The sequence below is a fragment of the Trachemys scripta genome, chromosome 9 (genome assembly GCF_013100865.1).
Source record: "Trachemys scripta elegans isolate TJP31775 chromosome 9, CAS_Tse_1.0, whole genome shotgun sequence".
Taxonomy (NCBI): Eukaryota; Metazoa; Chordata; order Testudines; family Emydidae; genus Trachemys; species Trachemys scripta.
Genome location: NC_048306.1, coordinates 45339849 through 45404488, shown reverse-complemented (window position 1 = coordinate 45404488; position 64640 = coordinate 45339849). Strand labels below are relative to the sequence as shown.

At 47.7% G+C, this 64640-nt stretch overlaps 2 protein-coding genes across 3 annotated transcripts in view; both read left to right on the top strand.

The window, feature by feature from the left end:
• Positions 1–8198, top strand: part of LOC117883414 (transmembrane protein 47-like) — a 31138-nt gene extending 22940 nt beyond the window's left edge. The window contains exons 2-3 of the mRNA XM_034782694.1: positions 5469–5609; positions 7413–8198. Coding sequence (XP_034638585.1) covers positions 5469–5609; positions 7413–7594 — 323 coding nt within the window. The 3' untranslated portion in view covers positions 7595–8198. The remainder of the gene's footprint in view (positions 1–5468; positions 5610–7412) is intronic.
• Positions 8199–38159: 29961 nt separating this feature from the next.
• FAAH2 (fatty acid amide hydrolase 2) lies at positions 38160–63870 on the top strand. 2 transcript variants are annotated; one of them, XM_034781563.1, is made up of 11 exons: positions 38160–38405; positions 39883–39965; positions 41898–42034; positions 43996–44205; positions 49856–49975; positions 50856–50991; positions 52260–52377; positions 55305–55424; positions 57402–57513; positions 58914–59108; positions 60693–63870. In XM_034781563.1, the coding sequence occupies exons 1-11, from the start codon at positions 38175–38177 to the stop codon at positions 60866–60868; spliced, it is 1638 nt and encodes a 545-aa protein (XP_034637454.1). In that variant the 5' UTR covers positions 38160–38174; the 3' UTR covers positions 60869–63870. The 2 variants fall into 2 exon arrangements, with proteins under 2 accessions (XP_034637454.1, XP_034637455.1); XM_034781564.1 differs by lacking the exon at positions 43996–44205.
• The last annotated feature ends 770 nt before the right edge of the window (positions 63871–64640 follow it).

The following is a 64640-nucleotide window of genomic DNA, read 5'->3' as shown; positions in this document are numbered from 1 at the left end:
GCAGCTGGAGCCCGGGAGCGGAAGCGCCCAGCTGGGGGCGCAGAGTCTGGGGGCTGCCCGGCAAACCGTGAAGCCGGTAGCGCTCGAGCAGCCCTTTCCGCGTGGCTGGGAGTGGGAGGGAGGAGGGGGCGGAGTTAGGGCGGGGCTGGGGCGGGGCTGGGGGTGGGGAAAGGGGCGGGGCCAGGGCCCATGGAGGGTCCTCTTTTTTTATTTGTTAGATATGGTAACCCTAGCGGCGGGGGCCCCCTGCCGCCAAAGACCCCAGACCCCCTGAATCCTCTGGGCAGCCCTGGACCAAGTCCCAGGGTTCTGTGTGCTGCATTAAGCTGAGCTGCTCTGATTCCTAGAGTGAATTGTAGGAGAGCTTGTCTATCCTTCTGGGCACATGGAGGAGAACCAGGAGGTCTATCAACACAAGAGTGGCTCAGCCTGCATCCTCCCTGTAGAGAGGGTGGGTCACCAGCCTGAATGAAAGCCTCATTTGGGCATTAGCCCCAAATGAGCCAGCTAGCCTGGGTTGAAAGCACCACCAAACTTATGCCCAAGGTTTATGTGTGTGGAGTCAGACTGGAGAGGGGTTCAGGGCAATGCTCAAGTAAGAGCCCAGGTTAACTGCAGTGAAGACAGACCCTGAATGGCTGCCCAGCTTCTAATTGTCAAAGGAGTATGTGTTCAGTAGGTACAGCAAGGAAGGTGTTTGTTTGTAGGTCTGCTCTGTGTGGTGACTGTAGTTCACCTGCCCCCACAGCTTGCTTTACAAAGGATGTTAGAATCACTACCAAGAGTTCATTTAGTCAGTTGCCAAGGGCACAGCACTAACCATGTGTCCCATAGGACATCCAGTTCACGGGACTGCAGTGTGTGCTGCCTTCCTGCAGCCAGTTTATTGAAAGGCACTTTAAAAGGATCCTCATGAAAAGCAGGTTCTTGGGGCCTGTGGCAGGACAGTAGGGTTGGCTGGGCATTAGCCTATCTGGATATCTTTGGTGGCCAGAAGTCAAAAGTGATTTGGTCATCACCATCTCCTACCATATCACAGAATCACAGTGTTTAGCATTTCCCAGCCATGCTAATGGGTGTCCCAGGTCAGCCTCAAACAGCAAGGGGTGCTGTGCTTTGGGACTGAGGTGCAGTAGCAGAGCTGGGGAAAGGGAAGGAGGGGTAAAACCAGGACAGCAATGAGTCAGAAGAGGATTGTAGAGTTGTGGGAAACAAAATGAGCTATATCTGCAAATGGAATCATGCTGGAATAACTGCATCTACATTAGGGCTTTTGCCAATATAGAAACACTATTAAAAAATTAAAAATTAAAAAAAAAAATCACACCTGACACTACTGTACTAGGAAAAGTTCTAATGTAGACCTGGCCTAAATGTTCAAGGGCTGAACTTTGAAGTGAGCTTTAGGGGCTCAATATTTTGAGCTGGAGGAGAGCCCCCATCTGCTCCCCTTCCCCTTGGAAAGTGCCAGGAGAAGAGCCACAGGCAGGAAGGGCGGGGCCATGGACTGTACCAGGGCAGGTCAATAGTAGGCATTCCCTGGGGGCAGGAGGTGGGTAAAGGGCCAGACAAGCTTTTATGGAGCTATGGCGGAGTCCTGCTTATGTCAACAATCCGCTATTGGGCTCTTTCCCTCCCCCTGCTTTTGCAGTACAGTTTCCCAAAACCAGGCTGTTTCTTCCCCAAGTAATGCGAGGAGCCCTTTCCCTCCCCCAGGCTCCTCTGTCTTTGCAGCTCCATCTGGCTTATGCTGACATGGGACTGAGGGAGTTTGGGACATGGCCCTGCTAGTAATTGCTGATTAATAGGAGCTCAGGAAAGTCCTTTGTTGTGGCAATAAAAGCCCAACATTTCCAGATGCTTCATTTGTTTGTGTTTCACACAGGCTGCAGCCTGGCTTAGAATGAACTCCCAGCACAGGATTTACTTTCCCCACACCTCTCCTTGGGCAGCTTTTGCCATCAGCCTGCATCCTTTTCCTTTCAGGATTATTGTCCCTGTCTCGCTGTTGTCCTGCACCCTGTGTGAGGTACATCAGTGCACAGTGAAAAGTGAAACCACATTCTGATTAGGCAGCATTGTACAGTCAATGTTAGTTTCACATCCACTCTGCACTGGTGTACCTAACGCGGGGGTTCTCAAACTGGGGGTCGGGACCCCTCGGGGTCACGAGATTATTACATGGGGGGTCGCAAGCTATCAACTTCAACCCCAAACCCCGCTTTGCCTCCATCATTTACAATGGTGTTAAATATATTTAAAAGTATTTTTAATTTATAAGGGGGGTCACACTCAGAGGCTTGCTATGTGAAAGGGGTCACCAGTTCAAAAGTTTGAGAGCCACTGACCTAATGCAAGGTGCAGAGCAGAAGTGGATTAGCCCCCCAGGGTCTCGAGATAGACATAGCTGTGTTGAAATACCTGTTGTGACTCAAAAGTGCCTAGCATTTCTGGGTTTGTTTCTTGGCCCTGGAGAAGCAAGCTCTCTTCTATCCTTGCACACGCAACAAATTCAGGGTGAAGAGCTTAATATGGCCGGTTTGGAATCATAGGGTTAGACAAGGGTCCACAAGGGTCATCTAGTCCAACCCCTTGCCAAAATGCAGGATTTGTTGTGTCTGAACCATCCAAGACAGATGGGTATCTATTCTTAGTTAGGAATATAGCAGGCATGGTTTGCACGTCCACACTGCATGACTTGCAAACCCTGCTTGAGTCCTACGAGGGTGGAAGGCCTCTAGCAAAGTCTGACTAATGGAGTCTTCCTTTTGGCTGCCTCATACCTTGAGTTAGGCCTGTTCTGAGAAGGGTAGAATGTACCTGCCAACGTATTTCTGAAATTATTTATTTTTTGTTAATTGCTGCTCTACAAGCTTCAACCTGTCTTGTTGCAGGATCCCATTTCCTTCTGAGTAAGGTCCCTGGGTTCAGCTGTGGGGACCTGCATGAAAGACCCCCTAAGCTTATATTCTACCAGCTTAGGTTAAAAACTTCCCCAAGGCACAAATTCCTTTCCTTGTCCTTGGACAGTATTGCTGCCACCACCAAGTGATTTGCACAAAAATTCAGGAAAGGGTCACTTAGAGTCCCTATCCCCCCAAAATATCCCCCAAGCCTCTTCACCCCTTTCCTGGGGAGGCTTGAGAATAATATACCAACCAACTGGTTAGCAATGTGAGCACAGACCAAACCCTTTGTCTTTAGAACACTGAAAATCGATCAGGTTCTTAAAAAAAGAACTTTATTTATAAAGAAAAAGTAAAAGAATCAAACTGGCAAAATCAGGATGGAAGGTAACTTTACAGGGTAAATAAAAAGATTTAAAATACAGAGGATTTCCCTCTGGCTCAGCTTCACAGTTACAAAACAGGAATGAAACTACCTCTTTAGCATAGGGAAAATTCACAAGCTAAAACAAAAGATAACCTAACGCATTTCCTTGCCTTACTTACAATTTCTGTAATTCTTAAATGGATTATTCCAGGTATATATTCAGGAGATGTTGTCCCTGCTTGGTTTCTCTCGCTGTCCAGAGAGGGAGCAACAAAGAGAGTCACAAACAAAATCTCCCCCTCCCCCCCAGATTTGAAAGTATCTTCTTTCCTCAGTGACCCTTCTGGTCAGGTGCCAACTAGGTTATTTGAGCTTCTTAACCCCTTACAGGTAAAGCGATTCAGTACAGCTGTCCAGGAGGGATTTTATGCTACCCTTATCTCTATGTTTATGACAACTGACAAGAGCTGCCAGATTCCATACAGATATACAGTGACTGCATGTCACCAGGATGTCTCAAGATCACCCCCTCTGAGATAAGAATGTAGTCCAAAGTCCTTTTCTCATCAGGGAAACAGAAGAAAAACACATTAGTCCCCAGTACTCTGCTGTCATCTGGCCATTTGGCTTGAACACCATCTCTGAGAAGGGAGCGAGGTCTAGTGGTTAGAGCAGGGGGGGATGGGAGTCAGGAGTCCTGGGTTCTATCCTTTGCTCTGAGAAGGGAGCGGGAGGAGATGGGACATGGCTAGGGAAAGATGGGCAGCATCCTCTGATGCCAGACTTTGAGGGGGCATGGATGAATTTTACATTCTCTGTGTATATACATATTTTTTGTCTGAGCAATAGACTTTGCTATTAAACTGCTAAAAAAAACCACCACCTGAAACAACAAAGAACCCAACGTAACAAAGCAAAGAAAGTCATTCTCCAGAGAGAGTTAGAGGCCCTTTTGCAGCCCCCTCCTCTGCAGCAGAGCCAGCACTGCGGTGAACAGAAGGGCCAGGGTGGGAGTCTAAATTCATGTTTCACCTAAAAGTACCAGATGTGCTCTGGTGTGTTTGAGACCTGATCTAGTAGCATTTTTAAAAAGAAGGTAAACTCCCTAGTTTCCTTGAATATCAGGCAAGACATGGTGGAACCAGAGAGATACTAATGGCTGACCTTGAGATATCAGTGTCTCTAAAATTATATTTTCTTTCTACAGTACAATTGGGAAGCTCTAACCCCAGTGGTTTGTAACTAGTTTGAAAAAGGCAAGATTTTTTTTTTTTAATTATCCTCATACAGCTCCTTTATGGGGAGAAATCACATGGACTAGATTGAAGGGTTTTTAACTCTCCATCTCTTGATTACTAAAGCTACATAAAATGTGACTCAGACCAGGTGCTCAGGATGAAATCGCTAGATCCAGAGGTCAGATCTAGAGACAGGCTGGGGTCAGAGGGCCATTCATTTGAAGTAGCTGGAATTGCTGTACCTGCTTGTGTGAGCCATGAATTTGGTCCATGGTCTCTTTGAGAGGCACTACAATTCTTGTGTGACTCTTTCAGGAATCATAAGAAGAATTGCATTTAACTCTGATTACCTGAATTGCATTTAACGCTGATCATTTTGGTGCTATCATAAAATGGTGAACCCACAATGGGCTATAAAACTTAGTTTCTGCTCCTTTTGGAAATCCAGGATATGAAGCATCAAGGAGCTTCTTAAATCCTTCTTTTTCCTAGTTGTGTCCCTATTTTCTAACTTTCTCATAATTTCTTAGTCCTTCCTCGTCTGTAGCTACCTTCTACTTTTCCTCAAAGGCTTCTTCTGTTGCTTTGCTGCAGAGCATTCAATGACCTCCTTCAGTTTCACTTAGTGCCAGATTTCCAGGCTCAGAAATGGTCTTGAGCTAAGGATAACTTCTGTGACTTTTCTTCCGTCACCATCACCATCACCAAACCTCCTCCACCATGAATTTCATTTCTGAAATGTTAATGCTGTCTAATCTATAATGTGTGTGCTGTCTTGGTAGATCATAAGTACTGCGAAACCAGTGGCTGGGCATTAGGATTTTTGAAGATTATGGGAAAATCCAGACCTCAAGGTGGGATTAGAGTGGGGATGTTTTATTGTCACAGCCTGAGAGTATGAGGCTGTTTCTTCATTAACGAGGGGTTCTTCCCCAATTGTGTCCTTTCCTCTTCTAGACTGGCAAGTGGCTACTCTGGTGTTAATCCTGATGGCAGCCACTATCATCTTGCTGTCGTTCCTTGCCTCCCTGGTTTCCTTCTGCCTAGGCACTCCCAGGCAGTACTACAGAGTTGTTGCTGTTCTCCTCTTGGTTGCAGGTACCTATAAGTCACTGCTCTAGAAAGAGAATACAAATTTGGCTACTTTAAAGGATAAAGTGTCTCCTGACTTGTGTCTCCTGCAACTCTATTGAAATCCTAGGGCAGGGCAGGGCAGGATTTGGCCATCAGACTGCTCCAAAAACTGGAGCCTACAGACTAAATAAAATCTGCAGAATTATGAAATGTGACTCGAACCGGCTCCATCTTTAATATAGAAGTGCAGCCCTCTGGCTCAAGATGGGAACCCTGGATCTCTTGGGGCCTGCAGCCTTTCTGGGCTGCAACTCGGCATTAAAGATCAGTGGCATTATTCTGCCCCATTTATGCACCTTAGGTGCAACCCTTAGCCTCCTTCTCACCAATAGGGGCCTCACCAGGGTGTGTTCACACTTTATCCAGCTGCCAACAGCTAGTCATAGCATATCCCCATAGGATGCAAAGAACAGCTGTGGTTTAAATTCCTTACAATGCACTCCTGTTATCTAGCAGGCTCTCCAGAAACTGCAGTGTGGCTGTGATAAGCTGTAGTGTGTTAGTGTGTTGGGTTTCACTGAAGAATACCATGGTACCATTTTGTTAGGGATACGGCCACAAGATTCATGAATCTTTTCTACATTAGGCAAAATAAATCTGACATGGACTGAAAAGCACAATGTTACTGTTTGAGCAGTGGCAGGGGGAAGTGGCAGTTTAGTTTAGGCCCCAGTTTTCATTGTCCATGAATAAAAATGATCTCTTTTTCTAAAATGTTCCATAGAAACTGAGATTTAAATCCTTGTAGTATTGTGAACCCGAACACAGCAGCAGGGTTGTGCTTATGCTGTAAACTGATTAGGAAAGGACTATCATGCAAAGCTGGCCTGTTCAGGTTCACCCCTGCAAGTCACTGATGTGCAAAAAGAAAACATCAGGGAGCAAATTAGAATTTTAAAATCCTTTGTATTTTAATTCACTTAAGGTAGAGGTCCATTATGAACTCCTTACTTCTTCTTAAGGCTCCTTTTTAAAGGGCTTTGAATACTACAGACACTGCCTTGACCTGCTTTAATGGCACAATATTACTATGTTTAGCCCACCTGTTCTCCTCCAAAATCTGACTGGGAATGTGCATAAAATAGGATTTAGAATCAACTTCTCCTCGTTCTGGTGTTGCATGGCCGAAAACCCAACCAAGACTTTCCAATACCAAAAAATGCCCTGAGTTACACTCTCATCTAAATAGAGATGGTCTTAAGTCTGCATGGTACACTTCTGCTCTAGACCTTGCAAGTGCCTTAATATGGTACTAGTGTTAAATTTTATCCCAAATGGAAAGTGAGGTGGGGGAAGACTGCTTGAAAAAGAATCCAGCATTGTTTGTGGCTTTACTGAGTGAGAAATGGAAAAGTGCTGGTGGTGGGTTCCAGCATCAAGGCTCTGAGATAAAGAGCTTGAGGCAGAAGTGCTGTGATGCTGGGCTGTCAGGAGCAGGGCACTCTTGTGAGGGAGATGACAAGTGAGCTAGAGCAAGCAGTGATAGCTGCTGAGCTTGGAGGACGCTTACGCTGCTGGCATCCTACTAGGCTGATGGCACTGCGGTGAAGAAGTTCACAGCATTGGTACTGTTGACATTGGGCCAGGCACACCAGAGGGAAAGAGGGTGATTGTACTTTGCCCAAGAGACAAGCTGGATGGGAAGGAGGTTGGGAGATCTGTGTGACCAAGACCACCAATAAAGCCACTAACAGCTGCTGCATGAACTTGCTGCATTACTTCTTTCCTCTTCTAGACTTTAACCAGATGTCTTTTCCCCATTTCCAGTGGTTCTGCAAGTGTGTGCCTTGATTCTCTATCCAATCAAATTCATTGATAGCAGCATGCTGAAGAGCTACCACGAGTTCAACTGGGGGTACGGCCTTGGCTGGGGATCCGCTATCTTCATGCTGGGTGCAGCCATCCTATACTGCCTGCGCACGGACGTTTACGAGGACGCCTACTACTAGGGTTGGGCAGAGGAGCTGGCCAGCCCCAGCAGATCACTGGACTATCATTAGATTGACTGGACCAGAGCATGAGGGGCAGGGAAGGGAGGAGGGTTGTTGGGTCCACTGGGGTTTTTAGAGCACCTGTTCAAAGACACCAAAACACAAGTTTTGCAAGAAATCAGCAAGCCTTAATGAAAGATTTGGGTGTGAAGATCTGGAACTGAACACTCATTAAGGTGGTAGGGGGAATGTGGAGAGAGAAATGGGTTGTAGCTCATCAAAATAACCAGCTGTTCTGTCAGTCTCTCATGGTTTTTTCCTTTCCTTTTTTATACTGGACAGTTTTCTCTGAATTGTAGAGAGTGACTTGTATTAGTTAAGAGGTGAAACCTGCTTTTATTTTGATACAATTTTGACACATGGTGCTGTAAGAAATAATTCAAAGTTTGGGTTTTTTAAAGACTTGTCTATTCCATGTGACTTTGGAGTGGCCGCTAGCTCCTGGAGAAGCCAGGCTCTCTTTTAGATAAGTGTGCAGAGTTTGACTTTTGCATCTTGCCTTTAGGTGGCTGAACAGTGCAGAATGTCTTCTGATGCAGAGAAGAATAAATTAGAGAAAGAACCTGCATATATATTTCTTTCAGTCTTTAATGGCTCAGGTGACCTAGCCACTGGAGCATTTGAAGAGAGGTCAGAGCTGTAAAGGTCTGGAATATAAATAGCCAGGCACTGCAGTTTAAGCCCTGTGGAGCTAACATGCACAGCAGATGCAGCAGAGGGAGTGCTGCAAAGCAAACACATTCCTGAAATAGTATGAGGCTTTCTATGCTGAATTCTTTCCAGCCTATGTCAATAATAAAAATGCTTTCCCCTCCTCCTCCTCTCCCCGCCCCTTCGCCCCCCCAAAAAAGGCAAGAGGGAGGAAAAACTTAGGATCTGGCTTAATGGCAACATGTACTGCCAAAAAATACTGTAAGCAATAATTGTCTTACTATTGGGTGAATGGGTTTTTATTAGGATATATGTTGTCATAGATTCACAAACGTAGGTTGAGTTGTCAAGGTGCCCACACCAACTACAACTGAGATAGGTATCCAGCTTAGCTTTTGCAGCATTACAACTTGCACAGTAGATCATGTTTATAAATGACTATATTCCATGGATTTGTATTGACAACTTAGTTGGAATGTTTCTTCTGAAATGTGTTTGGTTCACATGCAGGCCATATCTCAGAAAATCTTCCTATGGCTTAGTACAGGGGTCGGCAACCTACGACACACGTGCCAAACACGGCACATAAGTCAATTTTGAGTGGCACTCTGCTGCCTGCCGTGGTCCCGGCCCCCAGCCCCACTCAGCCCCCCTGCCCACCGCTCTCCCCTGTGGGGGCAGGAGGCAGAAGCTTGGTCCTGTGGCAGCCAAGCTTCCCCCCTCCCCTGCTTCTTCCCCCAGCGTGGTGCTTTCCTGCCCCTCCTCCTCTCCTTTCCTGCGTTGATCAGCTGATGGCCCTTGTGAGGGAGAGGGGGACGAGTGGCAGCGTGCTCGCTGCTCCATAGTGGAGGCAGAGAAGAGGTAGGGACGGGGCCTTGGGGAAGGGGATGGAACAGGGCATATCCCTTCCAGCCCCCTGCCATGAGCCACTGGGCAGGGGCTGGGAGCACCCCCACGAGCCAAGCACCCCAGCCCTTTGCCCTGACCCCTGAACACCCCCACACACCCAGCCTTCTGCCCTGCATCTCCACAGCCCCCCCTGCCCTCTGCCCTGACCCCTGAACCCCCCCACACGCCCAGCCTTCTGCCCTGCACCCCCACAGTCCCCATCCCTCTGCCCTCACCCCTGAACTCCCCCACACACCCAGCCTTCTGCCCTGCACCCCTACACACACCCCCAGCCCTCTGCCCTGACCCCGAACACCCCCCCCGAGGTCTGGGGTCCCGGTTGCCGGTCCCTTGCCTGCCGGCATCCCGGCTGCAGGCCCCGCTCAGCCTGCTGCCGGCCTAGGTGAACAGAACCCCAGGCTGGCAGCAGGCTGAGCAGGCTGGCGGCGTAAGATCAGCATTTTAATTTAATTTTAAGTGAAGCTTTTTAAACATTTTGAAAACCTTGTTTACTTTACATACAACAATAGTTTAATTATATAATATAGACTTATAGAGAGAGATCTTCTAAAAATGTTAAAATGTATTACCGGCACGCGAAACCTTAAATTAAAGTGAATAAATGAAGACTCAGCACACAACTTCTGAAAGGTTGCCTGGCTTAGTACAACCACTTTTTCATTTGGCCTCTGAAATAGGTTCATGCAATGTACTGGTGTACTAATAGCCAACTAGATACCCAATTACCTGGTGTACTCCTGGGGGGATTCTGCTGGACTGTGCACCTGCAGAAAATGCCTTCCCCACACCCCAAATTCCTGCAGAAAACAGCAGGAAAACTGCGCAAGGGGCGGAGGACATCCATGGGTGCATTTTGGTGGGGGATTGCCCCCCCCAACAGAGGTGAGGCATAGGGGGCACACATGCCACTGCCCCTCTCATTCAGCAAGCGCAAAGCTACCCAGCTAAAGGAGGCTACCTCTGGGCTTCCCTGACTGTGCAGCTGAACGCTGCCTCCTGAGTCCTAGTGCTAGTTATGCTCCTCTTCTGTGTTCTGGGAGCCTTCCTGTTTTCTGTGCAACGAGTGCCCGCAGTGGGATTGGGTAAGGGGAAGGTGGGAGAAATGAGGGAAGGGGGTGGGAGGGGATGGGGGGAGAGACAGTATGGAAGGAAGGGGGGGTGGAACATGGCGGGGGAGGGGAATGTGGGAGTGAAGGGAAGGAGATGGAGAAGAAAGGGGGATAGGGGAATCACGGGGGGAAAGTGGGAGCTCAGCATGCAGCGTCCCCTCGGTAGCAGCTGAGGCTCCCCCATTAAGCAAGCCCATTGAACCCTCACCCTGACAATTCCTACCGCTCTACACCTGGACCCCTCTGAGAAGCCCCCCCCAGACCCTCACCCCACTAAGCCCCAACCAGCTGAACCGGGACCCCCCCCCATCAAGCCCCACTCCCCCAGAACCTGGACTTCCCCACTGATCCCCCCCAGACCCCCCCCACAAGCCCCATCTCCCCACACCCAGACCCCCTTGCTGAGTGCCAACCACCTTCACCTGAATCCCCTGCAGAGTCCCATTGCCCTGCACCTGGAACGCCCCCCCAGCAAGCCTCTGTGCATTCAGATCTTCCACTGAGCCACCTGCGCCCAGAATGCCCCACACAGAAACCTCTCACCCCACACCTGGATCCCCCCACACTAAGCCCCTCCATGATTGGATCCTGCTGGGCTGGACCTGCTTGCTCACACCAGGTGCGCTTGGTGCAGAGGGCAGGGCCCCAGGGTGTTTCTGGGACAGGCCTAGCCCTTGCATTGCAGGTGCAGCCTCACTGCCGAGTCCCTATACCAGGGGAAGTGAGGGCTTCAGGGGGATCTCCCATCTCAATGTAGCCAGTGGCTTGTATTCCCCACTGCCATGCTGGAGCCACATTCATAGGCGCCGACTTCTGCTCACGCCGGAGGGTGCTCGACCCCCGCTTTCCACCCCTGCCCCAGCCCCTCCCACCCTTGCCCCGCCCCCATTCCAACCCCTTCCCCAAAGTCCCCATCCCAACTCAGCCCCCTCCCTACCCCTATTCTGAATCCTTTGCCAAATCCCCGCCCTGGCCCCACTTCTTCCCTGCCTCCTTCCCTGAGTGTGCTATGTTCCTGCTAATCCCCCCTCCCTCCTGGAACTTATTACGCCACCAAATAGCTATTTGTCAGCGGCAAGCGCTGGGAGATAGGTTGAGGAGTGGGGACACAGCACACTCAGGGGAGAAGGAGGAGGTGGGGAAGAGGTGGCTCCCCGGAGCACCCACGGAGTTGGCACCTATGGCCACATTTATTTATTGACATCAAATTTGCAGAGTTTTGCAGAATTTTAAAATATTGTGCACATAATTTTTAATTTATTGGCACATAATTTTTAATTTTTGGTGCAGAATTCCCTCAGGAGTACCTGAATATACAAATATGGAATCTTCCGTGGAAAATGTGGGCCACTATGACACTGATAATGGCCACTGTACCACAGCCAATGGGAGCTGTGGAGCAGCACCTGCGGGCATGGGCAGCACACACTGCGCAGAGCTCCCTGGTATGGACAGCACGCACTGCGCAGAGCTCCCTGGCCCCTCCATCTAGAGACTGGACATGCCGGCTGCTTCCAGGAGCAGCACAGAGCCAAGCCCTGCTGTTCTGCCGACCGGGAGCCACTTGAGGTAAGCACTGCCTGGACGGAGTCTGCACCCCGAACCCCCCGCCCCAGGTTGAACCCCCTCCTGCACCCCTCATCCCCAGCTCAACCCCAGAGCCTGCACCCTCAGCCGGAGCCCTCACCCCTTCTCACACTCCAACTGCCTGCCCCATCCCGGAGCCCGCACCATGAATCCCTCATTTCTGGTCCCACCCTGGAGCCTAGGGGAAGCCCCGAGATTCCACACTCCCCTCCCCTGCCCATGGGGCTGGAGCCACAAGTGCCAGCTTGCCCCATTGCAGGGGGAAGCCCCGAGCCCCTGCCCCCCCCCCCCCCCCCGTGTGTGGCCTGCAACTGATTTTTAATGTGGGTCAATGGCCCCTGGTAGAAAAAAGGTTCCCTACCCCTGATCTGGAGAAACTATAGATATATAAAATCAGGAGATTCCCATAATGCACACCACTTTACTCACATGGTGTCTTCTCAGACCTCATGCTCAACATGTTAATCATCACTCTTGTGCATCCTCTAGCTTAGCATAAAAATACAAAATTCAAAGGTTTCAGGGGGTTATCTGACACAATCCAGGTTGAAACAAAGCAACAGTGCCGCCATGTGGCTATGGACAGAACCCAATCAGTGTAAGTCACCAGTTGAGATCCAAACAAAGGTGGTGAGTACAGGAGCCTGAGAGTGCAATTACTACATATAAGATATATAAAAGATATTATATATCTTATATGTAGTAATTGCACTCTCAGGCTATAATGGGAGCATCCAGAGCCTGCATCATAGAAAGAAATGGTCCCTGCCCTGAGGAGCTTACAATATAAAAAGATAGATGAAGTTGGAGGAATGGGATGCAGCATTCTATCAAAATGATCAGTGAGAGATTGTACAGCTTGCTAGAGGTTTTTTCCTCCTACAAAAATCCTTAATTTTTATATTTCTCTTGCCTTATTCTTTTCCCCATCACGTTTAGAGAAATTAGTTATAAAATCAATCTCCACTAACCCCTCCAGCACCACGTCGTTTTCTAAACAGTTGGCTACTTACCCTTACCCTCCCATCCTAAAGTCATTGCTTCCCATTCCTAAGGCATTTCTCTGAAGGTGATTAGCTTGCCAGATGTCTGCAGTCTCAGGCTGTGAAGGTGCTTCCCTGGGGGTGGTGGAGGTGGGCTATTTGACCCACCTCCACTCCCAGGTGGCTGAAGGGAGTAAGAGTATATTGACACTGCAATAAAAGACACACAGGTGGCTGGGTCAGCCACTAAGGATCAGACTGTAGGGCTATAAAATTGCAGCCTAGATAGTCCAGGTTGCCGGGGAGCTCAGGCTCTGAGACCCCTGACTGGAGGTGGTCTCAGAGCCTGTGCTCCAGCCTGAGCCGAAATGTCTACACTGTTCTTAGCCCATGAGTTGGCAGAGCTGGTCTCTGAGCCTTGGTGTCATGCAGTGTTGACATAGTCTGAGTGGCTGCCAAACCATCATTCTGGGGTCTTGGCCAGCCAGGCCCCTCCTCCAGTGTTCCTACTGCTGACTTCATTAGTATGATTTTGAGATGTCTGCATTATTCACAAGCAAAGCACACAAGTCCACCCCTACCATGCTGTAAGCTCTAGCATTATTACGCTGTTAGCAGTAGCGACAATATTAGGGCCCATCAAAGGTGTGCAGGGTTTCAAAAAGTCAGAGTTCCATTCAAAACCATGGATTTGTCTCCGCACCTGGTTTGCTGTGTGCTAATGCGATATCGGGAGGGAGTTGTATGGGTGATCTTTATTGCACTCTTCTGCACTGTCCCCATTACCTGGCCTTGCTGGGATAGGCTCACAAGCCTCTTCCCAGTCAAACATACAGGCAGGGCCACACCCAGCTGCACCGAGATACAGAGATCCACTCTGGAAAGATTCAGCCTTAGGGGCTTGCCTCAACACCCTGGTGCCCACTACCTTTATGGGGTACAAACCCAAAGGTTTTATGAAATTTTCCCCCTCCCTCAATGTGGAGGGAGATATGGACAACTTCTCCCGTCTCCCCTCCCCCAGTTAGAAATTACAGAAACTGGGTTGTATTATAAACAAGAAATAAGTTTATTAACTACTAAAAGGTGAATTTTAAGTGAATATAAGAGATAACAGACAGAACAAAGGAGATTACTGACCAAATAAAGCAAAATAAACAAGCTAAGCTCAATATACTTAAGAAATGGGTTACAAAATGTAAATTCTCACCCTAAATGTTATTTAGGCAGGTTGCAAAGTTTCTGTTGTTCAGCGTTCCAGTTATATTCCTTTTCAGACTGGACCCCTGTCTCAGTCTGGACTCCCGCCCTTTGCCCCGCCCCCACAGAGCTGCAGCATTCCAAGCCGCCGGCAGCTCAGCTCCCCAGACCTGCCGCTTTTGAGCAGCTGCTGGCAAGGTAAGGGGGGGTTGCGAGCTCCAGGGCCGCCCGGGGGTGGGGGGGAGGGCAAGTGGGGCAATTTGCTCTGGGCCCCACAGGGGCCCCCACAAGAATCTGAGGCTCCCCCCGGCCCCACCTCCACCTTCCCCCCTACCCAACTCCCCCTGTTCCCCATCCCCTGACCACCCCCCAGAACCTCTGCCCCATCCAACCCCCCCCCTGCTCCCTGTCTCCGGGGCTCCCTGCCCCTTATCCAATGCCCCCCCCCCCGGCCCCAGCCTCTTACCAGGCCACTTACCCCACTCAGAGCCACGTGGTAAGGCCGGGGCGGGGCTGCAAGCTGCGGCTGACCAGCAGGAGCTCAGGCCCTGCTGGAGCCACGCCGCTGCAGCACTGTCCAGGGTCACTCCTGGACACCACGTGCTGAGGCTCCGGGAGAGGGGAGAGGTGGGGGTAAGCGGCATGGTAAGAGGCCGGGGGGGTTGGATAAGGGGCAGGGAGTCCCATGGATGGGGTGGGGTTGGAGGGGGCAGAGGCTCTGGGAGGGGGCGGTCGGGGGGGGAATGGGGGGGGTTGGGTAGGCATGGGAGCTCCGGGGGTCTGTCAGGGTGGTGGTGGATGGTGTCAGGGCAGTCAGGGGACAGGGAGCAGGGCGAGTTGGTTGGGGTTCTGGGGGGCAGTTAGGGTGGGGGGTCTCAGGAAGGAGTAGTCAGGGGACATTGAACGGGGGGGGGTTGATGGGTTGCAGGTTCTGAAAGGGGCAGTTGGGGGCAGGACATGCGTGGGGGCCGGGTGAGGGGGATAGGCTGTTTTGGGAGGCGGGTAGGGCTTGTACTCACTGGGCGTTTCCCTACCGGGTCTTCGGCAGCACTTGGGCGGCGGATCCTTCACTCGCTCCGGCACTGAAGGACTCGCCGCCGCCGTGCTGCTGAAGACCCGGTAGAGAACTGGTTCCTAAGATTTTGGCAGCTCATCACTGCCTTCAGGTGACTTTAGCAGTCTCTCTTCTTAGGCAGACAGGCAATGGAGAGGAGGAGTCCCATTTGCCTTCCTCCCCACCCTTAAATAGGATTTACATAAGGTGGGAATTCTTTGTTTCCCAAACTTGCCTCCCCCGCCCCCTTCCAGTGGAAAGTTACAAGAAGACCCAGGTAATGTTTCCATTTCCAGAATGGACTATAAGGTGGATAGAAAGCTGGCTAGATCGTCGGGCTTAACGGGTAGTAATCAATGGCTCCATGTCTAGTTGGCAGCCGGTATCAAGCGGAGTGCCCCAAGGGTCGGTCCTGGGGCCAGTTTTGTTCAATAGCTTCATTAATTATCTGGAGGATGGTGTGGATTGCACTCTCAGCAAGTTTGCAGATGACACTAAACTGGGAGGAGTGGTAGATACCCTGGAGGGTGGGGATAGGATACAGAGGGACCTAGACAAATTAGAGGATTGGGCCAAAAGAAACCTGATGAGGTTCAACAAGGACAAGTGCAGAGTCCTGCACTTAGGATGGAAGAATCCCATTCACTGTTACAGACTAGGGACCAAATGGCTAGGAAGCAGTTCTGCAGAAAAGGACCTAGGGGTTACAGTGGACAAGAAGCTGGATATGAGTCAACAGTGTGCCCTTGTTGCCAAGAAAGCTAACGGCATTTTGGGCTGTATAAGTAGGGGCATTGCCAGCAGATCAAGGGATGTGATCATTCCCCTCTATTCAACATTGGTGAGGTCTCTTCTGGAGTACTGTGTCCAGTTTTGGGCCCCACACTACAAGAAGGATGTGGAAAAATTGGAAAGAATCCTGTGGATGGCAACAAAAATGATTAGGGGGCTGGAGCACATGACTTATGAGGAGAGGCTGAGGGAACTGGGATTGTTTAGTCTGCAGAAGAGAAGAATGAGGGGGGATTTGATAGATACTTTCAACTACCTGAAAGGGGGTTCCAAAAGGATGGATCTAGACTGTTCTCAGTGGTACCGATTACAGAATAAGGAGTAATGGTCTCAAGTTGCAGTGGGGGAGGTTTAGGTTGGATATTAGAAAAAACTTTTTCACTAGGAGGGTGGTGAAGCACTGGAATGGGTTACCTAGGGGGGGTTGTGGAATCTCCTTCCTTAGAGGTTTGTAAGGTCAAGCTTGACAAAGCCCTGGCTGAGATGATTTACTTGGGGATTGGTTCTGCTTTTAGGAGGGGGTTGGACTAGATGACCTCCTGAGGTCCCTTCCAATCCTGATATTCTATGATTCTATGTTTAGTATCAGGTGACAAGACCACCTGATCTAGTAGTGTCACAGTTACGTCCCCGAATGCCTCCTAGGATTAGTATCTTCATAGTTTTGTTGTTCCTTCCTGATGGCTCATTGAATTTGATGGCCTGTTATCTGGTGGGTGTCTTCCCAGTACACACCCAGTTGTAATTGTTACATAGTCCATATTTCTAACTTTAGATAGAGAAATGATACATGCATACAAATTGGATGAACACATTCAGTAAATTGTAACCTGCCCAATGATACCTTACAAGACCCATCTTGCATAAAGTATATCTCAGTTATGTCATATTCATATCATAAGCATATTTTCATAAAGAATATGGAGTGAAACATCACATGCACTTTCCACAGTTGCCGCTTTATCACTTAACCCACGCTCTATATTTATAGATGCATAGAGTTTAAAGCTGGAAGGGACCATTTGATTATCTAGTCTGACCTCTGGTATATCAAGCAGTTACATTTCACCTAGTTACCTCTGTATGGAGCCCAATAACTTGTTTGGCTAAATCATCTTCCAGACAGGCACCCAAGCCCAGCTTTTCAAAGGTGTTTGAAACTTCTTTTGAAGTTTCCATTGAAATGATTCCATTGAAAAGATTGAAATCAATGCTTAGAAAAGGACTTGGTGCTGTAGAGAGGTGAGGGAGGGTTCCATTGAAGTCAATGGAAGTCAGGAATATCAACATCTTTGAGGATTTGGGCCCCAGTCTTCATTCAAAGTCTCCAGCTAAAATGAAGAATCCATCACTTCCCTTTGTAGTTGGTGCCAATTAACCTTCATCATTAATGTGTGCCTTTATTTCTAACTTGAATTTGTCTGGCTTCAGTTTCCAGCTATTGGTTCTTGCTATGCCTTTCTCAGCTAGATTAATGAGCCCTTTAATACTGTGTATTTTCTCCCTATGAAGGTACTTAGACACTGTAATCAGGTCACCTCTTGATCTGTTTGATAAGCTTAACAGATTTTGTTCCTCCGTGTCTCACTGTAAGGCATTTTTTTCAGCCCTCAATTAAATTTTGTGGTTCTTTTTTGCATCCTCCCTGATTTTTCAACATACTCCTTAAAATGTGGACACCAAAACTGTACGCAGTATTCTAGTAATGGTCTCACCGAGGTAAAATCATCTCTCCACTTACTGCTTCCTGTTTACCTGTCCTTCTAATGTTTTAAAAAATAAATAAAATGCAGTTGTTTTCCCCTCAGTATTGACACTTACTTACAGAAGATGTAAAATGCTGTGGGATAAAAGGTGCTAATTAATGAAAACTATCCCAATGTACTTTGTTTTACTGGGATGCAGTGAATTGGAATGGCTGCTTTATTGGGTTTCAGGGTAGCAGCCGTGTTAGTCTGTATCCTCAAAAAGAACAGGAGTACTTGTGGCACCTTAGAGACTAACAAATTTATTAGAGCATAAGCTTTATTGGGATGACTCCAGATCATTCATTGAATTAGTCTGACTGAGTAGTATAGTAATAGATGTTAACTGGGACAGTATTAGCATACATCTTGCTTAATGGAACTGCATTTCACTAGGACTAAGGAAGTGGCATGTAATCTGAATTGCAAAGCTCTGCTCTTTAAAGCTGAAGTTGCCAAACAAAGACTAAGGGAGAAGCTGTCTTAATATAGGTGCTGACACTTTCCATGAAAACTTCTTACTGCAGCACTCTGCTGCATGGAGGAGCCCACCACCTGAATCCCTCTCTGCACAAGGCCTGGCAGTATGTGGGAGGGACAAGTGGAACATAAGTTCTAGAAACTGTAAAATAGTGAAACTGGCTCTTCACAACAACAGCTATATTGAGAACATTTTATTTTCCCTTCAAGTTACTTACAATCTTAGCCCTTAACACCAGGTGAACAAAATGGTTTCTAATTCATATATACAACACTCTGTAAGATTCTATCTAATATCTTTGAATGTTCCCAGTTGGAGTTGTGGATCTAGCAGAGCTCAAAGGGGTATCAGATCTGCTGGAGGATTTAATAAGCCAAGTTCCCCACTGTATGGCTGATTTGTGCTAGGCAGGTGGCCTGCTTTGGCCCTAGAATTGACTGGCCCGAGGAGGATCACCCATATGGGATGATCCCCTGTAGTGTACAGCCAACAGTGGGGGCTCCAGCTACTTTTTCCTACCCCAGATGCCAGTGTGGCAGGGAAAAGGGAATGTGGCTAAAGGTAAGGTGGCAAAGCCAGGATCCACGTATTCCACATCAGTCCTCAGCTGTGTTTTTAGCCCCTTGAAACTGTTTACTGTTGCTGCAAGCTGGAGCAACCTAAGGGTTGCATTGCTGCTTGGATATTACTGAGTGGGGGTGGGCACATAAGAACCTAGGAAAGAGTGGCCAGCACAGATGCTGTAGCAGAGTTAGAAGAGTGCAAAGGTGAGCTTTAAGCCACCTTTGCACCACCAACCCCAGGACCTGCACTCTGCACCAGCCACACCCCAAATCTGGGGCTACAAGTCTAAGAAACCTTGTAACCTGTGCCAAGGCATGATTCTAGGATGTATTGACTCATGTGAACTACCTGTAGGGAGAATTTTTCAAGGCCTGTTTAGCTTGCCTACTCTCTCCAGTGAAATGATTCCAGTGCCATTTAGAAGTGCACTAAAAAAGGTAGGGGGAGGAAAGATTGCTCGTAAGTCAGAAGCTGGGCTGGGCAAATCAATAGACCATGGAAGTTTCCCTGCACTCTGACGGGAATGAGAGATCATTGTAAAGCCTAGCCTTTGCATCTGGATCACTTTAATGAATTTCCTAAATTCTGCCAGATGTTCTTGTGAAGGCCTTAAAGCTTGCTAGCAGCTGATGAAGCTTGCATCCATTCCAATGGCTAAGGAAATTAATGCCAAAAGTCAGCATCCTGACTCCTCAAAAATAATCCTGTGCAACAGATCTCATAAAAGGCTCTTGAATGAAACAAATGTGAAGTTCCTAGGCCATGAGGGTAAAGAGTTTTCCAAAAGCGAATGACACCTATATTTTGTTTTAGTCCAAAATCTCAAATCATGTTGTCTAATCTACCCTAAATTAATATTTCTCCTCATAAGAACATCAGAGTGATTCTAGGATCACTTGCTGTCTGGTCACCCTAATTACATCCATAAAACAATAAACAGCTTCTAGGCAGGTTTATTTTACCAGGCAGCCACCCATCCTCCATGTGGAGACCCTGAAAGAACTAAAGTACGTCAGGCCATTTGTGCAGGGCCTGTTCCGCTTGGTCATAGTCTCATCATGTAGTGAATGTGAGTGTTCTTATACAAGATGGTTACGTTATGCAGTCTCAAATCCTTTGTGTTCTTAGCTTTGTTGAAAAAGATCAAACCAGTCTCTGGTATTTCTCCAGGAGGTGGAACTTGTTACCCGTAGAAGGGATATGCTTGAAATTGAAGGGATATGCCCCAGTGACTTTAGAGCAGGATTCTCAAAGGTATTAGGTACCTAACTTCCACTAATTCCCTTTGAGGATTTGGGTTGTTAGTTCATGCAGGAAACCCTGTGTCACCGTACATTCGTGGGTCACAATTGAGAATACCGTGGAAGTTGGGAAAAACGCGGACAACTTAGCCTTCCAGGAAGAGCAAGAGTCAGGCTAACACTAGCTCTAATAACGTGAGATTTCATGCAGGGTCTGGGCGAGTGGGAAAAACTGTGAGAGGTTATTTTGACCGTGTGTTAGATAAGAATGGAACACAGACTGTAGCAGAAAATTGCTAAGAAAAGTAAGATATCAGGATATGTATAAACAAAATGCAGTTGTTGATCATTACTGTATGTAACAAAGGGTATAAATGCTTGCCCTAATTGTTTATCTAACAGAGACCTGCCTCGGGAGGGGAACCCCTACCGGTGAGTACTCTCCCTTTGCAAGTGTTAATGAAAATAAACTGCCTCTGACATGTTACAATGTAGAAGCAATGTGAATGAAATTGTTTTTAAGTTATCCACTGTACCATTGTAACTTCTGTTGCCTACATTGTAACTTTCATTACACTTGCCATTTTGCCTACATTGTAACTTTCATTACTTGCCATTTTGCCTACATTGTAACTTCTGTGCCATATTGTAATTCAAACCCCATTTTAAAACGCTTACTCCATTTTGTAAGGGCTTGCTGCAACCTTCATTTTTGCAAACCCTGCTGTAATTTTATTAGTCTAGTTAAGATGTGTGAATGAGGGATGTATGGGTGATAGAATCAACCTCCAGCACCAGCCCATCCTGATGAGATAAAGTTCAAATACCAACGGCTGAAGAACTAGACAACAGCCCTAACTCAAGCAAGCATCCACCTTAAAAAGAAACAACAGAAGGAAGATCAAAGCCAGGTCCCAGGCTGACAGTCACGCCTGCAATTGACGGGTGATCAAGTACCAAACCCAGAGGCGGTGTGACACAGCGAAACCTAGAGACTTTGAATCCAAAACTCCTATAAAAAAGAAAGGGTGAGATGAGAGACTTTGGGTAACATTCTGCTATCAACATCAAGGAGCATCGGTGCGCGCCCGACAGGCTCCTCCTCGTGCTCAGCTTTCCTGGCCAGTTAGTTGCCACGAGCTACAATCCCAAGCTGCGAACTCAAACTACAATCAGGACTGGTAACTATCCAGCAGCTGCAGAACATTTTGGTGTGTGTGTGTGTGTGTGTGAGAGTGTGTGTATAAGCATTGAGGTATTTGCTAATAGTTACAGATTAATAATAAATGTGGCATCTTTNTGTATAAGCATTGAGGTATTTGCTAATAGTTACAGATTAATAATAAATGTGGCATCTTTGCCTTGACCCCTAAAATGATCCTGTATAAGTTTGTGGGACTACAGCAACCAACCTAAGAGCGAAGACTGTTTTATTCCTCCTGTGACGGGTTGGATCACAGAAACCCCCTTGGGAGGTGCCACCCGATGTGCAAAGACTACCCCTGCTCCTGTTTTCCCTGCCAGCTCAGGACTCCAGCACCCTGTCTTGCTGAGCCAGCCACTCCTGTCTGGCTCTAACACAGATCCAGGGTCTGAATCACTTGTCCCAAAGCTGCAAGTTTACCTGAAAACAGCTCACAGTAGTGTGCTTGTCTTTAGCACTCAGATGCCCAACTCCCAATGGGGTCTAAACCCAGATAAATCCGTTTTACCCTGCATAAAGCTTATGCAGGGCAAACTCATAAATTGTTCGCCCTCTATAACACTGATAGAGAGATACGCACAGCTGTTTGCTCCCCCAGGTATTAATACATACTCTGAGTGAATTACTAAATAGAAAGTGATTTTATTAAATACAGACAGTAGGATTTAGGTGGTTCAAAGTAGTAACAGACAGAACAAAGTAAGTCACCAAGCAAAATAAAATAAAATGCGCAAATCTATGCCTAATCAAATTGAATACAGATAATTTCCTCACCAGTTCCAGAGTGCTCCCTTTTACAGGCTAATCTCCTTTTAGCCTGGGTCCAGCAATCACTCACACCCCCTGTAGTTACTGTCCTTTGTTTCAGTCTCCTTCAAGTATCTTGGGGGGGGGGGGGTGGAGAGGCTCCTTCTTTAGCCAGCTGAAGACAAAATGGAGGGGTCTCCCACGGATTTAAATAGACTCTCTCTTGTGGGTGGAGACCCCCTCCTCCCTCCTATGCAAAGTCCAGCTCCAAGATGGAGTTCTGGGGTCACCTGGGCAAGTCACATGTCCCTTCATGACTCAGTCTTTACAGGCTGAAGCCATTGTCCACAAGGTATCTTGCATGTCTCCAGGAAGACTTCTCATGTGGATTGGAGCGTTCCAAGATGCATTGTTCCCCAAGTGTTTCCTGATCAGGTACTTAACCTGGTGAATTCCTTCCTAAAGAAGCTGACCAAATGCCTCACAGAGCTTACTTAGAAATCAAGCAAGCATACAGTCCAAATTCTTAACCTCAAGTGGAAAATGATATATATGTACAAATAGGATGAATAGATATAGTAGACCATAACCTTTACGGAGATATGTTACGTGGCACAGGCGGCACAAAACATATTTCAGTTATATCATACATACATTTATAAACACCCCCCCCATAAAGCCTTATGGGGTATGCTGTCACACCTCCACAATTTGGTGCCGTGACTCAGATGGCAACGCCCTTTGAGACAGCGACAACTACTGCAGACTGTTCCCCTGTGAACCCCATGGTGCCATAATAGAGGTAAGAGACCTTTTGAAATCTCTATTGGGGTGTTGCAGGAGGACTGCCTGTGGAGCCGTCTGTCCCTTTGGGGCTCACGCCATCTGAACTTATTGTTTTGCAACAAGACCAGATGCAGAGCGGTTCTGAGGAATTTGTTGCGGCCCTCAAGTAAGGTTAGTCATTGCGGTTCTGAGGAATAGTTTTTTTGCCGCCCTCAAGTAGGTTAGTTTGATGTGGTGCTGGGGACTTAGTTTGCCACCCCCAATAAGGTTAAGGTTAATACTCCAGTGCTGAGAGGTTTTTACCACCTCAGAAATAAGGGAAATGTTGTATTGAGTCTGGACATAATGAATTAAGATTATTGTTAAATGAGATGCATTGAGATATGGGGAATGAATGTGTGTGTGTGAATGAATGAAAAATGGGGGGTATGAGCTGCTGACTAGGTCTAAAACTAAACTGACTCCAGCCACCCCAGGGCTACCCCATGTGGGAGTTCTGAAAGCAAGGGCGGTCAGCCGAACCTTTTGACCCAGCGGATAGGAATTTGCACCTTACTTTTGAGCCACTGACCCCAGTGGACCTTTTCCTAGGGAGGTGAGAGAGTGAGAATTTTCTTTAGTTCATGAGCTGCTGAGCAGACAGGAGTGTGTGGGAAATCCTTTCTAGCTTATGAACTGCTGACTTAGCGGACAGGGTGCCATCCCCAGAGAGTGTGAGACCTTTCTTTAGCTTATGAGCTGCTAGCGGACAGGACGCCCTGTGTGATTGGAAAATGGATGGGGGATAGTTTAAGAATTCCCCCTCACCACCAAAGGACACCCCTGCATATTACATGTATGTGCACTGTGGCCCAAGGACCTGCAGGTATTTAGAAAATTGGAATTTTTACACTCATGATCCATCCTGACAATTCCCACTAGAAGGTAGCTTCGATCTAGATAAAATCATATACCTCAGAGGAACCCTTACATCATCAAAAGCCTCTGATACACAGTGGGAGCAATTTTTCTATTGGTGGGAGGAAGCTACAACGAGACTCCATGAGTCTCGAATGTGGAGTTTGAAGGACTCCCAGGAAAAATTAAAAACCCAAGTACAGGATTTGATAATGAAATGTAAAGCATCCAGATGCCTCCCCTACCCAAACCACTTCATCAACCTCCTTGGCTCCTTTATATCCCCAGTTAGTTAAGGCTGAATGGGAGGAGGAAAAGGAATGGGTTAATTTGAAAATTTAGCTTGGCCTAGAGATAAAGAGAAAGCTGCTCTGCGTTCAGCATCAAGAATCAACACAGTCTGCCTTGATCTGCATGCCAAGCACCAAAAAACCCAGCTGGCTGTGAAAAATAAAGACAGAGGCAAACAAAGGCAACACAAGTTACAGGACTGAGATTACATTTGCAAAGGTTGGCCGCCCAGTGAGACCCAACAGTCTGCCTTTGCGGCCCTGGAGTCGGTGTGGTTTGGGGACACTGAAGAAGCCACAGGCAGCCAGTCTGGACTGGAATACTGAGCAAAGGTCTCTGAAAGGGATGCTCCAAGAGACCCCAGGGTGGAAAAAACCCCAAGAGTGGAAGCAAGTTGGAGATTTTTTGCAGCGTACCTCTGGACAACCTGTGCACAGGGTAATCTCCCATCTACCTCTCTCTCTCTCTGTCTCTCCTACCCCCGGGCCTGGCCAGAACGGGCACTGTGTTTGTGAGTATGAAAGAAGAAGGTTCACGGTGGGTCTACCCTCGATCATTGCAGGACCAGGCAATAAAAGGAGTTGGGGAAAAGGGAAGAGATGTGTACCTGACAGCTAGAGAGAAAATTGAACAGTTAAAACACCAATTGGCTGTGCGTTCTGTCCAGGTGGTAAGCCTCACGGGGGAGGACTCAGGTAGCCTTGTGAGTGATAATGTTTAAGAACAGGACCAAGAGGGGTGAGGGTTAGTTGAGAAGCCCACCCTCCTTGCTGAATTGGTAGTGAAACGAAGCCTGTGCCCATGGAAAAGAATGATGCAGCAAGGGAAAAAGGATCGGGCCCAGACAAGAAGGCAGAGAGCAGAAAGAAAAAAAAATGGGAAATGGGTTGGAAACCTTGAAGGCATGGTGGCAGGACTAAGGGAAAGCAGTAAATATAGGCATGGGGAATTTAAACCCCTGGAACAATAATTTGAATGGTAAAATCTGAGTTGATTGGGGTGTCGTTTTGGGACAATAAGCAAGTGATTTAAGTGTAACCCTTCTGCCCATCTAAGTTGGCAGCAACAAGGGCTGGGTTCTGTATCTAGGGGTTCCGTTTCAATAACACAATGCAAAACCGGCTCGAGCCCCCACCCAGTGACCTGGGACAATTACATACCACCCCCTGGGCGCCCCTAAGAGGCAATACTTCCCCTCTCGCAAGCATGGAGTCTGAGTGTAACAGGAAATGTTTAATAACATGAGGTAACTGACATCAGCATTAAATTGGAAAAAACACCACAAACAGGATTCATAACACAAACCATGAGCAAAAAACCCACCCCAGCAAGTTGGGCTGTGTCCTTTCCCTTGGGTTCTTGGAACCAGCAACCCAAGGTTCACCAAAGTCCCAAAAGTCCAACAACCCCCCAAAGTCTCTGTCCCTGGTCAGTGCAGCCCCAGAGTTCGGGGGGGGGGGGGCACGCAGGGTGTTAAGGGGCACCTTACGTGATCCGAGGCCAACGGGGTTCCGCCGCAGCCTTCACCACGAGCCGCTCCACTCCACCAGCTGCCCCGTGAGCTGCTCCCGCCGTCCCACGAACTGCTCTGGCAGCTGCTCCACTCTGCTCACCGACCTGTGAGCCACTCAGCTCTGCTCCACTTCCGCCATCCCTTGGGCCGCTCCCACAAAGCTCCGCTCTGCTAGCTGCTCCTCCAGCCGCTTAGCAATATAGCTTCAGGCTCCCCCACTAGCTAACACAGCCTCAGTGATCTCAGCTCTTTTGTGATTTCAGCTCATAGTATTAGGGGAGCCCCAGTGCTAGTGCACCATTGACCCAAAGTGAATTCAGCTCAGCAGTCGGTAACTAGACTTCTAATGGAATCAAATTTAGCTCTGATATTCAACAGTGGAGAGAGGGGATAGTGCAATTGGTGTTTCAACCCAAAGGGGGGGGGGGGCATCCCATCAGGTATAAATACCTGTCCCCATCCTCTCTCCAGCCACTGGGTTTTGTAACCTTGTAACCCATGCCCTTTGTCAAGCAAGTGCTACTTAGGTAATAGTGAAGGACTCCCTCAGTCCTTCTGTCATACAACAGTTCCACTGGCCTTGATTCACAGAATCAGGGTAACAAAACTTTATTCTTCCTGCCCCAATAACAGAGAAACTGGGGATCCCACACCAGCCAAAGTAACCACTTTGAGTTGCTGTTGTTTCATGCCAGGCGAGTGGGTGTGCCTATGCAAACAAGATCAGCCCCTGGAGTTCTTTTCCACACTCGCCATAATTCACCACCAGATGCCAGGGTAGAGCTCATCCTGACTCTGCTTACATCCTCTCCCCAGCCGAAAATTTGTCGTCCCGACAAATCACACTCCCTATTATACCAACTCACTGGTTCCCTCCAAAGGGCCTCAGATAGCCCACTTTAGCTTCCACAAGCCTGTGTGCTAAACATATTGGTTCCTCACTAGTCACCCCAGGTGCATCATAAGTCAACCGTTTTACTGGCCTTATTACCCTGTCTCGTCTATTGAGAATCTCTGTTGCCGTGGTTGGGGGGACAGCCTCTTGAACGACAGATGGAGTGGTTTCCTTTGAGGGCCCCTCGGCTACTGGCATAGGCCCCTGCATTTCTAGTTCTAACAGTGAAGGGTCCAAGGTGCCCAGGACATCCTCCACCTGTATGTCTCCACTGTCCAATAACCTGTGTGTGTCATCACATGGGGGTTCCACTAGTGGCTCAGGGGTGTCAGGAATGGGTCTAAATACTTCTGCCATGGGGTTTAGGGCAGAAGAGGAGGAGCTCTCTTTTGATTCAGCTGATCGAGATTGAAATCTTGTCTCCATCCCAGGATACACCATGGTTGTGTCTTCCTCCTCAGGCCTGGTCTACACTACGGGTTTAGGTCGACTTTAGCAGCGTTAAACCGAATTAAGCCTGGACACGTCCACACAACGAAGCCCTTTCTTTCGATTTAAAGGGTCCTTTAAACCGGTTTCTTTACACCACCTCCGACGAGGGGATTAGCGATAAAACCGGCCTTTGCGGGTCGGAATTGGGGTAGTGTGGACGGAATTCGACGTTATTGGCCTCCGGGAGCTATCCCACAGTGCTTCATTGTGACCGCTCTGGACAGCACTCTCAACTCAGATGCACTGACCAGGTAGACAGAAAAAGACCCGCGAAGGTTTGAATTTCATTTCCTGTTTGCCCAGCGTGGAGAGCACAGGTGACCACGCAGAGCTCATCAGCACAGGTAACCATGATGGAGTCCTCCCAGGATCGCAAAAGAGCTCCAGCATGGACCGAACGGGAGGTACGAGATCTGCTCGCCATATGGGGAGATGAAGCAGTGATAGCTGAACTCCGTAGCAGTAAAAGAAATGGAAAAGTATTAGAAAAGATCTCCAAGGCCATGAAGGACCGAGGCCATAACAGGGACACACAGCAGTGCCGCGTGAAAATTAAGGAGCTACGGCAAGCTTACCACAAAGCCAGAGAAGCAAACGGAAGGTCCGGGGCAGAGCCGCAAACTTGCCGCTACTACGCGGAGCTGCATGCGATCCTAGGGGGTGCAGCCACCACTACCCCAACCGTGTTCTATGACTCTCTCACTGGAGAAACACACAGGGAAGACGGTTCGGGGAACGAGGAAGATGAGGATGGAGGTACTGTAGGTAGCTCACAGCAGCAAGGAAGCAGAGAAACCGGTTTCCCCAACAGCCAGGATATGTTTGTCACCCTGGACCTGGAACCAGTAACCCCCGAACTCACCCAAGACCCTCAGGGCACACAGGAGACCTCTGGTGAGTGTAACTTTGTAAATATTTGTAAACATTACAAAAAAAAAGCAAGCGTGTTTAATGATTACTTTGCCCTGGCAATCGCGGCCAGTACATCTACTGGAAAAGTCTGTTAATGTGTATGGGGATGGAGCGGAAATCCTCCAGGGACATCTCCAGAAAGCTCTCCTGGTTGAAATGGGGTGATTTTATTAAGGGGACATTCAGAGGCGCCCGTTCCTGCTCTTCTGACCAGAAATGTTCCCCGCTGTTAACCATGCGGTGGGGGGAGGGGTGAAGTGATCATCCCAGAAAATCGTGTGTGTGTGTGGGGGGGGGGGCTGGTTTACTTGTGTTTGTGCCGCATGTTAACCGGGAAACTGCAGCCCCCTCCTTTTACGTTGAAACCCCATTTTAAATGGACAACCCAATTCATCCTTGATATGGGAAATGCGCTGCAACCTTTCCCGCATGTTAAGAAGGTTAAAAAAGCCAAAACACTGTGGCCTACGATGGCTGCCTGCAAGCCGAAATATGCGACCTTGTAATGAAAGAGTGTACCCATTGTTCTCTAAAATGTGTCTTTTTTAACCACCTCTCCCTTCTCCTCCACCAGCTGCAAATGTTTCTCCTTCGCAGAGGCTCGTGAACATTAGAAAGAGAAAACGTAGGACGAGGGACGATATGTTCACGGAGCTGCAGATGTCCGCCCACGCTGATAGAGCACAGCAGAATGCGTGGAGGCAGTCAATGTCAGACATGAGAAAAGCACAATATGAACGAGAGGAGAGGTGGCGGGCTGAATGGCGGGATGAAAAGAGCAAGTAGCGGGCTGAAGACGATAGGTGGCGTCAGCTTGCAGACAGACGGCAAGAGTCAATGCTCCGTCTGCTGGAGCATCAAACTGATATGCTCGAGCGTATGGTTGAGCTGCAGGAAAGGCAGCAGGAGCAGAGACCGCCGCTACAGCCCCTGTTTAACCAACAGCCCTCCTCCCCAAGTTCCATAGCCTCCTCACCCAGACGCCCAAGAACACGGTGGGGGGGCCTCCGGCCACCCAGTCACTCCACCCCAGATGATCGCCCAAGCATCAGAAGGCTGGCCTTCAATAAGAGTTAAAGTTTTAAAATGCAGTGTGTCCTTTTCCATCCCTCCTCCCCCACCCATCCCAGGCTACCTTGGCAATTATCCCCCTACTTGTGTGAGGAACTAATAAAGAATGCATGAATGTGAAAAAACAATGACTTTATTGCCTCTGCAAGCGGTGCTCGAATTGGGGAGGGGAAGGTAGGGTGGGGTGGTTGGTTTACAGGGAAGTAGAGTGAACTGGGTCGGGGGGGGTTGGAGGGTTCATCAAGGAGAAACAAACAGAAGTTTCACACAGTAGCCTGGCCAGTCACAAAACTCGTTTTCAAAGGTTCTCTGATGCGCACCGCGCCCTGCTGTGCTCCTCTAACCGCCCTAGTGTCTGGCTGCACGTAATCAGCGGCCAGGCGAGTTGCCTCAACCTCCCACCCCGCCATAAAGGTCTCCCCCTTACTCTCACAGATATTGTGGAGCGCACAGCAAGCAGCAATAACAATGGGGATATTCTTTTCGCTGAGGTCTGAGCGAGTCAGTAAGCTGCGCCAACGCGCTTTTAAACGTCCAAATGCACATTCCACCACCATTCGGCACTTGCTCAGCCTGTAGTTGAACAGGTCCTGACTCCTGTCCAGGCTGCCTGTGTACGGCTTCATGAGCCATGGCATTAAGGGGTAGGCTGGGTCCCCAAGGATCACAATAGGCATTTCAACATCCCCAACGGTTACTTTCTGGTCCGGGAAGAAAGTCCCTTCCTCCAGCTTTCGAAACAGACCAGAGTGCCTGAAGATGCGAGCATCATGTACGTTTCCCGGCCATCCCACGTTGATGTTGGTGAAACGTCCCTTGTGATCCACCAGGGCTTGCAGCAGCATTGAAAAGTACCCCTTGCGGTTTACGTAGTCGGTGGCTTGGTGCTCCGGTGACAAGATAGGGATATGGGTTCCGTCTATGGCCCCACCACAGTTTGGGAATCCCATTTCAGCAAAACCATCCACTATTGACTGCATGTTGCCCAGAGTCACTACCCTTGATATCACCAGGTCTTTCATTGCCCTGGCAAATTGGATCACAGCAGCCCCCACCGTAGATTTGCCCACTCCAAATTGATTCCCGACTGACCGGTAGCTGTCTGGCGTTGCAAGCTTCCACAGGGCTATCGCCACTCGCTTCTCAACTGTGAGGGCTGCTCTCATCTTGGTATCCTGGCATTTCAGGGCAGGGGAAAGCAAGTCACAAAGTTCCATGAAAGTGGCCTTACGCATGCGAAAGTTTCGCAGCCACTGGGAATCGTCCCATACCTGCAGCACGATGCGGTCCCACCAGTCTGTGCTTGTTTCCCGGGCCCAGAATCGGCGTTCCACGGCATGAACCTGCCCCAGTGACACCATGATTTCCACATTGCTGGGGCCTGTGCCTTGTGAGTTGTCTATGTCCATGTCAATCTCCTCATCACTCTCTTTGCCGCGCTGCAATCGCCTCCTCGGCTGGTCCGGGTTTCGCCTTGGCATGTCCTGGCTCTGCATATACTCCAGGACAATGCGCGTGGTGTTCATAGTGCTCATAATTGCCGTGGTGATCTGAGCGGGCTCCATGATCCCAGTGCTAGCTATGGCGCCTGGTCAGAAAAAAGGCACGAAACTAGTATCTGATGGACCAGGAGAAGGAGGGAGGGCGGGAGGGAGGGAGGGCCGAATGACGACATGGCGTACAGGTACAGGAACAGGGAATTAAAATCAAGAAAGGTGGCTGTGCATCAGGGAGAAACACAAACAACTGTCACACAGAATGGTCCCCCCAAAGATTAAACTGAAAACCCTGGGCTTAGCAGGCCATTGATTTCACGGAGGAAGGGGAAGCAAATGAATACAGAACAAATCTATTGTTTACATCTTAAGCTGGCAGCCGACGGTGCAGCATGAGTGATAGCCTCTACAGTACGATGACGACGGTTACCAATCGTAATATATCATCGTCTACCAAAAGGCAAGGGGCTGCTGCTGTGTAGCAATGCAGCCCCACGTCTGCCAGCACCCAGATCGCCCTCGGCCTCTTCTGGGTGCTTTGCAGACAATAGTGGGCAATTGGCAGAAAATAGTATACTACGACTGGTAGCCATCATCATTGAGACAGTAGTATGTCTGCCCAGGTGCCCATGATTGACAGCCACTGCTGTACGACGACGACAGATACCAGTCATAATATACCATCTCCTACCAAAGGGCAAGGGGCTGGTGTAATGCAGCCCTACGGCTGCCAGCCCCACGGCTATTACTCATGCTACACCGTCTACCGCCAAAAGGCAGTTAGCAGCTGCTGCTGTGTAGCAATGCAGTCCCACGTCTGCCGGCACCCAGAGGACATATGGTGACGGTGAGCTCAGCTGAGCTGAGTGGGCTCCATGCTTGCCGTGGTATGTTGTCTGCACAGGTAACCCAGGTAAAAAGGCGCGAATCTATTGTCTGCCGTTGCTGTGACGGGGGCGGAGGGGCCTGACGACATGTACCCAGAACCTCCCGCGACACTGTTTTGCATCATCCGGGCATTGGGATCTCAACCCAGAATTCAAAAAAAAGGCGCAAAAGTAGTATCTGACTGACTAGGGGGAAGGAGGGCGGGCGGGCCGAGTGACGACATGGCGTACAGGTACAGGGAATTAAAATCAAGAAAGGTGGCTGTGCATCAGGGAGAAACACAAACAACTGTCACACAGAATGGTCCCCCCAAAGATTAAACTGAAAACCCTGGGTTTAGCAGGCCGTTGATTTGACGGAGGGAGGGGGAAGCAAATGAATACAGAGCAAATCTATTTTTTACATCTTAAGACGACAGTGCAGCGTGACTGATAGCCCTCAGCATCTTTCTGGGTGCTTGGCAGCAAATACTGGGCACTTGGCAGTTAGTGTATTACGATGGCCTTCAGGCCTATTGCACGATCTGCTGCTCAGGGAAGACTCTGCTAATGTGCGATGAGCCAACTTGTAATAGGACGGTTACCAGTCGTAATACACCATCTACTGCCAAAAGGCAAGGGGCTGGTGCAATGCAGCCCCACGGCTGCCAGCACCCAGATCACCGATGAAGGCTACCCGTCTACTGCACTGTCTACCACCAAAAGGCAGTTAGCAGCTACTGCTGCTGTGTAGCAATTCAGTCCCACGTCTGCCGGCACCCAGAGGACATATGGTGACGGTGAGCTCAGCTGAGCTGAGCGGGCTCAATGCTTGCCGTGGTATGTTGTCTGCACAGGTAACCCAGATAAAAAGGCGCGAATCTATTGTCTGCTGTTGCTGTGACGGGTGGGGAGGGGCCTGACGACATGTACCCAGAACCTCCCGCGACACTGTTTTGCATCATCCGGGCATTGGGATCTCAACCCAGAATTCCAAGGGGCGGCGGAGACTGCGGGAACTGTGGGATAGCTGTGGGATAGCTACCCATAGTGCAATGCTCCAGAAGTCGACGCTAGCCTCGTACTGTGGACGCGGTCCGCCGACTAGAGCACTTAGAGCATTTTATGTGGGGACACACACAATCGGCTGTATACAACCGATTTCTATAAAACCGGCTTCTATAAATTCGAACTAATTTCGTAGTGTAGACATACCCTAAGAGTGAAGACTGTGTTATTCTTCCACAATACCAAATTCAGTTCATCAAATGAAAAGTTCTGATCTCAAAGGATCAGCCACACACCCAGGTCAATATATAACTCAGATCTTACTCAATAATCACATTGTTGCCAATTCTGTAGTATCTAAAATCTAAAGGTTTATTTATAAAAAGAAAGAAAGAAAGGTGAGAAGTATGTTACAGGTATGTTAGCAACAAGAAGAAGGTCAGGGGAAGTGTGGGACCCTTACGGAATGTGGGAGGCAATCTAGTGACAGATGATGTGGTGTGACGAAGTGGGACTGTTCCTAATGTTTCCTCTGAATACTGTGTGGGTGCCTCAGTTTCCCTTATGCATTTCTTAAGTCTCCAGTGTGCATAAATGGCTGACACTCTGTATCCTGGCAACAAATGCCTGGGGCCCTTCCCCCCTGCAAGGGAATAGCTAAAGGTGAACAAAGAGATCAGGTGACCTCCTGGACCGGGAAAGAGACAAAGGCCAGAAAGGAGGGGCTGGAAGGGGTTTCAGTTTAGAACTGGCTGGGGATGGAAAGTGAGGGCAGACGGGGTTGTCTGGCTTGCTGGGCCCCAGAATGGACCTGGCTGAGGGGTCCCGTTCTCTGGACCTACAAGCTCTGTTTTTGATTGTGTTCCTGTCATCTAATAAACCTCTGTTTTACTGGCTGGCTAAGAGTCACGTCTGACTGTGAAGTGGGGGTGCGTGCAGGACCCTCTGGTTTCCCCAGGGTCCTGGGGGAAGGGGTGGTATGGGGGTGGGACGAGTGTGGTGCAGGGGCGGAGCCAGGGGCAGGGGTGGGGTCAAGCACCCACCAGGAACAGTGGAAGTTGGCGCCTATGCTATAAAGTGGATAGAAAGCTGGCTAGATCGTCAGGCTCAACGGGTAGTGATCAACGGCTTGATATCTAGTTGGCGACTGGTATCAAACGGAGTGCCCCAGGGGTTGGTCCTGGGGCCGGTTTTGTTCAACATCTTCATTAATGATCTGGATGTGGGATGGATTGCACCCTCAGCAAGTTCGCGGATGACACTAAGCTGGGGGGAGATGTAGATACTCTGGAGGGTAGAGATAGGGTCCAGAGTGACCTAGACAAATTGGAGGATTGGGCCTAAAGAAATCTGATGAGGTTCAATAAGGACAAGTGCAGAGTCCTGCACTTAGGATGGAAGAATCCCATTCACTGCTACAGGCTGGGGACTGACTGGCTAAGCAGCAGTTCTGCAGAAAAGTACCTGGGGGGATTACAGTGGATGAGAAGCTGGATATGAGTCAACAATGTGCCCTTGTTGCCAAGAAGGCTAACAGCATATTGGGCTGTATTAGTAGGAGCATTACCAGCAGATCAAGGGAAGTGATTATTCCCCTCTATTCGGCACTGGTGAGGCCACATCTGGAATATTGGGTCCAGTTTTGGGCCCCCCACTAAAGAAAAGATGTGGACAAATTGGAGAGACTACAGTGGAGGGCAACAAAAATGATTAGGGGGTTGGGGCACATGACTTATGAGGAGAGGCTGAGGGAACTGGGCTTATTTAGTCTGCAGAAGAGAAGAGTGAGAGGAGATTTGATAGCAGCCTTCAACTATCTGATTGGGGGGGTTCCAAAGAGGATGGAGCTAGGCTGTTCTCAGTGGTAGCAGATGACAAATCAAGGAGCAATGGTCTCAAGTTGCAGTGTGGGAGGTCTAGGTTGGATATTAATAAAAACTATTTCACTAGGAGGGTGGTGAAGCACTGGACTAGGTTACCTAGGGAGATGGTGGAATCTCCATCCTTACAGGTTTTTAAAGCCTTGACAAAGCCCTGGCTGGAATGATTTAGTTGCGGTTGGTCCTGCTTTGAGCAGGGGGTTGGACTAGATGACCTCCTAAGGTCTCTTCCAACCCTAATCTTGTATGATGCTATGATTCTACGAGAGTTAAAATTGGTTAAAGGAATCAAATATATACACTATATGCACCCACTCGTATAAGTCCATAGTCCAGAGGCTTGAGCAGGAAAGAGGCAAAATGGAGATGTTTCCAGGGCCTTTTATAGCTTCTGTAATGTGGAGGGAAACCCATTGTTTCAAACAAAGCCCTCAGCACAGCTAGTGGAAAATTATGGTAAAAGATGGAGTTTGGAGTCACATGAGCAAATCACATGTCCATGCTTGACTTCGCTTAGTCATAGCAGGAAAGTCTATTATCTGTAGATAGGCGTCTCCCATAGTCCATTCTGAGTTAATGTTCCTTGATGAGCCACATAATTTGGTAAATACCTTGTGGACCTTACTCCAGGAGCAAACATTTGAAATCTAGATATAGAGCCAAGCTCTGTCTGCTGCAGGCACCACCCCCGCAGCTCCCATTGGCTGTGGGAGAGGGAGATACCATCACTAGTCGCCAGGCAGAATCAGCCATGGAGGCAGCATCATTAGTTGCTGGACAGCGTCAGCCATGGAGGCAGCATCACTAGTCACTGGGCAGAGTCAGCTAGGGCGGCATGAGGCCAAGGGAGTGAGGGAAAAGGGTGGGAAACAGGCTGGGAGATGGTGTGACTCGTGAGGCTCCAATGACAGAGGATGAACTCAGAGGATGGAGGCAATGTGCCTGATGCCTGCAGATAAGACAAGGTGAAGATAAGAAGAAAGGAAAGAGGTTCTTTCTAGCTGTTGGCACTGCAGGTCTGTGTAATGAAATGGGGCCCTTTATTTAGTTTTTTACCCACTGTCCCATGTAATGTTGGTAGGTTTTGTAGGAGAGGGCCATCTCAGCAAGAGCACCAGGAGGCACTGAACCTGATGGGAGCATAATCCCAGACACATAGGGAGGATTAGAACCACCCACTGCCCCATCTCTTTAGGGTAGTAGCCATGCTCCTCACCCCCTGCATCTGACCAGTGGGCAGACATGACTGTGCCTCCTCCTCAGCTGCTTTTGTGCTCAAGGAGGCCCAACCCAGCAAGGTCCTGCTGTCAGCAGAGCTGAACTATGGGAAAGTGGAGCAGGAACTGCCTCATGGTAGGATGGTTTTGGTGAAAGTGCTTGGTGGTCCCTGAGAGACCAGGTTTCTATTCTTGGTGCTGCCTCTGCCAGTGATGTCCTATGTGACCTTGGACAAAGCCTCAGTTCCCCAGCTGTCACACAGGGATAATAATAACCCATTGTGCCGGGATAATAATAACAACCCATCTCTCTCTCTCTCACACACACACACACAAATACCGCCAATTCCAAGATAAGTGGACTGTTGATTATTTTGTCATTGAGTACAAACAAACTGCCTCATGCTTGGTCTGCAAAGACAAAATTGCTGTTTTAAAAGACTACAATATCAAACGACATTACACAGTGAAACATGCACAGCAATATGATAAATATCAGGGAGAAGAGAGAGAGAAGATGGTCTTACAATTGAAAAAAGAATTAGCAAAGCAGCAGCAGCTTTTTCAGAAAGTGAGAAAAGAGTCAGAATCAGCAGTTTTGGCAAGTTATATCATGAGTGAAATGATTGCTAAGTGTGGGAAGCCAATTACTGATGGTGAATTTATTAAACAATGCTTTATTAAAGTCAGTGAGATTGTATGTCCCTGATGTCCATGATATTGCTGAAAACATCTCTCCTATCTCCAAATACAGTAGCAGAGCATATTCTTGAGTTCTCTAAAGATATCGATGGGCAGCTCATCGAGAAAAGCACAGCTTTCCACGCATATTCAATCGCACTTGATGAGAGTACCAATTTGACCGATAGTTCGTAGCTTGCCATATTTGTGAGAGGCGTTGATGAAAACTTTGCAGTAACTGAAGAATTGCTCAGCTTGTCAACAATGCGCGGTAGAACAACGGCCAGTGAAATTTTTCACTGCCTCAAAGAAGCACTGGAACAACGTGTTCTGCCATGGCACTTGTTAGCAGGCTTAACCACTGACGGGGCCCCAGCAATGATTGGCAAAAAAACGGACTGGTAGCACTAGCCCAAAGAAAGATGGCCGAGCAAAATGCTGAGCAACCAATAGCGTTACACTGCATCATTCACCAACAAGCACTGTGCAGTAAATCTTTGAAATCTGACAATGTCATGTCCGTTGTTGTGAAATGTGTGAATTCCATTTGCTCCAGGGGCTTGCAGCACAGTTTCGTACTTTCTTGGAGGAAATTGAATCTAAATACGGTGACTTGCTCTACTTCACTGAGGTGCGCTGGCTAAGCAGGGATTCACTGAATTGAAGGAGATTCATTGAATTGAAAACAGAGGTGAAAAGATTCATGGAAGAAATTAAAATGCCTGTACCACAATTTGAAGATCACAAATGGATGACAGATCTTGCTTTCCTTGTTGATGTAGCACAAGAGCTGAATATCCTAAACCTGAAGCTGCAAGGTCCAGGCCAGGTGGTGACAGTAGGGTGACTAGATGTCCTGATTTTATAGGGACAGTCCCGATTTTTGGGTCTTTTTCTTATATAGGCTCCTATTACCCCTCACCCCTTGTCCCAATTTTTCACATTTGCTGTTTGGTCACTCTAGGTGACAGCAGTGTATGATAATGTGAGAGCATTCACAACTAAACTAAAATTGTGGACAAATCAGATTTCTCAGGGGAATCTCACTCATTTCCCAGCATGCAAGTCACTTGTGGAAGAGCTGGGCTCTGAAATACAGTTCAGTGGTTCTGAATACACTAATAAGCTTGACCTGCTTTTGCAAGAATTTGATCAGCGGGTTGCAGATTTCAAAAAGCACAAAGAAAGCTTCATATGTTTGCTAATCCATTTTCTGGTGATGTGGCAACAGCACCATGTGATTTACAAGTGGAACTCATTGATATGCAGTGCAACATATCTTTAAAGACTAAATTCAGAAAAACTGAGGATGTCACAGAGTTCTTCAGACAGCTACCACCATCTTTCCCAAATCTTTGCAAAACCTTTAGAAAAATCATGTCCTTGTTTGGCAGTACTTACATTTGTGAGAAACTTTTTTCCACAATGAATATAAACAAGTCAAAATACCGAACACAACTATCTGATGATGCACACCTTGCTGCAATCCTGAAGTTTTCAACTGCTCAGTCACTGAGGCCAAACATCAACAAACTGACGGAACTGAAATGTTGCCAGGTGTCTGGCAAACACTAAAAACGCTCTGGCAGGCAGAGAATTGTATAAAGTTGTATAACAGTTTTATTATTTCTAAGAAATTCGAAATAAACATACACTATAAACATTTTCTTTTCTGATCACCGTCTTCAGTGACATTATTGGCTCGCTGGGAGGATTTGAGGTCGGTCACTGGCCCTAAGGTAAATTATTTGAGACCCCTGGTCTAGGTTCTTATAATGCGTTCCTCGCTGTAGTATCAGAGCATTGGCAATACTGTCTCTCAGTTACTAGCGAGACTTGAGGCCTAGGACAGAATTTTTACACGTGGGTGGGGGTGGGCAGTGACTCCAGCAGTGCCAGACCTGGTCAGGGGGTTGCCACCGCAGTGCTGTCCCTGGTGTGTGTGTGTGGGTTGCCCTGGCAGCAGACCATGGCTGCGGGAGGAGGGGGGGGAGGAAAGGTGTCGCTGACCAGGGGATAGTCGGTGGGTACTGTCCAGCGTTGGGGATTCCCCCCTTGATAAGCCTCTAACACACCTCTCCCCCCTCGACTGTAACCTTCCCTCCCCGCAGTGCCCCAGCACTCGCCCCTCCCTAGGGGGTGTGCTTCCTATTGCCCCGCCCCGCGGGGCAGTGCCATTCCAGCTCCCCCGCCCCGAGCCTGCGGACTGTGGAGGCGGCGGCTCCGCGCACTGCACTGTGGGTCCCCCTCCTGCCCCTGCCTCGCTATGGCGCTGTCGCGCGCGGAGCGCTGCCTTGTGCTGCTGCTGCGGCTCCTGTCGCGCGCCTTCCTCGTGCTGCTGAGCCTGGCGGCGCGCGCCTCCGCGGCGCTCGCCCCCAAGCCACCAGCGCTGCCCCCGCCGGCCGGGGCGCCCCCCGCGCGCTGTGTGCCACCGCCGGGCCAGCCGCTGCTGCTGCTGTCGGCAAGGCAGCTGGCTCGGCGCATCCGCCGCCGGGAGGTGAGAGCGGGGGGACGGGGGCTGCTGGGATTTGTAGTTCGCCTCCCGGGAGGGGCGCCCTTAGGGCAGGACTCCTGGGTTCCCTGCCTAGCTTTCCGACTCGTGCGCCGCAGTGAAGTGGCCGCTGTGCGCTCCGCTCCCTTCTGGCAGCCCCGGGATAGAGGGGACCCGCTGCGCTCCCCGCCCTCTCTTGCCCCTCCCGGGTGTGTGTGTGTGGGGGACCCGCTACATACACTCGCTTCACCCTCCTGCCCCGCTGAGGTGGGGGAGATCCTCTCTATAGCTTGGCATCGTGCCTGCCTGGGGTGGGGGGCACCCTCTATATACCTGGCGCTGCACTTGTGGGTAACAGGTGGGAGTCCTAGTGCCAGGTGTGTACTGTGGGATGGGGTATATGCGTGCGGGGTGAGGGCTGTCCCATTTCATCCCTTTGCTGGGCTTTTCTCAGCACCAGGAGAGAATACAGACAAAAGGGGCACCAGGTCCCAGATCAGGCTGCCTTGGCCAGGAGCCATCCAGGTGCACTCTCCTATGGGAAAGGACTAGTTCTCTCTTCTTCCTTTTGTCTGATAGATCATCCTGAACATCTGCTGGGGAGAAAGAGATCTGGCTGACATGATCAGTCTGTTGACTCAATAGTAGGTGGGAGGAGGGGCTGTCTGGAGGGCTGATCATGTGGAACATATGAATTCCATAAACTGCCAGCTAGACCTCTTCTTTCCTCTAGTAATGAGCTGATTGGCCTTGGCAAAACAAGCCATCCCTTTCTCCTGGTCAGGACAGTACATAGTCCCACTTGGGCAGAATAATCCTTGAAATATAGGCAGTTCTGAGAGACGAGGGACTTTTGGGAATTCTGTATAGGGGAAGTGAACCTGTCATATAATTCTCAATGGAGGCATGCCTTGATGGGGGAATGTGTCAACATACAATGCAGAAGTAACAGGTTCACCCTAACAAGAGCAGTGCAACATCCAGAGACTGCAGTGTAAACCTCAGTGTCTTGGCTAAATTCCATCTCTTGTCACTGCATTCCACCGATTCCCCATGCCATTTTAAGCTGGACATGCTTCTTATTCTGATCCGTGGTGTAGGGTTCCTAAGTGATCTGTAGCGAGAGACCGTGGTGGCTGCATTTCTATAATGGCTAGCTGAACCCTATGTATTGAATTTGCAATGGAGAGATCCTGACTTTCTATTCATTTGAATGGGAATTCCAGGGAAATGGTTACTGGGGTGCATGGGTGTTTTGGGGGAAGTGAAGCGGTGAAGGAGGTAAGTGACCGCCACCCAGTGAACTGTGATATAGGGGCTCAAGGGAACTGAAAGGCAGTCCCAGGAGAGTAGTAATTTAGTTCCCTCTCTTCTTTTTCTCAAATCTCTAATTGCCCGAACATCCTGGTGACCAGCAGCCTCCCTCTCGCCCTCTGTCCAGCCACCCGGTCCTAGTTGTATCTGTTATTATCGTCTTTTGCAGGTGAAATGCACTGACGTTGTTCAGGCTTATATCAAGAGGATTGAGGAGATAAATCCGCTTGTCAATGCAGTTGTCAAGGCCAGGTGAGCCAGGGGAAAGGTGGGAAATGGACTTTTCTAGAGTCCAGTTTAGCAGCTGTTACAAGCCATGATTGGCAACAGGGCAAGATAACCAGCCTCCATGTGAGGTTCTTCACCTTTCCAAATGTGATCACCTTCCCCACCCCCCATGTCATGCTTGCTGGGGGAGGGGGTATGTTAGGACCGAGTGAGTTGTCAACCAGACATGACTTATGCAACGAATCAGTGCTGAATGCCTCAACCATCTGTTAGAATTGCAAGATTAACCCATAGTTTAGGTGAAAGTAATTGTCACTGAGTCCTGGGGAGGTTGTGATAGGTGGAGGAGCTCTGTTCTTCTTGCTCATAGTACATACTTTCTTCGCTGACATTTTCTGTAACTATAAGCAATATACACCTAGCAAGTAATTAAACTTGACCAAGTGACTGTGGCCTTAATGGATCATACATGTTCCAGTAATATGTAACTATCAGTGATCATTCTCCAGATCAGAAGTGTTGGAATACAAGACAGAGGCCATTCTGTTCATAAAACACAGTGAGAACTGTTTAAACAATTAACATTCACAGCATGTTCTCACTGTTTCCATGGTTAAATAGAGGATTCAGGGCTATCAACCTTATACCTTTTTATACCAGCCCTGAATTCACTGAGCCTCTTGCAGCTATTTATATTTGCTCCATTTCTCTTTACCCTCCCTGTACTCCTTTGCAACAAGGAAGAGGCGAAAAATATGAATGATTTTTTTCTTGCCTTTCACAGGCAGAATCCAGAATAGTTTTAAATCAGTCTAATCATTTTACAATTTGTGACGTGTGTGTGTGTGTGTGTGTGTGTGTGTGTGTGTGTGTGTGTAAATTATCTTAATTCTCTATTCTAATTGAATAATTACTTACAGTATTGATGGACAGAACTTTTCTGTGTCACTTGAGTCACAGAAGTCCTGCAAACACAAGCTTCCAGGTGAGAATACTGTACTTTCTAATTCCAGTGAGGCTAGAAATGCCATGAGCATGGCGTGTCTCCCAGGTATTCTGCTGCTTCCGAGTGGTTCTAGGAAACAGAGGCAGCTGATTCATTTCAGGGTTTGCATCTATGTTCAAGTTGGTTCTTACTTTGTTGGGACTAGTTCATTCATCCTTTTTTCAGACTCACATGCAGAAGAAACACAGAAATTTGGGGTAGTTCATCTCTAGCTATTGATGAATGGATGTTATGATATTTGGGGACCAATCACACCTAGTGGTGAATGCATTTAATTGCAGGTCTGTCTACCCTAAAGATGTAGCATAGATAGGACATATACAGTGTTCAATTATTTTCTGAAAAAAGTAGAACTGGTTAGGTTACCAATTTCTGGTGTGTGTGTCTGTCATTCATTGTGTGGGAGCAGCCTGATCTATATCTGTAAAAGTATTGAAATAAGGTGGCAATCTGCCTTGTACTTCATATACCTCTTTTCTTCTGAGAATCGCAAGGCATTATACCAATATTAATAAACTTACTGCCCCAAATCCCCTGTCTTACAGATGAGGGATTCAGCCAAGCTCACACAGTGAGTGTGTGGCAGAGCTGGGAATGGAGCCCAGATTTCCTGATTCCTGGTCCTTTGTCTTCACTCCCCACCCTCTCCCTTGTTCAGGAGCTGGCCAGAGAAAGGCTCACCATGGTTTAGGGATAGTGATGGGGGTAGAGAAATGAGTAATGGGTTGCTTCATGTTGTTTCCTTTACAACCTATCTGCTTTAACACATTAACCTACTTATTTTTCACCAAGTCCTTTTCTTTCTTTTCCACCCCCATCTAAAGGGCTGATCAGCCCACTCAGATGTTGGTTGGGATTTGGTTAGAGATGGACTGGGGGTTCATCTGAGTCCAGTCAGAGACTGACCAGTTTTCTCTCCCCTCCCTCTCCTTACCAACCGTTCCCCTCAGGTTCGATGCAGCTCTTCAAGAGGCCCACCATGTTGACAAACTGCTCTCGGAAGGTCATGGAGATGAAGATTCCCTGCAGGAAAAATTTCCCTTCCTGGGGGTTCCTTTCACCGTCAAGGAGGCCTTTGCGCTGCATGGTGCGTATACACACAGGCTTTACAAGCTGCTGTTTGGAGTTACTCTGCAGCCTGTTGTCAGTTTGCTCCTTTCTCATGAGGGTCGTGGCTTTGACATGGAGGCCAAAGTGGTGGAGCCAGCTAAACTGAATCCAACTGCCTCTTGAGAGAGACAGGGTGGGGGAGGTAATATCTCTTGTTAGACCCACTTCTGTTGTGTTTGAGTTTACACCGAAGTTGGTCCAATAAGAGATTACCTCACCCACCTTGTCTCTCTGATATCCTGGGACCTGCATGGCTACAACAGCACTGCAAACAGCTTCTTCCCGTCAGTCTCTTTCCTCTCCCCTTTGCATGGCACTGTGTTAGATCCACTGTGTGGGAATGTTAACTGGCCCATTGAAGTTCAGCCATTGCTCCCTAAATATTTGCATTCTCCCTCCTAGCATGAGTTTCCCTGGACCACCTCCCGCAACACTCTTCATTTCCTCTTATTCCATCGTTTTCAGTGCCATCTCAATACCTCCTGCTCAACTGCATTGAGGTTCTCTCCTTTTGTAGCCTAATTTTTCATTTGCTAGTCATTGGTCACTCAGGTCAGGTCTGTGTCTTTTTTGTTGATCATTGTTCTGTTAGTTTTTTTTTTTTTTTTAATACTAGATAGGCACATTAAAATATTTGAGATCAGTGGTTAGTATCCCTTGCCCAGCACTTTGGTTTTACAGGTGTTCTGTAAATAACTGTAAAATACCCATGTAGCTGAACTTCACAAATGAACTCACTTGATGCCCTAAGAGTTATTGCATTTATCCTCCCCAGTGTGCACAGTAGATGTCTTCCAGGCCATTCTGCCCTCCTTCCATGTGTGGAACCTGGGAGTGCACAGAGCACCCCAATTATATGTAAGGAGATCAGAACCCCTTTGAAGTGCAGATTGTCTAAGGGATTATTAACTAGTTTCTTCACTAGATAGAAGCAGCAGTGTTATGGTGTGGGGGTGGCATATTTTGGTAAGTGTGCTTAGCTGTCTTGTTTACATTCTGTAGGCGCCGATTAGTTAGATTTTGTTTTTCATTCTGATCTTTTCATATTTTTACAATTGTTTTGTTTGAAATGTGAGAGCTCAGGGTTAGGTGCCCTTTTACTAATCAAAATAAATAGCAAAAACATTCCCTGCATGTTACGATCTAGTGTCCTGATAGTGTTCTGAAAGGTTATCTTATTGCTGATGAGTTCTTCATAGGAAGGAGATGTACTTCTATGTGTTCTCCAGATTGTATCAGGATTGTGACACAGATTGCATAGCAGTCTTATTCCCAGCGGAGCGAGCGCCAAGATAGGGATTTTTGAAAGGTTTCCTCTCCCTGGGGCGGGAGGATGTGGATCCAAGCATCACTGTTAGGGGATTTGGGGGTATCAGGCATGCTGTCTCTGGGTTTGGGGAATTGGCGATCTCTCCTAAAATCAGTATTGGTCTGTTGGGGATGGAAGCAGGATGAGGCCCTTGTTATTTCATGGGGATGAGACCTCCTTCTGGATCTTGGTAGCATATGGAATGATCGCCCATCCATAGGATCTCACACTGGCATAGCTTGTAATCTCAAGGGGATTGTTATTGCATCTCTGACCCAGGGCCGACTCCAGGCACCAGCCCACCAAGCATGTGCTTGGGGCGGTGCCTGGAGGGGAGCGGCGTGGCGGGGCGCTCCGGCCCGAGAGCGGGGCCGCGACTGGGCTCGCCGCCCTCCCCCCGGCGCTCCGGTTGGGGAGAGCGGGGCCCCGGCCGGGCTCGCCGCCCTCCCCCCGGCGCTCTGGCCGGTCGGGGATTGTGGGCCCGCGGCCGGGCTGGGCGCCCTCCCCTGCCGTGCTGTGGGAGGTCGGCGGGGGGGGGCGGCGGGTGGCTTTTTTGCCTAGGGCAGCAAAAAAGCCAGAGCCGGCCCTGCTCTGACTCACTATATCTGGTTTTTATCTTGTCACCATAGGGATGCCAAACACCTCTGGCCTGGTTAGCCGTCGCAACTTGATCTCCACGTCAGACGCTCTGGTGGTGTCACGGTTAAAGCAAGCTGGTGCAATTCCATTGGGTGTGACCAATTGCAGTGAGCTGTGTATGTGGTATGAGTCTAGCAACAATGTCTATGGCAGAACAAACAACCCATATGACCTGCAAAGGATCGTGGGTGGCAGCTCAGGTGAGGATCCAGGAAGCCAATACGGTAGTGCACAGATGAGTTTGCCAAATTCCTCTTGTTGATCACTTTGTACTTTAAAAGCTCTGCAGATGGTTAATTGGTTAGCCACAAACATAGCTGTCATATAGCATGTGGGCAATCTGATACGATGGGAATTCAAAGGTGAACGTTTTGGCTATTGGGCATTGTGACAGACTGTAATATCCCGAGCAAATGTTATGGAATTAAGATACATTTTTTGAATTAAGTTAAACCATATTGAATTAGGGTTACTACCTTTTGAGTATATTGTATTAAAAATGCACCCATGTAATGTGATGGTGTGGCATTGTATGTACCTTCTCTAGTAGCGAGGGGGTATGCTAATGAACTTCCTCTGGCATCACCCCTTGAAGAACACCCCAGCCCCCCGGGAGAGATATGCATACAGGGAGTTCTCGGATTTACGATGACCGACTTACGTCTGACGCCACTTACGACGCTTTTCAGTTGTTTCGCCCCATGACGCTCGTTTCACCCTTATGATGAAAGCCGGCAGGGAGAACAGCCTACATCACATGCTGAGCCTCTGCCAATCTCGATGTCACTGTTCAAACTTTCTGATTGGCTGAGCCAGGGGCCGGGAGCCAATTAAAAACAAGCAGCAAGGCTACCTGGCAACAAGCTACTCTGGCCGTGGAAGCCAATCAGACAAGCGACTGCAAGGGACCCCTTCCAGCTCCATTCATTATAATACAACCACGAAGTTATTTACAAGCAACTCTGTAAAAAGCAAGCCCAATTGTGCATAGTATGTTGCCGGCATTCTGAGCAGCCGCCTGCCTTGCTGCCTGCCTCCCTGGCTTTCTGCCTAGCCTGTCTCCCATCATTGAATGCAGTGCATCTGTGAATAGGGGCATATCCAACATGTACAGCTGCTACAGAGAAATTTACAAGGAGAAGAGGAGAACATTTGTCCAAACCTTAGACACTTTCTTTAAGATACCAGAGAAGACTCCAGAGAAACCTGCAGCCCAGACTTCAGAGAAGCCCCCAGCCAAGAGCCCTTCAAAAAGTTCTGGAAAGTCAAAGCATATGTGATTTTATACATTTATTTGAATGCTGTTTACCAAACATTGATATTGCTACATTAGTCATCTATAATTCATTTAGTACAAAAATCTGGGTTATTGTGGTGAAAATAGTGTATCAAGCCTTGGTTCAGGAACCAATCCCCCTTTATACTATTGATTCCTATGGGAAAAGCGGTTTCGGCTTACAACGTTTCGACTTACAACACAATTCTGAGGAACAAATTGTGTCATAAGTCTGAGGACTCCCTGTAGAGTGGTTCAAACTGGATTCTCCTGTGATGAACAGACAAAAAAAAGACTTCTGGATAAAAGCCTGATTTTTAAATGACTCAGGACCTTCTGCCTGATCCAGCAAATGGCCAGGATCCTTAGGGGAGGATTGGAAGGACTTGGTTCTTTGAGGCCTCATAAGACCGTTTGCTTGTTCTGTGCTGAAGCTCTGGTGAACTTGTAACCACAAAGAAACCCCGAGGGTGAGGTGATCACTGGTAAGCTTATTAGTAGGCATGAAGGTTCTTTTATTGATTGTAATGTTTTCTCTGTAATGCTTTTTGCCTTAAGAATAAAGTAGATTTGCATTGGAAGTGCTGTGTCGTAACTTATATCTGTAATAGTCCCTCAGTTATCAGTCTCTGAAGAGAAAGCAAGCAGGTTTTTTTAGGTCGACTGTCTGTGCTGGGAAATACACAGTGGAGGCAGGGAACTGTTCACCCTGGATGCCCCAGTCTGGAGGGAGAAAGATACATGTCTCCACTGAAGATAGGCAACTTCTAGGGAGCTGGAAGCTTGAGAGTGGATGCCCTCACTGGACCCCAGGGGAGAAATATAGGGGCAGTTGCACTGACCTGTGACATCTGTGGTGGCAGTGATGGCAACTGTAACAGTGTGACTTGCATAAGTGCAGTAAAAGCAAGTTCTATAGAAGGAAAAGCACAGAGGAGAAAAAAGTCTTTTTGGGAAAAGGAATAGTGAAAAGAGAGATGGGAAAATGGATTGTCAACAGCTGCAGACAAATGGGCTGATTGAGCTATGCAGAGATCAGCTTGAAGACAGAACAAACTCATAGTGAGTTGATTTGCTCTATTCTAAAGACCAGTCAAGAAACAATGCCAAGTTTGAAGAGAACCTCCAGCCTGCTGGCAGAGGGCCTAGCAGATGGGGAGAGTCTTGGAGCCAACACCTTGGAGAGAAGCAGGGATGAGACTGACAGATACAGCAACTGTGTTCTGTCCAGACCAAGAACACCACTGCAACAGGAATGGTGGACAGCCCAACATCTGGAGCCAGGCAAGCTCCAGCTAGAGAGGGATCAAGTGTGTGTGGAAACCAGCAGCTTGCAGACTGGGAGCAGCAGTGTCCGTGAGAGAGAGAAAAGAGGGAGAAGCAGCATCAGTATGAGGTGAGAGAAGAGGACAGGGAGTACCAATATCAGATCGAGTTGAAGAAACTGCATCAGCAGAACCATAGCCAAGTAGGTGTAGCCAGTCCCCAGTTACCTGTCCCCATGGGTGGTGTAATCTCCAAATTACTTGCTCAACATAGGGAGTGTGATGACGTGGATCCTACATCCTTTTGAAAAGGGGTGTGAATTGAATAAGGTGGGGAAGGTGGACATGGCACCTGGCTCCTCTGCTGTCTGGGACAAAGGCCTTGGACACTTTTACCCTTATGTGAAGGAAGGACTATAAAGATTATGATCATTGTAAGCAAGCTTTGTTGCAAAGGTTTGAGCTGACCCTTGCAGTGTATAGGAGAAGGTTTCAGGAAGTTCAGAAAAAAGGGAACATCACCTGTGCTGAGGTTTCACCTCAAATTAAGGGTTATGTAAGGAAACGGGGAGCTGAAAGCCTGAGAGTGTGTGTCCTTCTGCATGATTGAGGGGAGATGCAGTTGCACTGAACAGTGACGGATATCTCCTCTACTTCCCGTCTGGTGTCACTTCTGGGCTTCCTTGCTGGAGTAGCTTCATGCTGGCATCAATGAGTAGTTCTGACATGTTTATACAAATTGGGCAAATCGCATCGGCAAGAAGCTGCTCTTCTCCCACTGGTCCCCTTGTGCGTGTGTAGCTGGAGGCTCCTGTTCCATCTGTGTGCGCGATTGCTCCCCACTCAGATGGTTGGTTATCACTGCCAGAGTGGTTCTAGCAGAGTCCTGAGAGATCACCTTATTATCTTTCACTCCTCTGGCCCACACTTGGGCCCCACTCCTTCTGGCTGAGCAGGTGTAGACAAGACTGTATTTGGAGGGTGTTCAGAACTGACCAGAGGGGTTGCTGTTGAGTGACGCAGTGGCTTTCAGGGGCGCTCCTCATGTCTCTGGGGGCAGGATATGCTGCCTCAACAGAAAGTACTTCTAGCCTTCAACAGCTTAGGGCATGAAGCTAGTGTCTGGTTTTGAGTGCAGTGAATTAAGATGGAAGATGGGGGATTGCTGGCTGGCAGGAAGGAGATGTCAGCAAAGAGTGAAAGAAAGTCACTCAGTGGAAGAGAGAAGGAGAAGCTGTTATGAGCAGAAGCAGTCTCTCTTACTCTGTGTATGTACAGCTCCTAGCACAATAGAGCCTGTCCTCGGTTGGGGCAGGTTCGCACTGCTGTAATATATATAAACAATGGTAATTATAACCCCAGAAATCTTTGTCATCAGGGTTCTTTTGGAGGTGGGGCTGGGGCAGAAAAATCCTGCGTAAGGCTTGTGAGAGTGGAGGAGCCAAGGATGAATGCATCCAGTGTGGCTGACTTATGGGAGAAGATGGGGATGCAGAACAGCCACATGCACCATAATACATCTGGCTTCCAAGAATGTGAGTTACATCTGCAGGATGGGAGACTGTCTTGGAAGCAGTGACTCAGAGAATGACTTAGGGGTCATTGTAGATAATCACCTCAACATGAGCTCTCAGTGCAGTGCTGAGCAGAAAGGACCAATGTGATGTAGGGATGTATAAAAAGGCAAACATCAAGTAAAAGTAAAGATCTTACCTCTGTATGCGGCATTGGTAAGACTACTGCTAGAATAGAAAAGAAGAGTGATCTAGGATCCTCACTGCAAGAAAAGGCTGTGGAAATACTGGAGAGAGTTCAAAGGAAGGCACAAAAGTGATCCAGGGGCTGGAAAACAAACCTTATGTTATGAGGCTTAAGAAGCTCAGTCTGTTCTGTTTCTCGAAGACAACGTAGTGAGTGGGGTGGCTTGGTCACCGTGTATAGGTACTTACACATGGAAAAGAGGTCTGAAAATGGGGGGCTTTTCAACCGTGCTGACAAAGGCATAACAAGACCCAGCATCTGGAAGATGAAGTTAGACAAATTCAACCTTGAAATAGGATGCAATTTCCTATGGCAGTGAGGGTGGCTGGAACAGCTGACTGGTGGGAGTGGTGGACTCTTCATTGCTTAGAGTCTTTAAAACAATATTAGCTGTCTTTCTAAAAGATATGTTTTAATTCAGCTGCTGGGAGATGTTCTGCAGCTAGGTTCGTGGGATTTGTGGTGGACAGTTGTGGTCCCTTCTGGCTTGGTAATCTGGGTCTCCATGTTAATTCCCTTCTTCCTGGACCCTGGGGAGAACAGGATTGCCTGCATTGCCCTCAGCATACTCATAAGACTCGCAGTTCTGCATTTAAATAACTATAATCCAATCTCAAGCTTCAGGGCTTCAGCCAGTTGCCTGCAGGGATCAGGAGGGACTTTTTCCCCCCTATGCGCAATTGGTGCATTCTGGTTTTGTTTGGTTTTTTTGTTTTTTTGGGTTTTTTTTGGGTTTTTTTGCCTTCTTCTGAAGCAACAGAGATTCTTCCTAGGTGGAAATGGACCACCTGGACTGGGTGGATTCTCTATCCTTCATGGAGGAGAAGAGGCTGAAAGTCTGACAGCATACAAGCACAGACTTTCAACTGACAAGTTATTTTTGCAGAGGCACCAGGGGATGGAACTGTGTGTGAGTGAGTGAGTGAGTGAATGAATCTTGCAGGTTCTCTTACATTGCTTCTGCCTCTGTACCAGCTCGTTGCTGCAATGCCAGTGGGTCAGTGCTCTGAAGTTTAGAGAATCGGCTTTTTTAGATGCCTGATTGGAGTGTCTTGCCCACATGCTCAGGGTCATACTGATCAGCAGATTTGGGGTCATGGAGAATTTTTCCCCCAGGTCAGATTGGCAGGGACTATGGGAGGTTTTTCCTGCTGCTGCAGCATGAGGTGTGGATCACTTGTTAGGCTCATCTGAGAGTATGTCACTTAATTCCCTGCCCTCACATGGGCCTCGGGCATTGGTGGCACCTTGGTCTCTCCTGGTCTCTGCCTGTGGCACCAACAGTTTAGTCTCCTGAGGACTGAAATAGGAGAAGTAATAGGGCTCAGCTTGGAGGTTTTTGGGTGAAAGTTAGCAGCCTGTGATAAGCAGGAGGCCAGATCTGATCATCGCTTGTGGCCTTAAACTCTGTGACTTTTTGCAGGGAGAGCAAGCAGAGCTCCTTTGTTCTGCCACAGGCTAGCTGGCTGCCACAGCGGCGAGCATGAAGGCAGCATTACGCAGTGGGCATAGGGAAAAGTGATGTCTCTGGCTTTTGTTGTCATGCAGGTGGTGAAGGCTGCGTCCTGGGAGCTGCCTGCTCCGTAATCGGGGTGGGCTCAGATATCGGCGGCAGCATTCGGATGCCTGCTTTTTTCAATGGAGTCTTTGGACATAAACCCACCACAGGTACCAAGTGTCCAGGATTGAAAATTTGCATCTTCTCTTTCCCCCCTGTCAGCAAAGACACTGGATGTTTTCCCACTGGCAGGGTAACCACAGGCATCAGTGTGGGTGTGTGGGGGGAGGTGTTCCGTGTGCCCCCTTGTGATGTATATGTATCTTTTTGAGAGAGGATTTTCAGTACTAGCTTATTGTTGGATGCTGGAAGTTAAATTCCTCCCCAGTGTAAGCCCCTGGAAACTAGTGGAGTTACACCAGAGATGAATTTGGCCTGAGAAGTTAGAGACCCTTTCTCCTATATTTTAGGAACCAGAAGCTGAGACTGGCCAACAGGGAATGGGTCACTCAATGATTGCCCTGTTCTGTTCATTCGCTCTGACGTATCTGGCATTGGCCACTGTAGGAAGACAGGACACTGGGCTAGATGGACCATTGGTCTGACCCAGTGTGGCGGTTCTTATGAGTCAAACTCAGGGAAAGTATGGTGACATCAGACCTGACGCACTAGATACCAAATCCTTGCAGTAGACATTGACGGGGTCAGTGTTTCTGACTCAGCAACAAAATGGCTGGGTGTTCTTGTAGCTACAGCCTCTCATTTTTCTGTGAGCCTCTCATTACCATGAGGCTCTGTCAAGTAACTTAGTGGCTGGATGATCTAGTGTGGCTGGACTGTAAGCAGCCAAGTGGCATGCTGCTCTGGTCTGTTTCAGCTGTGAACTTTTCCCTCCAAGTGGCATGTGAATCATATGAGCATGTGAATGGTGCTCTCACATGGAGGAATCCCAAGGGCAGCTCTCCTGTGACAATCACCTTGGCTGAAGTTGTGTTTGCAAAGATGCACTCTGCCATGTGATGACTAACTCATGTGCCTCTGTGCTTCTAGGAGTGGTCCCCAATGATGGTCAGTTCCCCAATGCTCTGGGGGTGCGGACGGAGTTCCTGTGCACGGGTCCCATGTGTCGCTATGCTGAGGACCTGAAGCCCATGTTGAGGGTCATGGCTGGGCCTGGAGTCAGAAAGTAGGTTGTTCTTATCACTTTGTGAAACTCATCGTTGATCTCAACCCTTTCTGGCCAGTAAGGCATATATCTGATTATTTCTGATTACTCCTTTCATGTGCCCTATGTTAAGCAACTGGTCCAAACTGGTGGATGACCCTATACTAGTCTATCAAGGGGGGATGTCTTAGAATTCAGGTTGCAGAAATCTTTAAGTCTTCATAGCAAAACTCAGGGACACAAACGTGCAGCATCTTGCACAACAGAGTTGCTCCTTCAGCAGCGGTGCCAGCTTGGCACCTGACACCTGGGATTAGTCTCTGTATTGGATCTTCTGTGTGCCAGTGCCATAGGCATTGACTCCTCACAGGCAGTCATCCCTTCCCCTTGTGAGTGGTATACATTCTGTCTATTTGAAGCTTCACACAGGGAGTCCTCTGCTGCAGAGTTTTGGTGGGAGTGAAATATACTGCTTGAATAGCTCTCTGCACAGGGCTCAGAACTTGGGAAATTGCTTAAAATAAATGCAGTCACTGTACAGTATCTTATAGGTTACTTCTTCCTCCTTCCTGGCCAGATTTTTACAGCCAATCCACCTCATCCCAGCCACCATGACCCTTACTGGCTGCTCTTGGATCCCTCTCCCTGCTCTTACCTCAGCACATTCAGGTGTAGTCCTTTCATTCTAGCAGACAAAAGTACACTAGCCAGTTGGGGGCCTGTGCTTTTGCTCCCTGAGGCCTCCCTATCCTGCATGGAAGAGAAGAGACTGAAAGTCTGACAGCAGACAAGCACAGACTTCCAACTGACCACAGTTATTTCTGCAGAGGCACCAGTGGTGAGAACAGGGGAAAACCTTGTAGGTTCTTCTACCCTGCTTCTGCCCCTGTACTGGCTCATTGCTGCATGTGTCCTTTACATGTCCGTGTTCAGCTTTGTGTCTACCTCCTCACTAGCTGTCCAATGCACATTCTGAGTGCTGTTCCTAACGCTTGCTGTTGGCTGAGTGATCTAATGTGGAGAGGCATCTTGGGAGACCAAGATTTACTTAAAAAATAAATGTGGAAACTGCTGACCCAGTGATTGTGTGTGACACTGAGGCAAGCAGTCAGATGTATTTGATGCCGACACCTAGGTATTTGTATGTCAGTAGCAACTGTCTCCTTTCTAACATGACAGAGGTAGTATAACTTCCCGAGGAACTTTAGCAAGTGTGTGAGCAGTGTTTCCATCTAGGGAATAGCAGGAGATGGAGACTGGTGACCCAGGTATTGTTCCTTCCACCGCAGGCTGAAGCTGGATGAAAAGGTGTCACTGGAGAAAGTAAAATTCTATTGCATGGAGCATGATGGTGGTTCAGTTTTCGTGTCCCCTGTGGACAGGGAAATTCTTCAGGCCCAGAGAAAGGTAAGAGGGACTTGGTTATTCAGACATTCAGATACCATGGTGAGAAGCATGGTAGACAAACCTGGAGGGAAAGGTTCAGAGAGTCAGTTGGATAAGAGATGACCTGCTCTACCTATGTCTGTTCCATCTCTTGTTTATCGTGGCCCTTATATGCTAGTACTTTTGAATGGGATGCTAATCAGTTGAATCAAGAGCATGCAGGCAGGAGGCCTGAAGTTAGCTATGATTAAGGCTACATTTTAGTCATGGGTATTTTTAGTAAAAGTCATGGACTGGTCATGGGTGGTAAACAAAAGTTCACAGCTGGTGACCTGTCCATGACTTATACCCGTGACTAAATCTTGAGTGCTCTTGGGGGAGGGTACTGCGGGTGCTCGGAGGCACCGCAGGACCCCCACTGGTTGGGGATGGCAGGCTCCCTACCTGGCTCCGTGCGCCTCACCGGAAGCGGTGACTTGTCCCTTGGCTCCTAGATGGAGGTGCGGTTAGGGGGCTTTGCGCGCTGCCTCTGCCCCAAGCGCCGGCTCCACAGCTCCCATTGGCCAGGAACCTAGGAGCTGAGGGAGGGACATGTCGCTGCTTCCAGGGAGCCCTCTGAGGTAAGTGCTGCCCAGAGCCCTCACCCCCTCCCGCGCCCCTGCCCTAGCCCTGAGCCACCTCTCACACCCAAATTCCTGCTGCTGCTGGGGGCGGGGCAGTGGCGTGGTGGTTCGAGATTGCCCCAGCAATGGCTGGTACAGCTGGTCCAGGGGCTGCCCAAACTGCTCAGACGGCCCCTGAGCCAGCTGCACCAGCCACTGCAGAAGTCCCGGAGGTCCTGGAAAGTCACGGAATCTGTGACTTCTGTGACCAACTAGCAACCTTAGATATGATGCAAGTCATAAACCAAATGAGTTTGGTTGACTGTCTAATCTCCAGTGGAAGTTTGTTCACATTATATACTCCTGGGGGAATTCTGCACCATTGCACATGCGCAGAATTCATGTGTCCAGCAGAATTTTATTTTTTTCTGTAGAAAATACATTCTGCCCCAGAAATGCTGCAGTTCTGCCTTTCGCCCACCAGAGGCCACTGTGGCACCAGAACAGCCAACAGTATGAATGCAGCGGGCTGTACTGGTGCCACAGTGGCCTCTGGTGTGGAAAAAGGTGGAACTACAGCAGTTCCCATGAAGAAAAAATATTCTGTGTGCGCGCAGTGGCGTAAAATTCCTCCAGGAGTACAAGTTCATCACAGCACCTGGCCTATTAGGACAGAGTGGGGCACACGGGGCTGCTGTGGAGGGGGGAATCACAGACTGGAGTTCAGAATGGCTAGTGAGGGGGACAGACTGGGGCATGGGCTTAGGAGCTAGTGGGGTGAAAGTGTTGAACCAGGAGCTGAATGGGAGTGGGGGCTGCAGAGACCCATCGGAATGGAGTGTGTGGGGACAGGGGCAGATGTGCCTGACAGAATGGGAGAGGCTTGGGATCAGCCAGGGTCTGCATGGAGGAGGCTCCCCAACTCCCTAACAATCCTGCTCCCCCCTCCCCCACCAAAAAATACCCATTCCATACTTCTCCCAACCACACCCAACAACTCTCCAGGTTTACTCCAGGCTCTTTCCATCTCCCTCAGCTCCTCCGTTACCCCTGACACTCCCAAGCCTTTGTACTGCTTCTGACAGGTGCAGGAAATACAGTTCTGTATTGTAATTTAAATGAATTACTCCAAGTTCTGTATTAATATGCCTAGTAAGGAATCTATTTGTCAAAAAAATGACCAGAATCTTTTTTTTTTTTTTTTGGTCTGTATTGTTACAGACATACTTGCTGACAGGTATTTTGAAATAAATTACCAAAATAATTGATACTGGTATGATTACAGTATGTTATTTTGACAAATTAAATATGCAGAATTTTGCAGAATTTTTAAAAATATTGTGTGCAGAATTTTTAATTTTTGGCACAGATTTCATCCAGGAGTTAAATTATAAAACTACCAAATAATTTGCATCACTGTCAATCTCTGCACAGAGGAGACCAGGACTGAAATAGCCAGGGCATATTACAAATTGAGATTGTAGTGCATTGGCAGAGTTGTATTCGGGAAACTTGGCACTTACTGTATACATCATTAAGAGATGGGATCTGACCTAATGCTGAGCCAGCAGCACACTGCTGCTTAGGTCCTGTCCTTCAGATGAGATGTTAAACAGGTCTTTTTACTTATTTCTAGTACCAGTTTATGTTGAATTTTAAAGATCTGACAGTTCTAATGTCCAGCTTTTGGACAAGTCATACATGCAGAGTAAGCCATGAATTCTTTACACAAGAATAGGCTGTCCAATGTTCTTGCCAAATTCCAGTTTGGATAATTATATTTTACCTACATAAGTCTCCTTGTTTATATTTGGGATTTTTTTAGAAGGGAAAGAGCCATAATACTAGTCATAAAAATGTAATGTTTATAAAATCCAAGGGTGGGTCTTGAGCCACAGCTGTGTGTAGAATGCCTTACCCCTTTTGCCCGCACTGTCATTGCCCAGTAGAGTGTTCTACCACTGTACCTGATGATGAAAGATGCTATATTAAAAAAGTCCTGTTCTGTTGTGGTCCCCTTGATGCTAGCTTTGGGGTATCCTGACTTTGTTCAATTGACAGTTGCAATGGGAATTTTCTAGGGAACATCAGATCTTCATCAAATGGAGCAGACTCTACCTGTTGGCCTTGAATATGGAGACTTACATGCCTTGGACTTGTAGTACTCAGCTAAATAATAAAAATAGGGGTGGTTCCACATCCTGTGTGACAACTCTGTGGGCTGTTTGGCCCACTGGCCTTAGCTACCTTAGCTTTACCTAGACCCACCAATCTCTCATTGCTTCTGCGAGTAGTGAAATATCACATAACATGATGGATACTCTCTTCCCCTTGTATTTCCATAAGGTGGTGGAGCACCTGGAGACTCAGTGTGGGGTCCAAGTTCAGCATATAACAATCCACAAGATGAAGTACGCTTTCCAGATCTGGTCTGCTATGATGTCTTCCCGGGACAGTGATGGGCAGGTGCGTCTGATTCTGACCAGGACACAAGCATATTGCAGCGGAGAGGAATCTGTCATTTGTCAGTAGAGAGAGAGGGGGACGTGTACATGCTTGATAGGTTTTGGACCCAGCTGCATGTCTCCTCTCTTCTTCCACGGTCTCGCTCCCCACTTCCACCTCTATCTTCGTGTAACTTTAAGCATTATCCTCTTACGTCAGCCACTCGTGAGGTGACTGTAAATCTAGTGATCTAGCAGGTGAGAGACACCTTTTAGCATTCTTGCTTTGGTCTTTTCTGTGCAAGTCCTTACAGACGCAGCTAAGCAGGTGGTTTTCTAACTAGCTACCTTGCTTTCTTTTCACTGTTTTCACTGTTAGCAGCAGAGGGGTGATGCGGGTCAGGACTGAAGTGCATTAACACTGCTGGGAAGTGGAGACAGGCAGGACTGAAACTAAAGATGCTGTTTATAAATTCTATAGGCAATTGCTTGACAACACTTGTTTGTTATAAAATTCACTCGAGACCAAATAACCAATGTCAGTCAGGTTATTACTATGAGCCAATAATAATACAGTACAGGAAAAAGATTCTATGCGATACTGGTCTCCAGGAGCAGATCCATGTAGCGTTGTTACAGTCACTTTACGCAGAAAGTCTGCTCCCGGAGTTACATGTTTCAGCTGGTTAGTATCTATAGGATGATTTTACAAGTTACATATTCCTTTACATGTCACTAAAATTCAACCCATCAGTTTGTCGCAGTTCCTTAACTTGTTCTGTTCCTTTCGTTATCTTTGTTTTGGATACTAGCATTCCAGGTTCTGGTCTGTGAAGGTTCCTTCTTGGTTTGCACCAGGGTAGAACAATCATACGTCTTGTTCTCTTCCTTTGGCACATTCCAGTACTGGTCCATGAGAATAACACTCTTCCTGTTGCTATGGTAAAATACTCATAGATCCTGATAGCTTTCCTATCTACTTAAGCCAAGGTTTACTTCAGCTAATGCCAGGTGTTATGGGATACTTACTATAACTGAACAGTATAAGCTAAGTTAGGTTATATAACTGCTATGATATTTGTTCTTAACACTATTTGTGCTTAATACATACATACATCATCCACACTATATATATATAATGTATGTAATAGCCAGCATATAGAGGTTTAGAGGTCAACAGTGCTGCAAGTTAGTGTTAATTTTCATTGGCAGGTCTGTATGATACAGCTTTTGTATTATAATACCTACCTGCTCTGTGCTTCGCTTAAATTGCTGGTGTCCATCTTCTCTCTCACTCATTTTATTTATTACTTCTGATTCTTCTTAGTGTTTGTCCTGAGCTCCAAGCACTGTACAACAGTATTTCATGTCAAAATCCCATAGCATACTTAATGGGCTACATATGCAAATAGCAAAAAGGTTCATCTCCCTGAAAGACACAATCCCAAGCAGCTCTGCCATGTCCCCATTCCATCAATCTTCCTCTTCCCAAGATCAAGAGAGAAAAGCACTAACTTTCATGTAAAAACGGTGAACATCCATAAAAAATATTTACTTCTGCCCCTCTTATTGCATCATCTGGGGTACACCATCAGAAGTAGACAGTGCCAGTGGTTGAGCACTCTCCTTGCTGATGAGGATTTCCCCACAGCCAATACAAAATCTCCCTGCCAGCTAAAAATATACCACCTCAATTGCTCCTTTCTTCTTTATGTGGTGGGCCCTGTCAGTTGGTTTAGCAGTGCGTAGGAAACCTGTCCATGCCCCATGTGAGTCTTGTATTTAACAATACTTTTCTGTTCAGCTATAGATGGGGATTGGTCACTTTTGGTGCAGTATGTGGTCTCCCCACCCTGCTCCACAGAGAATGCAGATAATCTGATGACTGTGATAATGCTGCTGATAATGAGGGGTTCAGAGCTTTCTCTTATCCCACCACTCAATGCATATTAACTACAACCCCCTGCCAGCATTGATGTGATGTATGTGTTAATTGCAGGAAGCACAGCTGTTCACAGACCTGCTTGGAGATCATGGGAAGCCCGTATGGCCGCTGTGGGAGCTGATGAAATGGTTCCTGGGGATGTCTTTGCACACCATCCCTGCCATTGGTAAAGTCAAGCCATCTCATTTAATGTGGCTTTCCATTTAAAAAATAAATAAACCCAAGTTAAAATGAATTTGCACTTGTTTATAATCCTAATTTACAGCCTGCAGCTATGAAACCAGATCTCTTTGTAAGATTATGATTGTTTGGCCAGATTCCAACTTGGGTAAATACATTCTGCCTCCTTAAATTCCTCCCCAGCTCTTCCAGTTGGAAAAGGTATCCTTCACATCCTATCCTAGACAATAGCGATGTGCTGTTATACACAGTTGCCACATTCCACTCAAAAGATTGCTGCATTTAACAGGGCATGAGTGATTGTCTAAATAGTATAGCGTATACAGTGCCATAAGTGATGTAGCACTTGGAGGAGGTAAAGGATATGTATGTTTGTGGCATATGACTGAATAGAAAATATTGGTAGCTATGGTATGGAGTTGGGTGGGAGTTCTGTTTTCTGGCTATTGAGTTTTTTACTGGAATGTTGCCTCTTCGTTCCAGTTTTGGATTGGGTTTTCTCTGGGCTCAAGACAGGTACAAATTATTTCTAATAATATATAGTAAGCGTGTGCAAATATTTGAAGTATGCAAATGCCAAGGATGAAGAAGAATTATTTAGGATGATTCTTTGCAAAGGAAAATATAAATGGAATATTAGGAAAAACTTCTGAATATTGAGGTCATGAGGTTTATCTGGCTATGGCATAATCTCCTGAGGGAAATGGCAGAAACCTCATTGCTTGAGTCATTTAAAACTATATCAGATAAAACATTGGACAGTGTATTGTAGGGTGTGGTCTCATACTGGCAGATTTTGTGGGAAGCACAGGGGAAAAGTAGACCCAATAATCTTCTAGAAATTATGGAATGCAAAGATCTGGTTGTTCTAGATTCTCATCTGGGTCAGTCCATGCTTCTGGGAACATCTCAATGGGCAGGGGATGACATGCTCCTGATGATACTGTGAGAAGACAGGAGTATTTTCTTTCTGACTCAGATTTAGAATGGGTCTCTTTAAAACACAAAAACTCTCCAGGTGACTCACATAGAGCTGTTTGAACCCTTTCAACCTTGAATTCTTTGCCATTACATGTAACAAATGTGGGTCTTAGACATTAAGGAGTTAGTAATAATCTTCCCAGATTCTTTGGTCAATATGGAGAGGAATGTCACATTCAATCATCCTGCATGTACAGGCAGCACCTGCTCTAGCCACATGCAAGCCAGGAGGGAGACAGTCTCCTCCCACCTGCTCCTGGAGCAATTCCCATGTTCCCGTGTCTAGTCTTGCTAAGAAGGGGATATTTGCCCACGGTGCTTTGTAAAGGAGACTACACTTTGTGATGTGCTGTCTCTTGTTTGCCTCCCTATAATGCTGCATGTGTGTGTGCTGTTGCCCTATAGTCCTGGCACTGACAGAGAAGCTGATGAAACTCAACCCTGGTGGGAATGCCAAGCTGGTGAGCATGGGACACAGCCTGCGGACTGAGATGATGAACTTGCTGGGGACTGATGGGATACTTTTGTACCCTTCCCACCCCATAGTGGCACCTAAGCACTACTCTCCCTTGGGGATGCCTTTCAACTTTGCGTATACAGGTGAGCAGCCCTTGAGTGGTGGGAGAAAAGCTGGCAATCTCAGATGTGCCAGAAGTAATTGGATAGCATTGCACTATCTCAAAAGGCCTGTTCCCAGTAGTGAGGGCAATCAAAAAAAGCGGGGCATGGAGGGGGGCTCATGAGAATCTTTCCTTTTAAAAATCGGGAAAATGTATTCACAGGTTCGAGAGAGCAGTCTAGCCATGTGCTGTCTCACCCTGGAGAGCTTTCTCACCCGGGATGCACTGCGCCTCTCACTTGTGCCGCAAAGCAGTTGGTACCAAGCAGTGGTTGTTTTGGTGGTCCCTTGGCCCATACTCCTAGATGGGGAGCTCTCTGGAGCAGGCCTATTTTTGTTTTACTCCTTTGTATGCCCCTTAGGGCCTCTCAGAACCTCTAGGGGCTACAGTAGTGTAGATGCTACTGCAGAGCTCATTCTGAGATGTGATTTTTCTGGTTGCACATCAGGAGACTTGTGCAGATACTCTGCAGGGGCATTTCCCTTGCACCTACCCATTAATTGAAGAGTAAACCTTTAGAAGAGTGGGAGCAGAAACCCACTTATCTTTGGGATGAACTCTTGAGTTCTTGCTTCTGTGTCGAAGGAGCCACATAAGTGCTATCTGAACACAACACTATATCCAGGTTCACGTGGGTGGAGAGAGCAGCGTGGATGACCCTCCCCAAGACATTTTAATTGGGGCAGTTACCTTGCTAATGGAGTCGTAGCCTGTGGCAGGTGCTTCTCCCCACCCTTTAAGTGATGGGCAGTGTCTACAACCACACTTTAAATCCATATGGCATTTCTGGGCCTCCTATTGGTGATGTCCATTTGACTAAAGTGTAACTGCAGTAGCATGGGAACCCTCATATCAGGGAACCTAACTGGTCGCCTTCGTCCTCTTTACAGGATGGGTGTTAAAACTGTATCACGTATGCCCCTTTCTAGCGAACATCCAAGGATTGCCACCCATCCTGAGATTTCCAGGATTTGCCCCATTGATATGGACATGGCTTTCTCAAGTCTTGAATCCCTTTGTCTCAGTGTTGCACTATGATGCAGTGTGGTTTTGGAACAACTTGACACTGTATAGAACATCATCATGAAAAAGGGCCTCTCGAGGTCATGACCTTTTGATGCACCGTGGTGATGTTGCATGACTGTTGTCATCTCATGTGATGCAGTAGTTTGACCTTGTGAGACAAACAGTTTAGTGGCACTTGGAGATATACTGCTGGTTGGAGGCTCCAATATGCAGATTTATCATTAAAATTGGCAGATTCCTAGATTCTAAGGCCAGAAGGGACCATTGTGATCATCTAGTCTGACCTACTGTATAACACAGGCCAGAAAACTTCCCTAAATTAATTCCCGTGTGAACTAAATCAGATCTTCTAGAAAAACATCCATCTTGATTAAACATTTTCAAACTTTCCTTGCAGTCTGTACTGGGTCAAACTCACTGCTTACTCTGTGAACTCTCCAGAGGCCACAGCAAGTGACTTGGGTGAGAATGGATTACTCACATGACCAAGGATGGAGCACTTTGTGTCTATTCTGATCTGCCCTTCTCTTTCTTTCAGCTGTTTTCAATGTCCTGGGCTTGCCTGTCACCCAGTGCCCACTGGGCTTGAGCAGTGAGGGACTTCCCTTGGGAATTCAGGTGGTGGCAGGCCTGCACAATGACCATCTGACACTGGCTATGGCTCGATACCTGGAGAAGGCTTTTGGAGGCTGGGTTTGCCCTGGAAAATCATAACACTGATTCCTAGGACCCCCTCATGGCAGGAAGACGGAGACAATCCTTTTCCCAAAAGCTAGCAATGGGCATCAGTACCTGTTTGGATCCGAACAGTAACACTCCCTCCCACACAATCCAAGCTCCTTTCTGGAGCAGCGTGGGCAGGCTAACTCAGCCAGGACCAAGTGCTCATTCTCCTTCAATCAGTGGCCAAGTGCTACTGCGCAAGCTCATATTTTCAACTGGAATTTTCTCCTCTTCCTGCAGACGAAGATGGGAAAGGGAAGGAGCGAGCGAGTGAGTATCCCCAGCCAGCTTCTTTCTGTAGGAACCTGAGTTCTCATGGATTCTGAATGGAAGGCTCATGCCCTTGCTGGGGGAGATGGTAGCATGTGCCCAGATTAGGTGGGCTGCCATTGTGAGACCACTACTCTTTATTTTCAGTTATTTTCTTTCTCTGTTATGTTCGCCTCTTAAAGACAAAGGAAAGGGACAGGGAGAAGGGGCTGGGTGGACCGTGGGTACTAAAGGGTTATTTAGGGAATAATCTTCTAGCATGGTGCCTGCTGGAGAGCAATGTTCAAAACTCCCATGAATGTGTAAACTTGCTTGCTGTGCTGCTGGGATGCTCTACTTTCTTATTTCCTGCCTAACTTAACTGTCCATGCACAACAGAGTCACTGGTTACCTGCAGCCCAGCTGAGCTGAGTCGAAGTGAACAGATTTTTGTATTTCCCCCACTAACTGCAGAATGGAAAAGGGTTGCATGTGGTGTGTTTCTGCTTTAAAGCATTTAATGCTAAAGGCAGTGTGCGCAGCCTGGTAGCACCACCTCCTGTCCTCCATGCACAGTTGCTCATTCAGGGGCAAAGGAAGCACTGGTCTTTGACCTGCACACTGACAGCCATGGAGCTGAAACCGTTTGGGCTCAGAGTGAACTCTTGCTGTGAGAGACCTGCTCCGCTGGGATCATTATTGCATCAGAAAAAGGGAGAAGACATTTCTCCCAGTGTCATGAGATGGCTTCCCCAGCTCTTCCTTTCTCTTCCACTCCATTGGGACAGTAGATTGTGGCTAAGCTGCCTAAGACACTTTTCTGAAGGAGATGAGGGAAAAGAAACGGTACTGCTAGATGTAGAATTTTGTCCTCCTTTGGCTCTGGGCCCTAATTCTATGTAGCCCCCAAGTGGGCATGCACAAGCACTGTGGGCTACCAGCTGCTTCTTTTGAGCAATGGTGTATGTTTAGCAAATGTAAATAACTCAGCTGGTATTAAAGAGATTGCATTCCTCCAGTTCATGGCATAACTGTGTCCTCGTTGAAAGCTTGCAATTGTTGCCATATGGTCCCAGGCTTTGTGGTTTCACTGGATGCCACCAACTAAGTGGCTTGGGCCGAGTATGTTCCTGCACATGAGACTCCAAGGAAAACTGAGGGCGCTGTTCCCCTGAACCATGTCCCAGTATCATGGTGGTTTGCAGTATTTCACATGAGATGTGATTTGAAGCTGTTTCCAATTGTGGTCGTTAAAAGGTCCCATGGTGTGCACGCACTCCTGTCGAGGGCTAGCTTATCCAAATTCCAGCACATACAATCACATTAGCGTGTGAACTTAGTCCATGTTTTTCCTTATGTCCTCTTCCTAACCCTTGTTCTGTTGTGGTGTATGTGGAGTATAGTTATCACCCACCACTCCAGAGGTGGCTGCATTTCAGTGGTAGAAAAAAAAAATTGGTTATATTTCTAAGTTGTGAAAAAACAAACTAAAATCAGCCAGCACTGCCTGATGAGTGTCTCCTTTAGTTATTCCCCTTGTTATTGAACAGAACATCTTAAAATTTTGCTTCTGGTATTTAATGGTTACCATGTTTAGATTCAGTCACAAGTCAGCAGCATCTATTTGTTTGAGAGGCCAAATTGCTAAATGTTGCAGATCATGTACTCTGTGCACATACTCTTCACTTTTTATTTAAACCAATGCCCTAATTTTGGTCATACCCAGTTTCTTAGCTACAAGTAGATGTGATGTGTTGTTACCCCCGGGGTGCAGTCTGGGAGCCGTTGGAACCGCTGTGCCCCCTAACAATTCACCTGGGTTGGCCTCTCTCACACTGCTCTGCTGCTGCTAATAGCCAGCCTCTCCAGGCCCTGTTGTCACCCAACACAACAGCAGGTGGCGCCACACATCCAGCTGAGTTACCTGGGTGCTTTACCGAAGCCATTTAAGGATCAACTACGGAAGCACCAGCTCCCCAGCCTTGCACCCTTATTGGAGTATAAACCCAGAATTATACTGCCTTGCACTGCACAGGGATATATATGGTGCAAGCTCATTAAATTAATCCGCTTCCCTTGATGTGGGGAACAAGCTGAGATTTTCCCAAACACTTCAAAAACACACTGGTTAAGATAAAACATAAAACAAGTTTATTAACTACAGAAAGATAGATTTTAAGTTATTATAAGTGATAGCAAACAGATCAAAGCAGGTTACCTAGCAAATAAACAAAACCGCAAACTAAGCCTAATATACTAGACAGATAGGATTTGAATTAGCAATATCTCACCCTGTCTGATGATACAAGCAGGCTTGCAAATTCTTGAGGCATAGGCGGCCTTTGCTGTTCAGCCTGGGTTCCCCTGGCCCATTCCAAGTCTTTTGTCTTTTAGAGGTTCTTCCAGGTGTTGAGTTGCGGGGGAGTCAAGACAAATCATGTCGTCACTCCCCACCTTATATAGACACTCCCTATGGTGGGAACCCTTTGTCCAAGCTAAGTTCCCAGCCCAGTTTGTGGAAAAATACAGGTACCAAAATGGAGTTCAGTGTCATGTAGTCTGGTCACATGCCCTTGCATGTCTTGCTAAATCATAGCAGCCATTATTCATAGGCTGGCTGAAGGGTACCCAGGCGAGGACAAACCTTTTCCATGGTCCATTGTCTTTGTTGATGGCTATTAGCACTGTCTAGCTCAGGGGTCGGCTACCTTTCAGAAGTGGTGTGCCGAGTCTTCATTTATTCACTCTAATTTAAGGTTTTGTGTGCCAGTAATACATTTTAACGTTTTTAGAAGGTCTCTTTCTATAAGTCTATAATATATAACTAAACTATTGTTGTATGTAAAGTAAATAAGGTTTTAAAAATGTTTAAGAAGCTTCACTTAAAATTAAATTAAAATGCAGAGCTCCCCGGACCGGTAGCCAGGACCCAGGCAGTGTGAGTGCCACTGAAAATCAGCTTGCGTGCCGCCTTCGGCATGCGTGCCATAGGTTGCTCAACCCTGGTCTAGCTTCTTCATTGTTGTACCTGAAAGGCTTGTTGTGGATGTTTCCAATTTCACAACATCTTTCAGTAACACACACTGATGTTGCACTCCATACGCTTTATGAAAATATGCTTATGAATGTGAATATGACAACTGGAATATGCTTTACGCTAAATACCCATTGTATGGTATCATTAGAAAGCTTGTATTCTACTGAGTGTGTTCATCCTATTTGTTTGCATGTATTATTTCTATGTCTGGAGTTAGAAAAATAAGATATAAACTTGTATTACTGATGTAAACATTTTAAGTGGAAGCCATTAAGAGTGTGTAAGAATCAGTGAACTTTATTTACCTGCAAGCCTTCCTGCGTACATGTGGGCCAGCGCATGGCTAATGAAGAATGAGGTCTCATAGGGACATGACCATGTCACCTGATACTGAAATCCATCTTAAATCTTGTACTTTTCCATTTGGAAGTAGGGGTGGGGGCCAAGCACAGACAAAAGATTCCCGCCTTGTGCCAA

Excerpts from the sequence above, each read along its gene's own strand:
- FAAH2 (XM_034781563.1), top strand. The coding sequence starts at position 38,175 with ATGGCGCTGTCGCGCGCGGAGCGCTGCCTTGTGCTGCTGCTGCGGCTC. Across the intron at positions 42,035-43,995 it reads GGAGGCCTTTGCGCTGCATG|GGATGCCAAACACCTCTGGC; the intron begins GTGCGTATACAC and ends TTGTCACCATAG. Across the intron at positions 50,992-52,259 it reads GCTGGGCCTGGAGTCAGAAA|GCTGAAGCTGGATGAAAAGG; the intron begins GTAGGTTGTTCT and ends CTTCCACCGCAG.